This window comes from Schistocerca nitens, chromosome 7 (assembly GCF_023898315.1).
Source record: "Schistocerca nitens isolate TAMUIC-IGC-003100 chromosome 7, iqSchNite1.1, whole genome shotgun sequence".
NCBI classification, from domain to species: domain Eukaryota; kingdom Metazoa; phylum Arthropoda; class Insecta; order Orthoptera; family Acrididae; genus Schistocerca; species Schistocerca nitens.
The window spans coordinates 403,874,952-403,947,040 of record NC_064620.1 but is presented as its reverse complement, the minus strand read 5'-3'; positions in this window follow the sequence as shown (position 1 = coordinate 403,947,040).

The following is a 72,089-nucleotide window of genomic DNA, read 5'->3' as shown; positions in this document are numbered from 1 at the left end:
TGTATGTGCGGATGGATATGTGTGTGTGTGCGAGTGTATACCTGTCCTTTTTCCCCCAAGGTAAGTCTTTCCGCTCCCGGGATTGGAATGACTCCTTACCCTCTCCCTTAAAACCCACATCCTTTCATCTTTCCCTCTCCTTCCCTCTTTCCTGAGAAGCAACCGTTGGTTGCGAAAGCTAGAACTTTGTGTGTATGTTTGTGTTTGTTTGTGTATCTGTCGACCTGCCAGCATTTTCATTTGGTAAGTCACATCATCTTTGCACAAACAAACACAAACACACACACAAAATTCAAGCTTTCACAACAAACTGTTGCCTCATCAGGAAAGAGGGAAGGAGAGGGAAAGACGAAAGGATGTGGGTTTTAAGGGAGAGGGTAAGGAGTCATTCCAATCCCAGGAGCGGAAAGACTTACCTTGGGGGAAAAAAGGACGGGTATACACTCGCACACACATACAAATCCATCCACACATATACAGACACAAGCAGACATCTCACAAGCAGACGTATTTAAAGACAAATAGTTTGGGCAGAGATGTCAGTCGAGCCGGAAGTGAAGAGGCAAAGATGATGTTGAATGACAGGTGAGGTATGAGTGGCGGCAACTTGAAATTAGCGGAGATTGAGGCCTGGTGGGTAACGGGAAGAGAGGATATATTGAAGAGCAAGTTCCCATCTCCGGAGTTCGGATAGGTTGGTGTTGGTGGGAAGTATCCAGATAACCCGGACGGTGTAACACTGTGCCAAGATGTGCTGGCCATGCATCAAGGCATGTTTAGCCACAGGGTGATCCTCATTACCAACAAACACTGTCTGCCTGTGTCCATTCATGCGAATGGACGGTTTGTTGCTGGTCATTCCCACACAGAATGCATCACAGTGCAGGCAAGTCAGTTGGTAAATCACGTGGGTGCTTTCACATGTGGCTCTGCCTTTGATCGTGTACACCTTCTGGGTTACAGGACTGGAGCAGGTGGTGGTGGGAGGGTGCATGGGACAGGTTTTACACCGGGGGCGGTTACAAGGATAGGAGCCTGAGGGTAGGGAAGGTGGTTCGGGGATTTCATAGGGATGAACTAACAGGTTACGAAGGTTAGGTGGACGGCGGAAAGACACTCTTGGTGGAGTGGGGAGGATTTCATGAAGGATGGATCTCATTTCAGGGCAGGATTTGAGGAAGTCGTATCCCTGCTGGAGAGCAAAATTCAGAGTCTGGTCCAGTCCCGGAAAGTATCCTGTCACAAGTGGGGCACTTTTGTGGTTCTTCTGTGGGGGATTCTGGGTTCGAGGGGATGAGGAGGTGGCTCTGGTTATTTGCTTCTGTATCAGGTCGGGAGGGTAGTTGCGAGAAGCGAAAGCCGTTGTCAGGTTGTGGGTGTAATGGTTCATGGATTCCGGACTGGAGCAGATTCGTTTGCCACGAAGACCTAGGCTGTAGGGAAGGGACCGTTTGATGTGGAATGGGTGGCAGCTGTCATAATGGAGGTACTGTTGCTTGTTGGTGGGTTTGATGTGGACGGTCGTGTGGAGCTGGCCATTGGACAGGTGGAGGTCAACGTCAAGGAAAGTGGCATGGGATTTGGAGTAGGACCAGGTGAATCTGATGGAACCAAAGGAGTTGAGGCTGGAGAGGAAATTCTGGAGTTCTTCTTCACTGTGAGTCCAGATCATGAAGATGTCATCAATAAATCTGTACCAAACTTTGGGTTGGCAGGCCTGGGTAACCAAGAAGGCTTCCTCTAAGCGACCCATGAATAGGTTGGCATACGAGGGGGCCATCCTGGTACCCATGGCTGTTCCCTTTAATTGTTGGTATGTCTGGCCTTCAAAAGTGAAGAAGTTGTGGGTCAGGATGAAGCTGGCTAAGGTGATGAGGAAAGAGGTTTTAGGTAGGGTGGCAGGTGATCGGCGCGAAAGGAAATGCTCTATCGCAGCGAGGCCCTGGACGTGCGGAATATTTGTGTATAAGGAACTGGCATCAATGGTTACAAGGATGGTTTCCGGGGGTAACAGACTGGGTAAGGATTCCAGGCGTTCGAGGAAGTGGTTGGTGTCTTTGATGAAGGATGGGAGACTGCATGTAATGGGTTGGAGGTGCTGATCTACGTAGGCAGAGATACGTTCTGTGGGGGCTTGGTAACCAGCTACAATGGGGCGGCCGGGATGATTGGGTTTGTGGATTTTAGGAAGAAGGTAGATGGTAGGGGTGCATGGTGTCGGTGGGGTCAGGAGGTTGATGGAGTCAGGTGAAAGGTTTTGCAGGGGGTCTAAGGTTCTGAGGATTCCTTGAAGCTCCATCTGGACATCGGGAATGGGGTTACCTTGGCAAACTTTGTATGTGGTGCTGTCTGAAAGCTGACGCAGTCCCTCAGCCACATGCTCCCGACGATCAAGTACCACGGTCGTGGAACCCTTGTCCGCCGGAAGAATGACGATGGATCGGTCAGCCTTCAGATCACGGATAGCCTGGGCTTCAGCAGTGGTGATGTTGGGAGTAGGATTAAGGTTTTTTAAGAAGGATTGAGATGCAAGGCTGGAAGCCAGAAATTCCTGGAAGGTTTGGAGAGGGTGATTTTGAGGAAGAGGAGGTGAGTCCCACTGTGACGGAGGACGGAACTGTTCCAGGCAGGATTCAATTTGGATGGTGTCTTGGGGAGTTGGATCATTAGGAGTAGGATTAGGATCATTTTTCTTTGTGGCAAAGTGATATTTCCAGCAGTGAGTACGAGTGTAGGACAGTAAATCTTTGACGAGGGCTGTTTGGTTGAATCTGGGAGTGGGGCTGAAGGTGAGGCCTTAGGATAGGACAGAGGTTTCGGATTGGGAGAGAGGTTTGGAGGAAAGGTTAACTACTGAATTAGGGTGTTGTGGTTCCAGATTGTGTTGATTGGAATTTTGAGGTTTTGGAGGGAGTGGAGCTGGAAGTGGGAGATTGAGTAGATGGGAGAGACTGGGTTTGTGTGCAATGAGAGGAGGTTGAGGTTTGCTGGAAAGGTTGTGAAGGGTGAGTGAGTCGCCTTTCCGGAGGTGGGAAACCAGGAGATTGGATAGTTTTTTGAGGTGGAGGGTGGCATGCTGTTCTAATTTACGCTTGGCCCGTAGGAGGATGCTCTGAACAGCCGGTGTGGATGTAGGAGAGGAAAGATTTTTATTAAGGATAGGAGTTGACGGGTGTGTTCGTTGGCTGAGTTGATGTGTAGGTGAAGGATTAGGTGGGTGAGGGCAATGGATTGTTCGTTTTGGAACTGGTATAGGGACTGATGGAAAGAGGGGTTGCAGCCACAGATGGGAACTTTAAGTGTGAGGCCTTTGGGGGTAATACCAAATGTCAGACAAGCCTGAGAAAATAGAATATGGGAGCGTAATCTGGCTAGGGCGAAGGCATGTTTGCGGAGGGAATGTAAATAAAACTTAATGGGGTCGTTGTGGGGGTGTTGTGAGGGTGACATGGTATTAGAAGGTGGAAAGTGTAAAATGAGGCGAAATGAAAATGAAAATAAAAATATATGGGGAGAGATAAAGGTGAACTGGAAAGTAACTGGAGATCTGGTGTGAAAAAAGGCGAGAAGGTGTTGATTACAGCTGGGCTATGTTGGACTTGGGTTGGTAGACAACGATGTGCACAAAGGTTAGGTGGTTGTGTTGCCGCCAAAACACGTTAAAGGACGGAGAAATTCGGGAAAATTTCGAAAACCTGCGTGTAATATATTAAAAGGAGTGGTTTTGTGGTGGCAGATTATGAAAATGAGGCTAACAATTGTCTGACGAAGAAATAATGACGTTAAAACCTGTGGGAAGCGGATAAAAATTATCAGTAATGTGCGAAAAACGGAAATGGAAATAAAGCGAAAGTTATTAGAACTAGCCGAAATGGTTGTTTAAAAGGTGAAAGGAACTGTTTATGAACTAGAAATGGTGGATTTTATAGCGGCGGTAGTGTTGAAAGCGGCAAAAAAATTTTTTTGGTTATGGTTTGGAAGTGGGTTACGTATTATTAAGTATATATAGGCGGGATAAAATTGTATAGCAGATTACGGTAAAAAGGAGAAGGTGAATACAATGTGAAACTACTGGCAAAAACAGAAAGAGAAAATAAGATGACAGAAAAGATTTCGAAATGCAACAGTGACAATAACAAACATAATTGTTGGGTTCAAATTACTGATATCAATATAACAGAGGGAAACAATCCACGTGGGAAAAATATATCTAACAACAAAGATGATGTGACTTACCGAACGAAAGCGCTGGCAGGTCGATAGACACACAAAGAAACACAAACACACACACAAAATTCAAGCTTTCGCAACAAACTGTTGCCTTATCAGGAAAGAGGGAAGGAGAAAATTTTTTTGGTTATGGTTTGGAAGTGGGTTACGTATTATTAAGTATATATAGGCGGGATAAAATTGTATAGCAGATTACGGTAAAAAGGAGAAGGTGAATACAATGTGAAACTACTGGCAAAAACAGAAAGAGAAAATAAGATGACAGAAAAGATTTCGAAATGCAACAGTGACAATAACAAACATAATTGTTGGGTTCAAATTACTGATATCAATATAACAGAGGGAAACAATCCACGTGGGAAAAATATATCTAACAACAAAGATGATGTGACTTACCGAACGAAAGCGCTGGCAGGTCGATAGACACACAAAGAAACACAAACACACACACAAAATTCAAGCTTTCGCAACAAACTGTTGCCTTATCAGGAAAGAGGGAAGGAGAGGGAAAGACGAAAGGATGTGGGTTTTAAGGGAGCGGAAAGACGTACCTTGGGGGAAAAAAGGACGGGTGAGCGGAAAGACGTACCTTGGGGGAAAAAAGGACGGGTATACACTCGTACACACACACATATCCATCCACACATATACAGACACAAGCAGACATATTTAAAGACAAATATGTCTGCTTGTGTCTGTATATGTGTGGATGGATATGTGTGTGTGTGTGCGAGTGTATACCCGTCCTTTTTTCCCCCAAGGTAAGTCTTTCCGTTCCCGGGATTGGAATGACTCCTTACCCCCTCCCTTAAAACCCACATCCTTTCGTCTTTCCCTCTCCTTCCCTCTTTCCTGATGAAGCAACCGTTGGTTGCGAAAGCTTGAATTTTGTGTGTATGTTTGTGTGTCTATCGACCTGCCAGCGCTTTCGTTTGGTAAGTCACATCATCTTTGTTTTTAGATATATTTTTCCCACGTGGAATGTTTCCCTATATATATATATATATATATATATATATATATATATATATATATATATATATATATATATATATATATATATATATATATGAGGGAAACATTCCACGTAGGAAAAATATATCAAAAAACAGGATACTTTCCGGGACTGGATTAGACTCTGAATGTGGCTCTCCAGCAGGGATACGACTTCCTCAAATCCTGCCCTGAAATGACATCCATCCTTCATGAAATCCTCCCCACTCCACCAAGAGTGTCTTTCTGCCGTCCACCTAACCTTCGTAACCTGTTAGTTCATCCCTATAAAATCCCCAAACCACTTTCCCTACCCTCTGGCTCCTACCCTTGTAACCGCCCCGGCTGTAAAACCTGTCCCATGCACCCTCCCACCACCACCTACTCCAGTCCTGTAACCCGGAAGGTGTACACGATCAAAGGCAGAGCCACGTGTGAAAGCACCCACGTGATTTACCAACTGACCTACCTACACTGTGAAGCTTTCTATGTGGGAATGACCAGCAACAAACTGTCCATTCGCATGAATGGACACAGGCAGACAGTGTTTGTTGGTAATGAGGATCACCCTGTGGCTAAACATGCCTTGGTGCACCGCCAGCACATCTTGGCACAGTGTTACACCGTCCGGGTTATCTGGATACTTCCCACTAACACCAACCTGCCAGAACTCCGGAGATGGGAACTTGCCCTTCAGTATATCCTCTCCTCTCGTTATCCGCCAGGCCTCAACCTCCGCTAATTTCTAGTTGCTGCCGCTCATTCCTCACCTGTCTTTCAACATCTTTGCCTCTGTACTTCCGCCTCGACTGACATCTCTGCCCGAACTCTTTGCCTGTACAAATGTCTGCTCGTGTCTGTGTATGTGCGGATGGATATGTGTGTGTGTGCGCGAGTGTATACCCGTCCTTTTTTCCCCCAAGGTAAGTCTTTCCGCTCCCGGGATTCCCTCTCCCTTAAAACCCACATCCTTTCATCTTTCCCTCTCCTTCCCTCTTTCCTGATGAAGCAACCGTTGGTTGTGAAAGCTAGAACTTTGTGTGTATGTTTGTGTGTCTGTCGACCTGCCAGCACTTTCATTTGGTAAGTCACATCATCTTTGTTTTTTGGTATATATATATATATATATATATATATATATATATATATATATATATATATATATATATATATATAACAGAGGGAAACATTCCACGTGGAAAAATATATCTAAAAAGAAAGATGATGAGGCTTACCAAACAAGAGCGCTGGCAGGTGTTTGTTTGTGTGTCTATCGACCTGCCAGCGCTCTTGTTTGGTAAGTCTCATCATCTTTCTTTATATATATATATATATATATATATATATATATATATATATATATATATATATATATATATAGAGGGAAACATTCCACGTGGGAAAAATATATCTAAAAACAAAGATTATGTGACTTACCGAACGAAAGCGCTGGCAGGTCGATAGACACACAAACAAACACACACACAAAATTCAAGCTTTCGCAACAAACTGTTGCCTCATCAGGAAAAAGGGAAGGAGAGGGAAAGACGAAAGGATGTGGGTTTTAAGGGAGAGGGTAAGGAGTCATTCCAATCCCGGGAGCGGAAAGACTTACCTTGGGGGAAAAAAGGACGGGTATACACTCGCACACACATACAAATCCATCCACACATATACAGACACAAGCAGACATCTCACAAGCAGACATATGTAAAGACAAAGAGTTTGGGCAGAGATGTCAGTCGAGGCGGAAGTGAAGAGGCAAAGATGATGTTGAATGACAGGTGAGGTATGAGTGGCGGCAACTTGAAATTAGCGGAGATTGAGGCCTGGTGGGTAACGGGAAGAGAGGATATATTGAAGAGCAAGTTCCCATCTCCGGAGTTCGGATAGGTTGGTGTTGGTGGGAAGTATCCAGATAACCCGGACGGTGTAACACTGTGCCAAGATGTGCTGGCCGTGCACCAAGGCATGTTTAGCCACAGGGTGATCCTCATTACCAACAAACACTGTCTGCCTGTGTCCATTCATGCGAATGGACAGTTTGTTGCTGGTCATTCCCACATAGAATGCATCACAGTGTAGGCAGGTCAGTTGGTAAATCACGTGGGTGCTTTCACATGTGGCTCTGCCTTTGATCGTGTACACCTTCCGGGTTACAGGACTGGAGTAGGTGGTGGTGGGAGGGTGCATGGGACAGGTTTTACACCGGGGGCAGTTACAAGGATAGGAGCCAGAGGGTAGGGAAGGTGGTTTGGGGATTTCATAGGGATGAACTAACAGGTTACGAAGGTTAGGTGGACGGTGGAAAGACACTCTTGGTGGAGTGGGAAGGATTTAATGAAGGATGGATCTCATTTCAGGGCAGGATTTGAGGAAGTCGTATCCCTGCTGGAGAGCCACATTCCGAGTCTGGTCCAGTCCCAGAAAGAATCCTGTCACAAGTGGGGCACTTTTGTGGTTCTTCTGTGGGGGATTCTGGGTTCGAAAGGATGAGGAGGTGGCTCTGGTTATTTGCTTCTGTACCAGGTCGGGAGGGTAGTTGCGAGATGCGAAAGCTGTTGTCAGGTTGTGGGTGTAATGGTTCAGGGATGCCGGACTGGAGCAGATTCGTTTGCCACGAAGACCTAGGCTGTAGGGAAGGGACCGTTTGATGTGGAATGGGGGGCCGCTGTCATAATGGATGTACTGTTGCTTGTTGGTGGGTTTGATGTGGACGGACGTGTGAAGCTGGCCATTGGACAGGTGGAGGTCAACGTCAAGGAAAGTGGCATGGGATTTGGAGTAGGACCAGGTGAATCTGATGGAACCAAAGGAGTTGAGGTTGGAGAGGAAATTCTGGAGTTCTTCTTCACTGTGAGTCCAGATCATGAAGATGTCATCAATAAATCTGTACCAAACTTTGGGTTGGCAGGCCTGGATAACCAAGAAGGCTTCCTCTAAGCGACCCATGAATAGGTTGGCGTACGAGGGGGCCATCCTCGTACCAATGGCTGTTTCCTTTAATTGTTGGTATGTCTGGCCTTCAAAAGTGAAGAAGTTGTGGGTCAGGATGAAGCTGGCTAAGGTGATGAGGAAAGAGGTTTTAGGTAGGGTGGCAGGTGATCGGCATGAAATGAAATGCTCCATCGCAGCGAGGCCTGGTACCAATGGCTGTTTCCTTTAATTGTTGGTATGTCTGGCCTTCAAAAGTGAAGAAGTTGTGGGTCAGGATGAAGCTGGCTAAGGTGATGAGGAAAGAGGTTTTAGGTAGGGTGGCAGGTGATCGGCGTGAAAGGAAATGCTCCATCGCAGCGAGGCCCTGGACGTGCGGAATATTTGTGTATAAGGAAGTGGCATCAATGGTTACAAGGATGGTTTCCGGGGGTTACAGACTGGGTAAGGATTCCAGGCGTTCGAGAAAGTGGTTGGTGTCTTTGATGAAGGATGGGAGACTGCATGTAATGGGTTGAAGGTGTTGATCTACGTAGGCAGAGATACGTTCTGTGGGGGCTTGGTAACCAGCTACAATGGGGCGGCCGGCTGCTCCTGTCCGGAATCCCTGAACCATTACACTCACAACCTGACAACAGCTTTCGCGTCTCGCAACTACCCTCCCAACCTGGTACAGAAGCAAATAACCAGAGCCACCTCCTCATCCCATCGAACCCAGAATCCCCCACAGAAGAACCACAAAAGTGCCCCACTTGTGACAGGATACTTTCTGGGACTGGACCAGACTCGGAATGTGGCTCTCCAGCAGGGATACGACTTCCTCAAATCCTGCCCTGAAATGAGATCCATCATTCATTAAATCCTCCCCACTCCACCAAGAGTGTCTTTTCGCAGTCCACCTAACCTTCGTAACCTGTTAGTTCATCCCTATGAAATCCCCGAACCACCTTCCCTACCCTCTGGCTCCTACCCTTGTAACCGCCCCCGGTGTAAAACCTGTCCCATGCACTCTCCCACCACCACCTACTCCAGTCCTGTAACCCGGAAGGTGTACACGATCAAAGGCAGAGCCACATGTGAAAGCACCCACGTGATTTACCAACTGACCTGCCTACACTGTGATGCATTCTATGTGGGAATGACCAGCAACAAAATGTCCATTCGCATGAATGGACACAGGCAGACAGTGTTTGTTGGTAATGAGGATCACCCTGTGGCTAAACATGCCTTGGTGCACGGCCAGCACATCTTGGCACAGTGTTACACCATCCGGGTTATCTGGATACTTCCCACCAACACCAACCTATCCGAACTCCGGAGATGGGAACTTGCTCTTCAATATATCCTCTCTTCCCGTTACCGAACAGGCCTCAATCTCCGCTAATTTCAAGTTGCCGCCACACATACCTCACCTGTCATTCAACATCATCTTTGCCTCTTCACTTCCGCCTCGACTGACATCTCTGCCCAAACTCTTTGTCTTTAAATATGTCTGCTTGTGAGATGTCTGCTTGTGTCTGTATATGTGTGGATGGATATGTGTGTGTGTGCGCAAGTGTATACCCGTCCTTTTTTCCCCCAAGGTGAGTCTTTCCGCTCCCGGGGTTGGAATGACTCCTTACCCTCTCCCTTAAAACCCACATCCTTTCGTCTTTCCCTCTCCTTCCCTCTTTCCTGATGAGGCAACAGTTTGTTGTGAAAGCTTGAATTTTGTGTGTGTGTTTGTTTGTGTGTCTATCGACCTGCCAGCGCTTTCGTTCGGTAAGTCACATAATCTTTGTTTTTAGATATATTTTTCCCACGTGGAATGTTTACCTCTATTATATATATATATATATATATATATTTTTTTTTTTCTACCGATTTGGTAAATGTCAATCAAGGAGACGTCACAATGCCCCCTGGCAGCATATGACTAACATTGGCAAATGTTTGCCGATATGTTGCCTTTGAAGTCAACACAGTCACTGTATATCACTTAGTGTTTTGAACATCGAGCTCATTTTGTTTACTATGTTCACACTGTAGTTTGTTCACACTGTCCAATACTTTCTCGAGGAATGTATGTCGCTCCTCCACTTTGCGAGCTGACCATATACCTAGTCCCAGGGTTATTGCAGTTTTGGCTCCCCCATCTGGGCTATGTGCGTTCAGTTTAACACAGTTCTCTCAGTTCACGAATGAAGTGCGACACTTGTCAAGTGTTCACAATTGAAGCACAAAACACAAGAATTATTCATCAAAAAATTAGCTGCTCAAAAGGCACTCCACGAGTTGGAGCAAATGATTTAACTTAATGATTTAATTGTATCTCCACTCCAGGTCACATGAAATTCTGCGACTAAACCTTTTTCTCATTCACCAATTGTCTCTTGAAAGTATAAGCATCTAACATCATTAAAAAAGTCCTCTCCCTCAGTGACTATAATATAAGCAGTGCTCAGCTAAAATGTAATAGAATGTAGATTCAAAAGCATAGATTTGAATACATTGCTTCCTGTGTAGCATAAAATCTAAAAATTTCTGGGCCTTTGGATCATTCTAAAAAGAGAAGGGGGAAAAGTGGACAATATTACTCCACCTATAGTTGAGAAGAGTGATTTTCCCCATTCTAAGTGCAAGTATCTCCTGTTGGCAAGTATGTCCTGTTAGTGCATATCTCACATGATCACATTCATTGTGTATACTTTATATGGGGAATTACTCCACCACTGTCAATGTGTACAGATCTATTCCTGAAAGCATTTTCAGCCAATCTAACACATTCTGGTCTGTAGCTTCTAGGATGGTGTGATGAAAGAAGCTAACCAGATAAAAATATCTGATAACACCAACAAAAATGGTTGTCAGCAATTAGTCCAGTGTGGAATCCATCCACTGTGAGGTCAAAGTGAGTACAGTAGAGAGGGGATGAAAATGTTACCTTATATGGTGATGCACTGACTAACAAATGATGAGGCCAGCACCACCCACATGGTAGTGTTACCACTCAACAATGGCCTAGAAGCAGTCATCCAAAAGCTTATGAATATTCAACCATTGGACATGACAAAACCTGAGAAGATTTATACAGTAACACTGCTGGGAGACCATGTATTCATACTAATTCAGCGATATGTAGGAAGCTGCGACATATGTCTAAATTTCTAAGTAGGTTTTCATGGATACTTGATGCTTATTTTTATGGTTCTGTCAGAACAAGTTTTTCAGCATTTTCTTGTTGCTCTCCCATGAGTTAAGTTAATCTGTGACCTGAGAACTAAGTTTTTCACTGTGACATTCTCGAATAAATGCTTCATGGAGCTCTTGCCATGTCGGAGTTGTCAGTTTTAAGCTTTTGATAGTCACCTCCTCCATCCCCCCCCCCCCCCCCCCACCTCCACCACCACCACCACAAGATTAGTTTTCAGTATGCTGTTAGGCACTTTACATGGCTGAATTACATGATGGAGGTGTTGTGAAGTCACAGAACTTCTATATACTACAAGAGACTATGTTGATATCTGTGACTGAAGAACATTGGTAGCAACACCGATTTCATTAGATGGTGGGTGAATAAATTGCTTTCTCTGTTGAAGCAACCATTTCCATGTACCAATAGGGGCGTAGCCACTGTCTCAAAGTTGTTCTTACACATTCTGATCACAACAGCTTCTTTGATGACAGAATCCCAGTAGTTAGAAACATGGAATAATATTTCCGCTTTATCAAATCAGCCTTTCCTTTTCATTCTGTCCGGTAAGTCTCCCCTGACCCCCAGTTCTGGGTGACTGTTCTGAAATCTACCCCTTTTTCCTAGTTCCCTTCAGTCCTTTTCCTTCACCCCTCTCCCTTCTCCTTCAACCCTTCTGCCTGAAGAAGGAACCATGGCCCCGAAAGCTTGCCTAATTATAATCTTCTTTTATGTGTGTGTTCTGCCACCGCTTGGTGAGTAGATTTTTTTATCTATCCAATTACATTATACTGTCAAAAACTGATTTTTTTTTCATTGGCTGATAGTAGGTCATTTTAAAGCTCCATTCGGCATGAATTCATGTTAGGTTACATCCAACATTCATTTGTTCCATTCCTCTCTCATAGACACTTTAATTTGAGATATCAAGAGGTTGAACTTGCAAAGTAAGTCCTCTTGAGATAACAGCAAGCTTTGTATTTCCCTGTCTCAGTTTCGCTTTTACATAATTTTTCAAATGACTAGTAAACCGATCTAGCACAAGAAGAGAACTCTTCTTCAATAAAGCACTTTCCCTTTTCTTCCACACTCTGTTAATCCATAATTACATACCAGCCTTGTCCATCCAACCGTTGGCATGTACATGGCGGTATTTCAGGTTTGGCATTGTTTTTTGAAAATAATCACTGAATTAAGTTTAGTACTGTGAGTGCAACATGAAAGGACAATAGTGTAGTGCAATTTTTCATGTCCACTTGTTTTTATAGTTATATATATTTATAAAGATGCTGTAACTTACCAAACGAGAAAGTGCTGGTATGTTGATAGACACAATAAAAAACACACAAACACACACACAAATTTCAAGCTTTCGCAACCCAAAGTTGCTTCATCAGGAAAGAGGGAAGGAGAGGGTAATACGAAAGGATGTGGGTTTTAAGGGAGAGGGTAAGGAGTCATTCCAATCCCGGGAGCGGAAAGACTTACCTTAGGGGGAAAAAAGGACAGGTATACACTCACGCACACACACACACACACACACACACACACACACACACACACACACATCCATCTGCACATATACAGACACAGGAAGACATATGTAAATGCAAAGAGGTTGAGCAGAGATGTCAGTCGAGGCGGAAGTACAGAGGCAAAGATGTTGTTGAATGACAGGTGAGGTACGAGGGACGGCAACTTGAAATTAGTGGAGGTTGAGGCTTGGTGGGTAACGGGAAGAGAGAATATATTGAAGGGCAAGTTCCGATCTCCAGAGTTCTGATAGGCTGGTGTCAGTGGGAAGTATACAGATAACGCGGACGGAGTAACACTGTGCCAAGATGTGCTGGCCATGCACCAAGGCATGTTTAGCCACAGGGTGATCCTCATTACCAACAAACACTGTCTGCCTGTGTCCGTTCATGCAAATGGACAGTTTGTTGCTGGTCATTCTCACATAGAAGGCTTCACAGTGTAGGCATGTCAGTTGGTAAATCACGTGGGTGCTTTCACATGTGGATCTTCCTTTGTTCGTGTACACCTTCCGGGTTACAGGACTGGAGTGGGTGGTGGTGGGAGGATGAGCTCACAGCATCTTATCATTTATTTATTATATTTTCTTTGCATGGAGCCGTCATAATGATGGCTTTTGCAAACATCAGACTTAATACTATGGTTATATATACACTAATAAAATACACTATATTCTGTAGCTGTTTGCTTATTATGTCTATTTTTTATATTTATCACATTACAACTGATATGCTAATGCCTCATGTTACAATCACTATCTTAAAATTCGTTGAAAGAGTATAAACATTTTTCTGTTAGAAAAGACTTTAATTTTGTTTTAACATTTCCCGTGTACGTTCTTAGAGAGTTTGGTAGCTTGTTATACCAAATTAAACCACTGATATATGGACTTCTATCAGTCATTTTTAATGTTGTTCTATTACGGAAATAGTTACACTTTGTTCTGGTGTTGTGATCACGTACATCACTGCCCTTGATAGCTTCTGTTGGTTGACTTATAAAAAATACAACTATTTTGAAGATGTACAGAGAATATATTGTCAGATATTTGTGCTGCACGAACACTTCACGACATGAATCTCTATCCCATCCCATGTATATGACTAATTGGTCTTTTCTGTAGTAGTAGTATTCTTTTTAAATATACATCAGCCCCACAGTCCAATTCCATAATTGAGAAAGGGGTCAAGTGTTCCGTAATATACTAATTTCAGTGCTTGGCTGGGAACTATCTTTGCGAGCTGGATGATGAGATATATGGCACTACTGACTTTTCCGCATACGAAATTAATGTGGTATGTCCACCACAAATTTTCATCAACATACACACCCAGGAATTTACAGTTATCATTTTCTGTTGCAGAGATATTACACACACTATTCATATTGTTGTGGTGCGAACTGCCTGTTTTAAATGTCAGTAGCTGAGATTTGTGACATTCACCTTGAGTCCCTGATCATTGAAGTATTTTGTTACTTCTGTTACACCACTAGTAGCAAGAGACTCTAAGCTCATTAGATTCACTCCCATAGAATAAAATTGATGTGTCATCTGCATAGCTTACAATATGGGAGTTAATGGGTTGTGCAATAAGAAAGAGAAAGGGTGCAAGGATTGAGCCCTGTGGTACACCTTGTAATACAGGTTCACTGTGGACTGGTTCACAGGTGGACTGGGAGTTCATGATTTTATTATCTAGTTTGTATGACAATTTAGTGCTTTGCTTACGATTCACCAGGTATGTGGTTAGAAGATTCATGGCTTGATCCCCAATACTGTAAGATTTTAGCTTTTTAAGAAGTACCCTATGTAAGTCTGCAGGCTTTCGTGGCTGTTGTCACTGAAGTTAAAATCTTCTGGGTTATTAGAACGTGTCATGTTTCTTCTAAAATGATCGACGTTTCGACCCCTCTGCTGGGATCTTCCTCAGGATTTTCTGGTGTCCGCTACTGCTAGAACACTGTCAGAGACGAGTGTCACGTCCTCTTATAAAGGGGGAGTTTTCACGCATTCGTGTTGGAGAGGTGATAGTATTGGTTAAAATTCTTATGGCTACCATTGGTGGACCATAGTCATTGGCTAATATTTCCACTCTGATGCAGAAGGAGGGGCGCTGGTAGCTCATCTCCTGTCAATACCATTGGCAGCCCATCGACATTGGATAGAAAGGCACTATTCCACACTTATGCTGGAGAAGGGTTATTGGTTGAACTGCCTGCTACCACTATTGGTTGGTCATCATCAGTGGCTAGAATTGAAATGGACAGACATAGAGAGGGGGAATGTTTACCCAAAATATTATTGTCCGCCGAGGTGACTTGCAGCGCGTTGTTTATGCCGCTCACACACCGCGGCTGCGTATATACTTCCTTGATGGTGGGGAGCCACGATGCCGGAAGCCTGTAGCCATCCTCTCTATTGAAATTAGAAGCATTCTTAGAAATTTCAACCGATTCTCGGACTTTTCTTCTATAAATGTTTGTTTCTTTATCCAGTACACGTACGTTTTTAAAGTCGATGTCAGAGCCACTGTTCTCATGATTTTGCACTTTGTTTTAGCCGCATGTGCCGTTTGTGTTCCTTAATGCGTTCTTTAACAGTTCTTCCCATTTCGCCTATATACACTTTACTGCAGCCACATGTCACTTGATAGATGCCTGCATTGTGGAGGCAATCAGATGCATCTGTTTTCCGCTGGAAAAAGTCTTTTATTTTGTTTTGACTAAAGAAAGATGTCTGAATACCATTTTTCTTTCAAATTCTGCTTATGCGGTCAGTGACCTCAGAAACGAATGGTAACCCGACAGAGTGAGAAGGCGGTTCATCGTTATTCTTATTAGCGGTATAAATATTCCGCCTAAAAGCCCTGTCGATTGAATAACTATCATACCCATTTGTCTTCAATGTCCTCTTTAAAAAATTCAACTCCGATTCCAAGTTGTCGTCATTGCTGATACGGAAGGCACATGAAGACAGAGTGTTGAGTACTGCTTGATTCTGGGCTGGGTGGTGGTGCGAAGTGGCATCTACATACCTGTTTGTGTTAGTCAGCTTTCTGTACACTCTGTGGCCTAGAATGTTATCAGATCTTCTGTATACCAACACATCTAGGAACGGGAGACCGATCTCACTCTGAACCTCCAAGGTGAATCTGATTTTGGAGTGAATTCCATTTAAGAAATGGTGGAACACATGAAGTTCTTCTTCGCTGTGTGGCCATATAACAAATGTATCATCCACATAGCAGAGCCAACAAGAAGGCTTCAAAGGAGCACTACTTAACACTTGTTGCTCAAAATATTCCATAAACACGTCAGCTGCAACCGGCGAAATGGGTGAGCCCATAGCAAGGCCGTCAGCCTGTTCGTAGAATTCACCATTGTATTTAAAATAGCTCGAACGAAGACATAATTCAATTAAGTCACAAACATCTGAAGCAACATTCTCTCTTATGATCTCCATTGTATCTTATACTGGGACATTAGTAAATAACGCTATCACACAGAAGCTAACAAGAATGTCACCTGCGGATATCCTCAGTGTGCGTATAATTTCTAAAAAATGTTTTGAATCTTTTACAAAAGTATTTGTTTTACCAACTAGATGTCTCAGTTTGCCAGATAAATGACATGCTATAAAATAAGTCAGCGAGTTAATCCCACTGACTATAGGCCTCAAAGGAACCGATTCTTTATGTACTTTCGGTAATCTGTACATTCTGGGCGAGACAGGTATTCGAGGTGTTAGATTCTTTGTAATAGACTTGTCCAGTCTGGAGTCTGATATCAGGTTTTTTACTTTCCAAACGATTCTGTTCGTTGGATCGCTTTTTAACTTGCAATACACAGGATCAGCTAGTAGTTGTTCCATCTTCCTGTGATAATCCACAGCGTCCAAAACAACAGTAGCATTCCCCTTATCCGATTTTGTTACTACGATGCTTTCGTTTCTCATGGGTTCAATAAGAGATTTCCTTTCCTGCGCCGATATGTTGCTTTTCGGAGGTTTCGATTTCTGTAGATCTCTTGACACATCTTGTCTCACTTCTTCGGCCTGCACCTTCAGAAGACGAAACAAGGATGCTTCGATGGCACTTACGATTTCTTCGACAGGTATTCTCTTCAGTGTAGTAGCGAAATTCAGACCTTTGCCCAGAACTGAAACAGCTGCTTTATTGAGTGCTTCTGACGAGAGATTCACCACTACTCACTTTGAATCCACAGTAGCGTCTTCCTTCTGAACTTTAACCGCTAGCTTCTCGAACTTCTCTTTTTGTTTCATAGCACTGAAATCCGAAAACCTTGTTGAATGATCAAATGTTATTTGTCCACTTTATCCCAGTCCTCTCTCACCCCAGAGGCTCGGCAAATATGGTGATTGTGAGATGGCAATAACAGAATGGCTGGCTAGATCCTCGATAAGAGATAAAGCAGTATGAGGGGCTTGCATTGTCATGTAGCAAGAACCAATCCTGAGAATACCACAAATCAGGCAACATCAAATTGATTATTGCAAACGTTTCAACATATAAAGAGTTTGGTTCATGGTTTGATGTGGAGGAACATACTCATGGTGAACTAATCCTTTACTGTCAAAGAATGTGATCAACATTGTCTTCGTTCTTGAAGATTGTTGTTTGAATTTCTTCAAGGCTGGTGATCCAGGACTCCGCCATTCAGCACTCTGACATTTCACGTGAGGGTCATGCTCAGCAATAATATTTGCCAGAACTGTGGGATTATGTTTGACCCTCTCCAGTAGTTTATCAGAAATTCTTTGTCTTTTCTCTTTCTGTTTGTCTGTAAGTTTTGCGTTAAGTTTCTGATCCCTAAATCTTCAAGTAAAATCTCATGACACACATCGTGATTCAAATTAAGTTGTTCTGATATCACAGCTGTTACATGACAGTCTTCTTGCAATAACTGCCTTAATTATTCCATGTTTGCATCAATATGTACTGTAGGTGGGTGACCAGTTCTGGGATTGTCTTATACTGATTCTCTGCCTTTTGTACCACTCAAAAACATGGCTTCTTGAAAGTGACTCACCAATGTATGCTTGCTTAATCACTGTCCATATTTCACTACGGGCAGGGGAGGGGGGGGGGGGGCAAATGGCCTACGCAGATAGGCGAATATTTTGTCGTTCTGCGTATGACGTCAGCATAGGAGCATGTTGTGTCAAGGCGCCAAAAGAGCTATTTTATCAGTGTTGTTGTTTTCCTTTAGTTTGTGGTGTTGTTGCGGTGCTTTGTAAACGTGTTGCGTTAAAATGCCTGGGTGTGCAATAACTGGGTGTCTATCGTACAGCCGAAAGACAAAAGGCATGGATATAATTTATCATTCGTTCCCAAAAGACATTTAAGTGCAGAAGGCCTGGATAATTAAGTGCCACAGAAAGGTCGTTTTAATGTTGCGACGTCAACTGTTTGTTCGTTGCATTTCACATCCGATGATTATATACGTGACTTGCGAGCAGAACTTCTCAATTTACCACTGAAGAAAACACTTAAACCATACGCAGTGCCGAGTGTAAATATACCAGGAAGTGTTCCCAGTATTAGTGGAAATTCAGGCCCTGAGGACACAGTTACTCCGAATAGGGCAGACAGGTTGCAGGCAAGGAAGACAATGAAAAATGCAATTGAGCACCTGGCTAGTGTGTCTCCGATAAAACGAAAAATAGACCAGTCAACAGCGACAGATGACTGTGACTCTGACAGTAAACAGATCAGCGAACTCTGTAAGCGTATAGAAGAATTAGAATACAGGAACCACAGACTGACAGCTATGTGTGCAAACCTCACGTGTAGTGAGAAGTGTTTGAAACTCAAATTGAAAGCTTGTGGTGAGAAAATAAAATATCAACAAAAGTGTCAAAAGAAGCAAGTGCAGGAGAAAGTGACTCAAATATTAGGCAAATTGTTTTCAAAAACACAGATAAACTGCTTGTTGAGTGGAAAGAAACGAGCAAAATGGCAAAGGGAAGATATTTGTAAAGCGGTTACACTTCGTGCTGTGTCTAGGAAGTGTTATTTGTTTTTAAGAAATCAGGTCGGTTTCCCACTTCCAGGACTGTCAACACTTAAGAGATGGATGTCACGCTCTTTCAGATGCTTTCCTGGCATGCTGACAGATGTTTTGCAACTAATGAAAGCCCACTCATCTGTATTGACAAAAACTGAACGTGTGTGTGTGCTATCATTCGCTGAAATGAATGTAGACAGCAATATTATTTATGATCCTGTTGAAGATCATGTTGTAGGGCCACACAGTAACGTGCTATTTGTTATGGTACGTGGTTTGTTTTCTTGATGGAAACAACCCATTTACTATGATTTTGACACACAAATAACAGCTGATCGGTTAAACAGTATTATCTGCTCTGTACAAGATGTTGGTTACGATGTTGTTGCAGTAGTGTGCAACCTTGGAACAAAAAATCAATCTGTGTGGAAAGATTTTAATGTGACAGAAACAAATTCCTGCTTTTCCAATCCGCAGTATGAAAAGAAACAAATCTGGGTGTTTTCAGATGTTCCGCATTTGTTTAAATTAACGAGGAACCACTTTCTGGATGACGGACTAAAGCTTCCAAGTGGGAAAATTGTTAATAAATCTATTGTAGAAAGACTGCTCACATTAGATAGGAGTGAAAAGAAGTTGTGTCCTAAACTGTCACAACTTCATCTCAGTGTCATGGGGAGAGAGCGTCAAAGGGTTTATTTGGCAATGCAACTTTTTTCGAGTACCACAGCTAAGACCATGAAGTACCTAATGCCTGAATAAGAGGAAGCAGCAAATTTTTTTCAGTTAGCAAATGACGCATTTGACATTCTGAATGCGCCAAGAATCCAAACAGTGTGTTGGTAAGCACAGTCCTGCCACCTAGTGAGTTTACACGGAAAGGTCATTTCACCGACACACACATACGACATAACATAAAAACATTTGTCCCTTTTCAGTATTGCAAACTCAGAAATAAAAAAAAACATCTGCCCTGGTACTTTTCTGATAAAGTGAGTAGTTTAAAACTAAGCAGTTAAAACTCAAAAATTATGGTTAACACTCACAGAACACAGGAGTTTAATGAATCTTATTTTGTTATACTTTTGAGAATACTTATGGGGAAAAAATTGTGCTTGAAAACTACGCTACCTGGCAATCTAATTCAAAGGTCTTGTATTTGCAAAACACAGTGTTTTCCTATATAACAGACAGATAAGAAAAATGAAGACTACCGCAGCTACTTTGAGTCTGTCATAATACAGAGAATTATCATTTACAGTAATGTATGTAGTGCAAATACAGTAATATCATTACAAAAAAACTGTTTCCAGAATGAATTTTCACTTGCAGCATATTAAACTGCCGGTTAGATTAAAACTGAGTGCTGCATTTTGCAGGCAAGTGCTCAACTGACCAAGCTATCTGAACAACTCACAACCTGCCCTTTCTTTTTTAGTTTGTGAAAAAGATGTAAAAGGCTAAAGCTGAACATCTTGTTTTTTGGCTTTAGTAACTGATAAGATCAGTCATCAAAAATATTCCTTGTGCATCCAGGATAAAAGTAAAATTTTAAACTAATAGTACTGTAACACGCACCCTGTTGCACTTTAGACAGTTGAATCAAGAGTTACACTACTTTTAACATAAGTCTCGGCATCAGGTTATTTCAAGCAAACAATAAGCGTGATTTCAAGAAAGTGATGCCCCAGGTAGAGCCTTAACATCTAATCACCCATACGAAAAAACAAAGTGAATTGTAGCATGGGGAGGGAAACCATTAAAATAAAAGCAACTTTCATAAAAAAATAAACAACATAAGTCATGCATTATTACTAACCTGAATGAGAAGCACTATCAATATCTACAAGACGCAAATTCATTGATGGAAGCTGTGGGTGGACTGCCTCATTTTCATTTGCAGTGTCTGAAATGGTACATTTGAGAAAGTTTTATTATTAATATGAAAAACTTCACCAGGGTTCTCACTGTAATATTAAGTGGAACAAATACAACAAAACAGTTACCGAAGTGAAGGAAAGAGTCTTTCACTGTATACCAAAATTCATAATCACGAATATGTTTCAAAACAGAAAGAAAGAAAGAATGAGTGAGTGAGAGAGAGAGAGAGAGAGAGAGAGAGAGAGAGAGAGAGAGAGAGAGAGAGAGAGAGAGGAGGAAGATTGTGGTTGCTGCTTTTTTGTTTTTATACCATGATGTAGATAATCTAGAAGATGTCATTGGAACAGCTAGAACAGCTTATATGAAAATCCAAAATTAAAACAGAAATGGAAATGTTAGGCTGGGCAATAACAAATTAAAACATAGCAAGGTTAGGTTTTGTGCCATCTTGCAGTAGATTTAAACTGACTGAAGGGCAGTCAAAGTTCCAAATACCTTCTGCGCCATCCGCAGTCACACTACACAATGAAATGCCCATGTCACAGTTCCACAGGAGAGCACTATACTAGATAAAAGAAATTGGTACAGCTGACTGATAAATTAAAGATAGGCTGCACCCACTCATTTTGACTTATTTAGAGCCATGCTATGTTTTGTGGTTTGGGGATTTCAATGTGTAATGGGGCTGCAAATGTGTACCTGCAAATAAACAAAACATTAATAATATAACTTTATTTTTCCAAGGTAAAAAACTACCCTTATATATCAGTTAGTATCTTAAAGATTAATAAATAGGAAGGCTTATTTAGTGCTGTGTATGATATGTTATGAGGAACTGAATGTGCTCATGCATTATAACATCACATACAATTATTAAAGATTGTTAAAAAGAAAAATTAAAACACATTTTCAATTTTTATCAAAAAGTTCATAACCAGCATAACCAACATTAAATCTATAATTTTAAACATCAAGCCACTGTCGTAATGCCAGTAGGGCAGCTGGCACAAATTGTTCATGAGACACAGTTATAAGCATCTCTATGCTATGTGATGTCCAATGGCACACTGACTGTTCTGACCACCTATCTGCCCCTTCCCACTACCAGCTTTCTAACCTTGCTTTAAAGCCAACAAAATTTATTGAACACAATCAACTTCTGTAAAGCCAGAAAATTTTTTTTGAAAGTCCCCAAAACCAAATAATAACAGTTCATGCTAGAAATTAATATGCAATTGTTCTGACTGAAATTGATATAAGTCCAAGCATTACTAATCTAACATGCACACAAATTAACAGTCTGATATTGAGCAGAATTCCACTAAGCCTGCCAATGGTGGAAACAACATGCACCTAAGTCAAAGCATTATGCAATGCAAGTGTAAATCAGTCCAGATAAACATTAGAAGTGGTAGTAGTCCATTTGCAGAGGCATCATATGACTGGCCTGCATTACTGGCAATGTTCCTGCTGGTGGCATGCTGGCCATATGCGGGTGGCGCTATACATATTGATAAGTCTGTATTCTTCATTTGGACATCTGATGCAGTTACTAAATTACTCCCCCTTGAAGTGGCATGTGGGTAAGTGGCAGAAGTGTCTGGGTGAAGTAACAATGGAAGGATCCTGGGAGATTTCAGGGAACACTGGCAGTGATGGTGCTGTATCCTGAATGTCTTTTGTAAGCCTGGAGACTTCGGTAAGCAAAGTGATACTGTGGGGCACAGTATGTCTCTTAATTCAACTGTCGATAATGCCAGACTGATATCCATTGGTGCGCCCTTCAGCTTGCAGGAAGGGAGGACCAAGTTGCTATCTTCTATGATCAGGGAGTAGAGAGAGCTACAATGTGGTTGTGATGGTCAAAATGGACTCCCAGACATGGCCAGGATGCCATGACCAGAATTGGTTGCTGTGCCAGTGCAGCATCCCCCGTGTTGTAGCCAGTAGGACCACGTAGCATCCACACTGTTCTGCCATGCATCCCCCCCCCCCTCCCCCAATTCCATCAAAATGTGCATGCTCACAGCAGGGAACCCACATGGATTGGAGTGGGTGTGTGTACTTTGTGTTCCTGGGTGGAAATGGGAAATCCAGAAGGGTCCTATGAACATTCCCATGAAGGAGCTCTGTCGAGCTTCAACCACTGATGTGTGTGAAGCTCTAAAATTTATTTAGCAGACACTAAGGCTTTCAGATTTTGCATCTTGAAGTTTTAAACAAACTGTTCTGCCACTCTGTTGGAAACAGGATGTGGTAAGATGTCACTGTAAATTGTGGATCAGTGTCAGTCGCAAGCATGTGAGTTGCATACTCTACTGCAAATATGTGCCCCAAAGTTATCACTGGGGCCTCTGTTGTTTTAAGAAAGAAAACACTGTTCAAATAGGCTGTAGTATATTTATTGTCTGTGCTATTGGGTAAACCTGACTGTTACTCATTTTGAAGCAGTTATAAGCCTCAACCTTCACATCACATTTGACAAAATAGCCAGTACATCTGTAAAAATAATAATCGAATGCATGTGCATGTGTAGCACACATACAATCCAATACATACACTGAAGCACCAAAGAAACTGGTATAGGCATGTGTATTCAAATACAGAAGAATGTAAACAGGCAGAATACGGTGCTGTGGTTAGCAATGCCTATATACGATAACAAGTGCCTGGTGCAGTTGTTACGACTGGTTACTGCTGCTACAATGGCAGGTTATCAAGATTTAAGTGAGTCTGAACATGGTGTTATAGTTTGTGCATGAGTGATGGGACACAACATCTCTGAGGTAGTGATGAAGTGGGGATTTTACCATACAACTATTTCACGAGTGTACAACGAATATCAGGAATCTGGTCAAACGTTGAATCTCTGACGTTGCTGCAGCCGGAAAAAGATCCTGCAAGAATGGGAACAATGATGACTGAAGGGAATCATTTTCCATGACAGAACTGCAACCCCTCCTCAAACTGCTTCAGATTTCAATGCTGGGCCATCAACAAGTGTCAGCGTGCGAACCATTCAATGAAAAATCATCGATATGGGCTTTTGAAGCCGAAGGCCCACTCGTGTACCCTTGATTACTGCACAACACAAAGCTTTATGGCCCACTTGGGCCCATCAACACCGACATTCAACTGTTGATGACTGGAAACATGTTGCCTCATCAGACGAGTCTCATTTCAAATTGTATCAAGCGGATGGACATGTAAAAGTATGGAGACATCCTCATGAATCCATGGCCCTGCATGTCAGCTGGGGACTGTTTAAGCTGGTGGAGGCTCTGGAATGGTGTTGAGCGTGTGCAGTTGGAGTGTCGTGGGACCCCTGATACTTCTAAATACAATTCTGACAGGTGACACGTATGCAAGCATCCTGTCTGATTACCTGCATCCATTCATGTGCATTCTGAGGAATTGGGCAATTCCAGAAGGACAATGCAACACCCCACATGTCTAGACTTGCTACAGAGTAGCTTCAGGAACATTCTTCTAAGTTTAAACACTTCTGTTGGCCACCAAACTCCCCAGACATGAACATTATTGAGCATATCTGGGATGCCTTGCAACATGCTGTTCAGAAGAGATCTCCATTCTCTCGTATTCCTACATATTTTTGGACAGCCCTACAGGATTCATGGTGTCAGTTCCCTACAGCACCACTTCAGACATTAGTTGAGCCCAAGCCACTTCATGTTGCGGCATTTCTGCACGCTAGCAGGGGCCCTACACGGTATTTGTCTCTTCAGTGTATAATCCAATAGTGGACTAGATTACATCCATTAGACTAATGGATATAATCTACTGCACTATTGGCTTGGATCTGTGCTACATGTACATGAAAGCAATGTGTGCCTTTACATACATACCGGCTATTTAGTCAATTGAGATGTGACGCTGGAAGCTTGAAAGTGACTAACAGTCAAAATCTGTTAACAGCACAGACAATAAATCTACTACAGCCTGTTTGGCCCATGTATTCTTTCTTAAAACATATTGAGTGAGGCTCTCTCTCTTCACGGAGGATGTAGCCTAAATAAGTGACTGCTGGTTGGAAGACAGCACAAAAGTTAAACTTAAGATCATTCTGTACAAAGACTACAAAAACGAGACATATTGTGCACATGTTGTTCTGTCTTGTGACTAGCATGTAGTCAAAATAATTTACACAGTGTGTAATCTCTGCAATAGTCTGCTCAAGAAACCTTTGGAATATTGTAGGGGTATTTGCCACAACAAAACACGACCTGTTACATTGGTACAGTATGAACTGTGTGTTTTAAGATCAAAACATTCCTTGTGTCTTCATCAAGAAGCATCTGAAAAATATGCCTCAGGTAGATCAATTTTAGAAAAGAATTTTCCTCTTGGTAGTTTTGGCATACTGTGTACGCAGGACAAAAAAATAAATATATAATAATATGATTGATTAAATACCTCAGCTTGTGATCTGAGTATAGGATTTCATGTGAAAATTAACTACAGGTACCCTCAAACATTATATAAATATCACTAACTTTGCTGAGAGGTGTGCTTTCCTAACAGGTGTTGTATTCTGCCTCAATGTGAGTACTCAGTGCTACACAACGTACTCCTAAGCACATTTTCACAGAAGGAAAAGAAGAAAAAACCATCAGTGAGTGCTTAAATAATGATCAAGGTTACTACACCTAAGAAATGAGAACACTGAAGCAGTAAATTTCTTTACCTTAATACCTTAATATTATTATTTCCTTAGAAAGTAACATGTTACATTAGCTCATGCCACTTGTCCTCATAATATATTATTATATTCAGTATGACAATAATATTAAGTGTTATATTCAGTATGACAATAATATTAAGTGAGCTAGTCGAGCAATGGTGTCTAATTGTACATGGTTTACTCAATGGCTGGTGAGCGAAGAAGTGGAGAGGAACAGAAAAAGAATGAAAGTCACTCAAATCATATGACATATAAAATCTCATCAGACTGTCTCTCTATAAGTGTTTACTGTCTCCGCTAATGACTATGGTGCTTGACATAAATATTAGATTTATTTAACCCATTAACTGCTATGATCCCCATTTGGAGATGTCCGTCCTTCTTTTTCTTCTTTCTTGTGTATCCTTGTCACCTTAAAAGCCACACTGCATGCTCTACTTATGAGCCACACTGTATCAACCCTCTCAGCCACACACAACAGTCGGCTTCAAGACCACGCTGATTGTTGGTGCAGCATCCTATGTCCCACATCACTCCTGCCGATATCATTAATCCATACCGTCTAATTTACCATTCTCCCTGCGTGTTATTTCCTGTACCTTTCTGGTGCAACGCAATCCTGTATCACATCCTACAACCCCCCCCCCCCCCCCCCCAACTCCTCCACACACTTTCTTAGTTGTATTCCAGTGCACACCCACTAATTCCACCTCATCCAGTCACATCTACTATCCCCCTTCTTTATACTTATCCATCCTGATACACACAGTAAAATAAATTTGTTTATCATTTATATATTTTCTGTGATCGGATTGTGACTTCTCACCAATTTCGGTGGGTTTTCACCTTTTGCTATCGTCAACTCCCAAAGATTTCATCTTGTTTCCCCCCTTTTGCCTCAGTTTCATCCTCACGATTTTTCACATGTAATTGGGTGCATTTTTTCAGATGTAATTCCAAATTATTCATGTTATCTTTCGCATTTTTTCCACCACCATGGATCATTGTTCCTTCCATCTGCATCAATACAGAAAAGTTTCCTTATCCCTTGCCAGAACACAGTCCCACATGTTCCTGCATTGTTGCTTGGCTTGTGGAATCCCCCAAAATGACCTTACCATCAAATTACCCATCTCTGGCTGTCATACCTCCTTCCACAATGAGTACATTCACCTATTCAGATTTCGCCAATCCTTAGCCCTATCCAACTTAGTCCTGCAAAACCATATCAACCAAGCCCAAACCTCCATGCAGTACCTTCTCTACATCCACAAAATTCTCCTGCTATGCAATCCCAAATGCCTGGAACCCATAACACACATCAAAACTCTTGCCCTCCAGGAACTAGAGCAACATGCACAACACCATTTGAGTGCCACTCTCCACCCCCTCTACAACAACCTCCAAACCTCCTCCATGTCCCCTCACAGCCGACAAACCCTGTCTTGCAGACCTACTACATTTACCCCATCATCCAAAACTGCCTCCCACCACACAGAATCCAGAACCTAAACAGTCCTGAAACACAGTCATGAGCCTTTCTTCCAAAAGCATTAGCCCCACAGAAATATCAGTCCTTTCCAAAGTCCTCACTTTTTGTCCCACTCCCAAATTCAATCATGCAGGGCTTGTTAAAGACCTTCTTTTGTTCTCCCGATCCCTACAGTGGAAATGCTTTTTTGTCACCAACCCTACCAATCAGACTCAAATAAAGACCAATGATGAACCCTGCCTAACTCAGTTCACTCCTCCATCCAACTGTGATCCACCCCCACTGCCCTCAAATCACCCCCTATTAACATTTCAGAATTTCTTAATCTTGAACCTTGACTCACCATAATTCCCCAAATCCCCCAATATGTAAACTAACCTTACATCCACAGAAAGAACCACAGTCCATCATCTTAAAACTGATCCTGCTCTTATAATCCTAACTGTGCATAAAGACTCCACCACTGTTGTTTTGAACCACAAGGCAGCAGATACATCCCCGTACAAACCTTGCCACAGTGACCCCATTCTACACTCCCGGAAATTGAAATAAGAACACCGTGAATTCATTGTCCCAGGAAGGGGAAACTTTATTGACACATTCCTGGGGTCAGATACATCACATGATCACACTGACAGAACCACAGGCACATAGACACAGGCAACAGAGCATGCACAATGTCGGCACTAGTACAGTGTATATCCACATTTTGCAGCAATGCAGGCTGCTATTCTCCCATGGAGACGATCGTAGAGATGCTGGATGTAGTCCTGTGGAACGGCTTGCCATGCCATTTCCACCTGGCGCCTCAGTTGGACCAGCGTTCGTGCTGGACGTGCAGACCGCGTGAGACGACGCTTCATCCAGTCCCAAACATGCTCAATGGGGGACAGATCTGGAGATCTTGCTGGCCAGGGTAGTTGACTTACACCTTCTAGAGCACGTTGGGTGGCACGGGATACATGCGGACGTGCATTGTCCTGTTGGAACAGCAAGTTCCCTTGCCGGTCTAGGAATGGTAGAACGATGGGTTCGATGACGGTTTGGATGTACCGTGCACTATTCAGTGTCCCCTCGACGATCACCAGTGGTGTACGGCCAGTGTAGAAGATCGCTCCCCACACCATGATGCCGGGTGTTGGCCCTGTGTGCCTCGGTCGTATGCAGTCCTGATTGTGGCGCTCACCTGCACAGCGCCAAACACGCATACGACCATCATTGGCACCAAGACAGAAGCGACTCTCATCGCTGAAGACGACACGTCTCCATTCGTCCCTCCATTCACGCCTGTCGCGACACCACTGGAGGCGGGCTGCACGATGTTGGGGCGTGAGCGGAAGACGGCCTAACGGTGTGCGGGACCGTAGCCCAGCTTCATGGAGACGGTTGCGAATGGTCCTCGCCGATACCCCAGGAGCAACAGTGTCCCTAATTTGCTGGGAAGTGGCGGTGCAGTCCCCTACGGCACTGCGTAGGATCCTACGGTCTTGGCGTGCATCCGTGCGTCGCTGCGGTCCGGTCCCAGGTCGACGGGCACGTGCACCTTCCGCCGACCACTGGCGACAACATCGATGTACTGTGGAGACCTCACGCCCCACGTGTTGAGCAATTCGGCGGTACGTCCACCCGGCCTCCCGCATGCCCACTATACGCCCTCGCTCAAAGTCCGTCAACTGCACATACGGTTCACGTCCACGCTGTCGCGGCATGCTACCAGTGTTAAAGACTGCGATGGAGCTCCGTATGCCACGGCAAACTGGCTGACTCTGACGGCGGCGGTGCACAAATGCTGCGCAGCTAGCGCCATTCGACGGCCAACACCGCGGTTCCTGGTGTGTCCGCTGTGCCGTGCGTGTGATCATTGCTTGTACAGCCCTCTCGCAGTGTCCGGAGCAAGTATGGTGGGTCTGACACACCGGTGTCAATGTGTTCTTTTTTCCATTTCCAGGAGTGTAGAAATCCAGTAGGATCTCCAGTCACTCCTCAAATACTTAGACCCTTCCCAGCACCTCTCCCCAGAGTCAAGCTCTCTACTCACCCCTACCAATCACCAAATTCCCACCTTCTACATGCTTCCTAAAATCCATAAACCTAACCAACCAGGACGCCCCATTGTAACCATTTACTGTGCCCCCACTGAGAGAATCTCTGCTCTCCTAGATTAATACCTTCAACCTATTACCAGGAACCTACCCTCCTACATAAAAGATATCAACCATTTCCACCACTGCCTCTCCACAATTCCTGTCACTTTACCATATGGTGCCCTGCTCGTCACAACTTTTCCCAGTGCCCGACAGATTCCAAACCAACTAACTCATTCCTAGTTGCTATGACCAACATTATCCTCATCCACAATTACTTCTCCTTTGAAGGCATTACCTACAAACAAATCCATGGTATGGTTATGGGCACCTCACCTGCATGGCACCATCCTATGCCAACCTATTCATGGGCCATCTAGAGAAATCCTTCCTAAACACCCAGAATCCTAAACCCCTCACCTGGTTCAGATTCACTGATGACATCTTTGTGATCTGGATCGAGTGTGAGGACACCCTATCCACATTCTCCAGAACCTCAACAACTTCTCCTCCATTTGCTTCACCTGGTCCTACTCAACCCAACAAGCGAACTACCTAGATGTTGACCTCCACCTCAAAGATGGCTACATCAGTACCTCTGTCCATATCAAGCCTACTAACCACCAACAATACTTCCACTTTGACAGCTGCCACCCATTCCACACCAAGAAGTCCATTTCATACAGCCTACCCATCTGTGGTCATCGTATCTGTAGTGACAAGCAGTCCCTTTCGAAATTTACTGAGGGTCTCCCTGAAGCATTCACAAACTGTAATTATCCTCCCAACCTTGTACAAAAACAAATCTCCTGTGCCTTATCTTCCCAATCTCCCACCATCTCACAAAGTCCCACTGTCTGGCCACAGAGGTGCATTACCCTCTTAACTCAGTACCACCCAGGGCTGGAGCAACTGAATTACATTCTCCGCCAGGGTTTCAACTACCTCTTGTAGTGCCCTGAAATTAGAAATGTCCTGCCCACTATAATTCCCACCCCTCCCACAGTGGTATTCCACCCTTACACCAAACCTAAACAATATACTTGTCCATCCCTACACAACTAATGCTCCCAACCCTTGCCTCATGGCTCATGCCCCTGTAATAGATCTAGATGGAAGACATGTTCTATACATTCTCCCACCTCCACCTACTCCAGTCTGATCACAAACATCACCTATCCCATCAAAGGCAGGGCTACATGTGAAACCAGTCATGTGATCTACAAGTTAAGCTGCAATCACTGTGCTGCATTCTATGTCGGCATGACAACCAACAAGCTGTCTGTCCACAAGAATGGCCACCAACAAACTGTGGCCAAAAAGCAAGTGGATCACCCTGTTGCTGAGCATGCTGCCAAACATGACATCCTTCATTTCAATGACTGCTTCACAGCTTGTGCCATATAGATCCTTCCCACCAACACCAGCTTTTCTGAATTGCGCAAGTGGAAACTTTCCGTGCAATATATCCTATGTTCCTGTAACCCTCCTGTCCTCAGCCTTCGTTAGTCATTGTCCTCTCCCATCCAGCCCCTTCTCTGTTCCCATTCCAGTGCTACACATCCCTCATTCCTCCATCTCACACAGTCTTTTATTTCTATCCTTTTCCACTAACCCCCCCCCCCCCCCCTCTGTCTAACCTCCCAATTGCACATAGTTGCCCTACCCTCTCTCCACTTCATCCCTACGCACTCCCCAACAGCACATCACTGTCACGCCTATCCTACTATCCCTCCCCCTCCCCACCCTAGTCTCCTCCTTACCCCCATCCAGGCATCATTCCCATCATGCAGTGATGCAGCTGCTCGCAGTGTGACCACAGTTGTCTGAGACTGCAGCCATGTGTGTGTGAGTTGCATTTGCGTAATTCTGTATGTGTGTGTTTGCCGTATAATTCTGACGAAGGCCTTACTGGTTGAAATCTATTATTTGTGACAGTCTTTTTGTTGTGCCTATCTGTGAAACTTTCCTTTTCACAATATTTATGCACCTAAGTGATGCGTTACACTACAGTATGTCACATAAATTTCTGCAGTGGAAAATATAAGACTACCCGGTAGTAGACACTCTGTTGCTATTATCAGCCTTTGGCTCTACAAGTGAACTAAAACTCTCACTGTTTTTTTCCTGGGCCAGTTTAGACTTGCATTGCATAGTGATTTGATTTATGAGCTTGTGGTTTCCACCATTGCCAGGATTGACAGAACTTTGCATAGTAACATACAATATGTGTACTTAGTGAATTAGTAGTGCATGGACTATTAATTTCAATCTGCAACAATTGCATGCAGATATCTATCTGGAACTATCCTGATACAAATTTCCATCAGTAACGATTGGTCTTTGGTCTTGTGAAGTGCTGTTGCAGACATTGATCATATTTAGTAACTGTACTGTTTTTCAAATGGGGATTACAACGTTTTCAATGAGGAGGTACCAGTTTTGGTTCACAAACTGTTAACAAGGATGCAGAATTTCTTGAGCTTTGGCAGCAATGGCTAAACCAGTATCAGGAATTAGTCAAACACTTAACTAGCTCAGCACTGCAGGAGTCACAGGTGACAGCCATCCCGGCAGTTATCAAAAACTCCTAGTGCTGCACTTTCAGACAAGTCATATCGACTGTCCAGGTTGCCAAGCAGATCTTTTTACAGTAGGCAAATCTAGTTTATTAATTGGTTCAAAAGTTAGTTCCATTGTCTAGTCCATATATGTCACCAATGTCTGACTTGATTTGTTTATTATCTGATTATTTTTCCAACAAAATGCCTTAAACCAGACACTGAAAGTTAAAATCTTGGATTCATAAGACAGATTCATAAGATATGGGGGCTAAAGTGTCACGAATGAATTTGTAAATTGGATATGAGCTACTGTACAGTATGATAAATACACACCTCAACAAAAGTTTGGAATATGACAGAGTTTACAACTACGACTTCTTACAGTAAATTAAGAGGGGTTTATTGTAGCATCACTATTGCTGCCCAGAATATTACATTTCCACCTACAAATGGAAGGACTTACTGAATGTATCAGCACTCCTGGTGTCATCTAGTGCTTCTCCAAACCCTAACATGTCTAGTCTCCGGTTGCAAACAAATCCTTGTCTCACCAGCAAACATGACATTACTCCATTCTGCAATTGTCCAATGTTGATGTGCAAGAACCCTAGACCTTCCATCAGTTCCATCTGTGCAAAACTTCCCATTGGTCTTCTGGCATGAAGATTACCCTGATGCAATTTTCCATGCACTGTTTGGCCTGAGATACGAATTCCTGTTGCCCGAGAGACATAATTTCTAATATTTCTGGCAGCTGGTGTTGGGTGTCTGTGAGCCAACAGCTGCAGGGAACATTCCTGCTTTGGTGTTGTCATACGAGGATGATCAGTGTGAAGTCTATTATCCATATTTCCCATCTATCTGTACTTTCTCCACACCTTAGAAACGCCACTTTGAGTAACATGTAACAGATCGGCAACATCTTGCAGTGCATGACCTGCTAAAAGTAAAGCCACTATCCTGACACTATTAAAGTGTTGTATGCCTCTATGTGGCATGTTACTGCAGTGCTGAACACAAGCTGAATGAAGCTGTTGCCGATACTGGACTGCTCATGATGTGCCTCTGTGGCAGCAGTTTGTTTACGTGACTGGGAAACAACCACAAAACATACCAATAGTAAACACTGTCCAGCATATAGGTTCTAACTGGATAGTGCATGAAGTCCTAGGATAATGAGATCTCTAGTATCATAGACTATATTTTGTGATAGTACTGTATAGAACAAGTAACTACATTTGTAGGGATGAGACAAATTCCAACAATCTTCTAGTGGTTCTGAAACTGTAACTGAACTGGTCACCAAATGGCAAAAGAGGAATGAAGTGGTGGTGCCTCATGGTAAAGGGATGCTTGCAAATGAACAAGTGAAACGGTGTTGTGAAGGAAAAAGTCATGACTCATCTATAATCCAGGACAGCAGGTGGAGTTGAAAAGAAACCCCAGTCACTACGAGAGGCTATCATTCAAAGTGCAAGTGAAGAACTGGGACAACAACCAAAGTCAATGAAAAAGCTGTTGTTTGATGGCGAGTGTAAAAAGACAGTGAAGACTTAGATGGCAAGAATATTAGAATGGCTGAAGAATCCCACTGACAACACAAAGATAGCGTGTATGGAGGAAAGAAGACTGACAGAGAGAATCATAAGGCAGGCGACTCGAGAATATGGTAAATAACTATAGAGCAAACTGAGAAGTCAAGAAAAGCAACCCAATTCTTCTTTTGGTAGATAAAGTTTGCAAGAGGTATTTATAGACCACAACTTAAACCCTAACATATGATGAGGAAAGAATGGTTCCTTCAGTGGAGCAAGCAGATACCTTTGAAAGATATTTTGACAATGTACTAAATCAGGAAGATCTGGTAGAAACAAAATAACTGGAGAGATTAGAAGGGGCAGAAGAAGTAGTTCCCGAGCCAACATCATGATATAAAAGCCATCCTGGAGGCCCTTAAAGACCATAAGGCTCCAGTCAGTAGTGGTATAATGTGGAGTTGTTTTGGTATGTGGGGAAGAGGCGGTAATAGAAGGTCTCACACAAGTTATGGCCAAAATATGGCTGCAGAGGAGACCCCTGTGGACTGGAAAAAGGCAATCATATGCCCAATTTTTAAAAAAGGTGATGAAACAAAACTGCTTACGAGGTGCTATCCAAAATTTTTGGAACTGGTGCTGCCAGCTATTGAAACCTTACCTTTGGACTAATGGTAACCATCACCCTCAAAGTAGTTCCAATCTGCATGTACACACCAGTCCCAGCACTTCTGCCACTGGTCAAATGTTTTCTGGAAGTCCTGTTCTTTGAGGGTGTTTATCACTGCCAGTGATGCTTCTTGAATCCTCTATAGTGTGTCAAACTGACAGCCTTTCAACTTGAGTTTCAGTTTTGGGAATAGTGCGAAGTCGCAAGGTGCCAAATCTGGCAAGTACAGTGATTGGGGTACAACCGCCATGTTGTTTTTTGCCGAAAAGGTCCTGGGGAGCAAGGATGTGTGACAGGGTGCGTCGTGATGCTGCAGCCAGTTCCCTTGATGCCAAAGTTCAAGCCATTGACGCCACACATTTTCATGGAGTCATTGCAAAATGACACAGTAGTACGCGGAATTCACTGTTTGGTTGGGTGGGATGAATTCTTGGTGTGCAATTCCCTTAGTATCAAAGAAAACGATGATCATGCTCTTCACTTTGCTCTTCATCTGCCTCGCTTTTTTGGGTCTTGGAAAGCCCGAGCTCTTCCACTATGGCGATTGTTGCTTTGTCTCTGAGTCATAACCATAAATCAAGCTCTCGTCACTGGTGATAACCCATGACAAGAAGGTTGGATCATCAGATGAACTCTGACAAAGGTCCGTGCACACTTCAGCATGCTGTGCTTTCTGATCGGCAGTCAAGATCCTTGGTACAAATTTTCCAGCGACACGATACATGCCCAATTCGTCAGTCAACATTCGTTGACATGTCTCATAACCAATACCCACTTCATCCATAAGGTCTTGAATGGTTCGACGGCGATACGCACGAACCAATTGTTGAAGTTTGGCAACAATGTCTGGCGTTGTGCGGCTAACGGGCCTTCTAGTGTGAGCATCATCTTCGACATCTGTATGATCGGCCCTGAACCGAGCATGCCACTCAAACACACACATACGGCTCATGCTCTGTCCCCCAAACACTTGTTGAATAATTGCAAGGGTCTCTGTAGCAATTTTCCCGAGACTGGCACAGAATTTGATACACATGCACTATTCTGTTCACAGATCCATCGTAAAATCGCCACACACCAAACACAGAATATTACGGAAATTACTGTGGACATGTAACACGTCCTCCCAGCTGAATGCCACTCCTCACACTGACTCATCAGATATGCAGCTCTTGCCACCTAACACTGCAAAGATCTAATACTCCTACTTTCCAGATGACAGCACCAGTCCCAAAAATTTTGGATTCCACCTCGTAATTATCAATGGATCTCATTGCTGGAGACAAGGTAAAAAATGTACACCACTCTAGTACTAAGTTGACTAAATCCATGCTCGGAAGGATTGTAGGACTTACCCATGGACGCTCAACAACTAACAACTTCACACTGAGACAGATGATGGAGAAGTTTTATGAATTCGATAAAGACCAACACCTTATATTCACTGACTTCCAGCAGGCATACAACAGCATAAATTGGACCATGCATGAGTTCAGTATACCAGTGAAGTACATTAGGATCAGTGCAGGGTACTACAATGGATCATGTTAACAAGTATGCTTTGCAAATCAATTGTTAGCACCCTTCACGGTTTAGAATGGGTTGAGGCAGGGTTATCCTGTCTCACCACTTCTGTTCATAGTGCTGGAAAAGTTGAGACATGCAGTTGGCTGTAATATGGTGATGGAGGTAGTTGGAAGTGATACGAGCATTGCATTTACAGATGATGTGGTGATTGTGGATGAAACTCTGAATGAGGTGACAGCAGATACCTCTTGATTTATGCTAGAAACAAGCAAACTATGGTTATGGGTTGATGATGAAAAAACAAAGTATATGGTAGTCTCTCACTGACAAAATGATATGTACACCATCAGTACAGATGGTCATAATATTGAAAGAGTTGAAAAATTCAAGTACCTTGGGTCAATATTGTTGAATTAAAGTGAGTAGAGAAGGAAGTTTGACAAAGAATAATAAGTGTGAGCTGGGTGCACTACAGTTTAAACCACCTATACATATCCCACATCAAGAAGATCTATATCGGTGGTTTAAGAAAGCTGATGTTGGGAGAATGCAAGAAGAAGGGTACAGTGGGAAGGACATGTTCTATGAGCAGAGGGGCCCCTCTCCCTAACAGAGTATTTATAGACCAGCCAACTGGTAGACATCCAAGAGGTCATTAACGGACGAGGTAGAGGGACAGGACCTTAGTTACCCTGGAAGAAGCAGCTCCAACAGCCAGAACTGTCGATGCCTGAGTCAGGAGTAAATGGGCAAACATACGTAATTAATTTCTGTGATGTTACAACTATTTTGTCATGATTCACGGACTTGGTGTACTAATCATTTTGTTATGTTCTATCTATGTCCTGTATTTCTATATTTTTGTCTTCTGCTTGAGCCTAAATTGTCAGTGTGTATTCAATAAATGATGGTGATGACCATATTTACCTAATTATAAGACAAGGGTTTTTTACCAGATTTGTCATTCGAAACATACAGGGTCATCTTGTATTCATAATTACACAATTGCTTCTGATATCAATGTTTTTACATCATTTGAATGTAATAGAGGGAAACATTCACGTGGGAAAAATATATCTAAAAACAAAGATGATGTGACTTACCAAACGAAAGCATTGGTATGTTGATAGACACACAAACAAACACAAACACACACAAAAAATTCAAGCTTTCGCAACCCACGGTTGCTTCACCAGGAAAAGGAACGACGAAAGGATGTGTGTTTTAAGGGAGAGGGTAAGGAGTCATTCCAAACCCGGGAGCGGAAAGACTTACCTTAGGGGAAAAAAGGACAGGTACACACACACACACACACACACACACACACACACACATCCATCCGCATATATACAGACACAAACAGACATATATCCATTCGCACATATACAGACACAAGCAGACATATGTCTGCTTGTGTCTGTATATGTGCAGATGGATATGTGTGTGTGTGAGAGTGTATACCTGTTCTTTTTTTCCCCCTAAGGTAAGTCTTTCCGCTCCTGGGATTGGAATGACTCCTTACCCTCTCCCTTAACACTCACATCCTTTCGTCTTTCCCTCTCCTTCCCTCTTTCCTGATGAAGCAACCGTGTGTTGCGAAAGCTTGAATTTTGTGTGTGTGTTTGTGTGTCTATCAACATACCAACACTTTCGTTTGGTAAGTTACATCATCTTCGTTTTTAGATATATTTTTACATTGTTTAATAGACTAACATATGGATCATCTTACATTTACAGATGAGCTTTAGCTAGTGAAGATTCATACAAACTTACTTTGAACAATCCTGAAGGGTATGGCGTAGCAAACAATGCTTGCGTTCAAATAAGCTCAAGATTTCCCAATATGTCAAAGTGCTCAATACAGTATCGACCTTCTTCTTCAATCCATCATGTGAAATTTGACTAATGAATCTAGCGCAAGGGATATGCGAGAAACTATGTACTGGTGACTTTGAGAATCTAATGTTCTGCTTAAAAACTGACAATTTTGTGAAACACTGGAGGAAATAACATTAAATTCTACAAACTTTTGCTGTATTTGAACAGGTTTGTAAAAGGTAAAAATCTTCTCTGTCAAAAACTATTACTCGATTCTGGGGGGCGGGGGGGGGGGGGGGGGGGGGGGGGGAAGAGCTGTGTTCTCAGGTCCCACCAGACACCTCAGAAATCATAACATATTCAGATGAAACAGTCAAATATTTGTGACAGTAAGATATAAATTTCACAGCCGTCCTGTTAGGATGATGACAATGACGATGAGCAATAGTGATACCACAGAATACAGCCTAAGGAAACAAAAAAAGGCAGTGAAGTTAAAAATTAACATGAACCATTTGTTTTTGTTTATTTAATTTCTCCTTGTATTATCAAAATGTAGACAATCAATAAATGATATAAGTTTAGAATAGGTGTAACTGTTTAGGCAAAGAAAGTTTGTAATTTTGATTAGTCAGAATATGTTAAAAAAATAAATTTTTCTGAATGAGCCTCTTAAAGAAAGGGATCCAGAGTCGTCTTATAATTGGGTAAATATGGTATTCCAAACGTTTGTTGAGCAGTGTAGATAGCAGCACACATGTATCACCAAACACATATAAAAAATACTCTAAAAACTTCAAGAAATTCCTTCCTTCCATTCAGTATTGCAAAATAGTATATTATGAGATAATGTATGATCTCCATCTCTGACACGTCATATGGCAGTTCTCATGTATATTACATAAAACTTCCATATTTGGGGTAGCGTTGGTCACAGAATAGTTTTCCTTGCGAAAATGCAGAAAAACATACGTCAACATGAGATTGTAAATCCTACATGTTGGTAGCAATGCAACACAATGCAATGTTCAGTGCATATTTTCAATGCAGACATAGTTTTATTTCATAGTATCCAGTTTTATGAAATTTTGTGTTATTTTGCTAGTATTCTATGATGTATTATATAAAAAGCTTAAGATTAAAATCAGTCCGTCAGAACTAACAAGTTGTTTTGTTGTTTCTTTTATTTTATGAAAACATTCAATGGTCAACTTTAATATTAATAGTTCTGTGTAACATAATTATATAAAATTCCCTTTCTACATTTGTCTCCCTGTATGGCAAGCATTCATACACAAGCTTGCTACTGTAGTCTAGGTCTACTGCGAGAAGACTAGGAGGGGTTAATATGATTTAGATGTTTAATTTGTCACACTATGCAGTAATATTGCACCAAGCAACCCCGCTTTGCGTGCATTTGAAAAATCCTGCCACCTTCTGTGCGAGGCCCTGTCTGCTAGTCTGACACTTCTTGGCAGCTGTTTTTGCAAACTCACACTTGCAGGGGCATAGGAGGGATGCATTCTCTCACGGAACACATTCCAATATGGAACTAGGGGGTAGTCTTGGCCACCTCATGCGGTCATGATCAAATTTCCCTCATTGTGTTGCTGAGGCAGTAGTGATGCATTTAGATGTTCATGTGACACGCATGATATCAGGTCATTAAGGGCAATATAACAGAGTTGTGTTCCATTTAGTATTGCTCTTATTAGCTATGGTAAGCTAAATGTTGTTTTAGTTCTCCAGTTGTGCTTCTCATGTTTAGGTGTTTGAAATGTTCACTTGGAATTTTACTGTCTTGTTATGTCCTCTGCCCTAAGAGCTTTTTTAGTCAAGAAACTTATGCAATGGTGATACAGTATGTGGATGAAAGTGGAAGAGATTTTGGATTGTTCTATCTGCTGCCACATTATTTGTTAACTTATTCTGATATGTGAGTATTGGTTAAACTAGGTTAGTTTCTACCAACACCAGGTTGAGAGTTGTTGCCAAAGGCTGGCAACTCATATGCAATTGTTGGCATGCTTTTGTAGGCTTATGTGTTCCTGGTCTATGTTGCATCACGTATTTGGGAATCGGGTACTAATTGTGAGTTCAATAGTTTGAGTGACCTTGGATGTGGCTTAAGAATGGCTGCTGTTTGCTTGTTACATGTACTAATATGGATTACTAACTGAGCACATGCAAAAACAATCACTATGTTACTGTTTGATGATGAATGCTTGTTTGTGTCCTTTCTTTTTTTCTAGTTGTTCAAAATTTACTGTGATCAGATTTTCATTAATGCATTTCCAGTTTACTTTTATGACAATACATAACAGAATGCTCTATAATGAATAAGAAAAAATCAGAAGTTGTTAAAGTTTTCTTATTAAATTTTATTGCAACACTTAAGCAATGTTTTGCTCTTTCGTCATTTTTATTCACTTTTATTTTTACGTGAATGTCATCAGGCAGTGGTGATGTTCCTAGTTTAGAGAGCACTTTCCGACATATTGCTCTTTCTGCAGCCAATGGAATGCGTACCACATTGCCACCCACACTGTGCCGGTACGGGTCCTTGCTTCCGACACTTGGGTCAATGAAGGGGCATCGGACATCTAAATGCACACCACACCCAGCAACCTGTTGATGTGCTTTTAGGAAAAAAAAAAAAATGGAAAATAAAATTTTAAAATAAAAATTAGTATTCACCCTGAAAATGCTCAGTTGCAACTACCCAGGTCTCTACTTCTCCCTCCCACTCTCTCTGCATGTTTCAGAAACATTCTCAAATTTATCTAAACTTCTGATTTTAATTGTCGCTCATACAAATTCAACATAGTTTTTTGAAAGTTATATACTGAAGGTCACCTGAAGATGCTTCAGAGCAGCTACCAAACATGCTAGATATGATTATGTAAGGCAAATCACTAATGATGTAACATGCGGAATTATGACCCAAAGAAGAGCATAGCTGAAATACTGGGTGATCAAAAAGTCAGTATAAATTTGAAAACTTAATAAACCACGGAATAATGTAGACAGAGAGGTAAAAATTGACACACATGCTTGGAATGACATGCGGTTTTATTAGAACAAAAGAAACAAAGTTCACAAAATGTCCGACAGATGGCACTGGACAGCAAAATGTCAGTGACTGCGCATGACAATCGTGTATAAAAGAAGCTGTAATGAGAGAGAGAGAATCAGATGCGCCAGCAGTCGTAGCATGTTGACGTTATCTGAAAAGGTGCTTTTAGTGAAGCTGTATTATCAGAATGGGGAATGTGCTAGTTCAGCATTACGATCCTATCACCATAGGAATGGAATTCGAACGGGTAAAGGTCCGTTGACAAATTCAGCTGTGGCGAGAATGATTTCGAAGTTCAAAGCCACGGATTGTTTAGATGATAGACCCAGTAGTGGCCAACCGAGCACGGTGTAATGCTGCTGAGACAGTTCAGGACGAAATGGAGACTGTAGCAGGTTCGTCTATGCACGGGGAAGTCAGCGCTCGTGCAGTCACACGTCGCACCAGCATTCCATACACTACTGTTTGGTTGGCACTGAGGCGTACCCTCCGATGCTATCCGTACAAAATCCATTGGCATCATGAACTGTTTGTTACCTGGAAATTTAGTGAAGTGGAGGGCATTTGTGGCGTGTGCGTTTCAAAAGATGGCGGAAGATGACGATTGGTTAAGTAACGTGTTGTGGACCGACGAAGCTCATTTCACACTACAAGGGTCTGTCAGTGCCCACAACTGCAGAATTTGGGCTACCGAAAATCCTAGAACTGTTGTGGAAACTCCATTGCATGATGAGAAAGCCACGGTATGGGCTGGATTTACCACATCTACCATTATTGGGCCTTTTTTCTTCGAGGAAATGCCTTATTCTGGTTTTGTAACTGTTACCGTGATGGGTGAGACGTACACCGATATGTTACAGAATCGCATCATCCCCAGCCTGGCTGATAAACACCTGCTGGAACATAAAATGTTTATGCAGGATGGCACTCTACTCCATATTGCTAGGCGTGTGAAAGATCTCTTGCACACGTTGTTTGGTGATGATCGTGTGCTCAGCTGCCACTTTCGTCCTGCTTGGCCTCCCAGGTCCCCAGACCTCAGTCCATGCGATTATTGGCTTTGGGGTTACCTGATGACGCAAGTGTATCGTGATCGACCGACATCGCTAGGGATGCTGAAACACAACATCCGACACCAATGCCTCACCATAACTGTGGACATGCTTTACAGTGCTGTTCACATTATTCCTTGACTACAGCTACTGTTGAGGAATGATGGTGGACATATTGAGCATTTCCTGTAAAGAACATCACCTTTGCTTTGTCTTACTTTGTTATGCTAATTATTGCTATTCTGATCAGATGAAGAGCCATCTGTTCGACATTTTTTGAACTTTTGTATTTTTTTGGTTCTAATAAAACCCCATGTCATTCCAAGCATGTGTATCAATTTGTACCTCTCTATCTACATTATTCCGTGATTTATTCAGTTTTCAAATTTATACTGACTTTTTCATCACCCGGTACATTAACACTGTGGAACTGCGACAAACAAATGTTGGGCTCAATGACAAACAACAACATAGCAAAATGAAGACTTCAAAACAGCACTAAGACCTTATATTGAGAGGGGTCAAGCTGCAGTGAGGATGAGAGGAGACAATGATCTTTTGCCATCTTTTACAAACAATTCCATCATACTATGGTTTAATATATCTAAAAACAAAGATGATGTGACTTACCAAACAAAAGCGCTGGCAGGTTGAAAGACACACAAACAAACACAAACAGACACACAAAATTCAAGCTTTCACAACCAACGGTTGCTTCATCAGGAAAGAGGGAAGGAGAGGGAAAGACGAAAGGATATGGGTTTTAAGGGAGAGGGTAAGGAGTCATTCCAATCCTGGGAGTGGAAAGACTTACCTTATGGGGAAAAAAGGACAGGTATACATTCACATACACACACATATCCATCCGCACATACACAGACACAAGCAGACATTTGTAAAGGCAAAGAGTTTGGGCAGAGATGTCAGTCGAGGCGGAAGTACAAAGGCAAAGATGTTGTTGAATGACAGGTGAGGTACGAACAGCAGCAACTTGAAATTAGCGGAGGTTGAGGCCTGGCAGGTAATGAGAAGAGAGGATATACTGAAGGGCAAGTTCCCATCTCCGGAGTTCTGACAGGTTGGTGTTAGTGGGAAGTATCCAGATAACCCGGACGGTGTAACACTGTGCCAAGATGTGCTGGCTGTGCACCAAGGCAGGTTTAGCCACAAGGTGATCCTCATTACCAACAAACACTACCTGTGTCCATTCATGCGAATGGACAGTTTGTTGCTGGTCATTCCCACATAGAAATCTTCACAGTGTAGGGAGGTCAGTTGGTAAATCACGTGGGTGCTTTCACACGTGGCTCTGCCTTTGATCGTGTACACCTTCCAGGTTACAGGACTGGAGTAGGTAGTGGTGGGAGGGTGCATGGGGCAGGTTTTACACGGGGGGCGGTTACAAGGGTAGGAGCCAGAGGGTAGGGAAGGTGGTTTGGGGATTTCATAGGGATGAACTAAGAGGTTACGAAGGTTAGGTGGACAGCGGAAAGACACTCTTGGTGTAGTGGGGAGGATTTCATGAAGGATGGATCTCATTTCAGGGCAGGATTTGAGGAAGTCGTATCCCTGCTCTGAATGTGGTTCTCCAGCAGGGATACACGATCAAAGGCAGAGCCACATGTGAAAGCACCCATGTGATTTACCAACTGACCTGCATACCCTGTGAAGATTTCTATGTGGGAATGACCAGCAACAAACTGTCCATTCGCATGAATGGACACAGGCAGACAGTGTTTGTTGGTAATGAGGATCACCCTGTGGCTAAACATGCCTAGGTGCACAGCCAGCACATCTTGGCACAGTGTTACACCGTCCGGGTTATCTGGATACTTCCCACTAACACCAACCTGTCAGAACTCTGGAGATGGGAACTTGCCCTTCAGTATATCCTCTCTTCTCATTACCCACCAGGCCTCAACCTCCGCTAATTTCAAGTTGCCGCCGCTCATACCTCACCTGTCATTCAACAACATCTTTGCCTTTGTACTTCCGTCTCGACTGACATCTCTGCCCAAACTCTTTGCCTTTACAAATGTCTGCTTGTGTCTGTGTATGTGCAGATGGATATGTGTGTGTATGTGAGTGTATACCTGTCCTTTTTTCCCCCTAAGGTAAGTCTTTTCACTCCCAGGATTGGAATGACTCCTTACCCTCTCCCTTAAAACCCACATCCTTTCGTCTTTCCCTCTCCTTCCCTCTTTCCTGATGAAGCAACCGTTGGTTGCGAAAGCTTGAATTTTGTGTGTATGTTTGTGTGTCTATCAACCTGCCAGCACTTTCGTTTGGTAAGTCACATCATCTTTGTTTTTAGATATATTTTTCCCACGTGGAATGTTTCCCTCTATTATATTCATACTATGGTTTAATCATCAGAAGAAGTATTTGCCTTTTACTGCTGTACTTTTAGACAGTCCAGTCACATTAATGTGACCACCTGTCACATTAATGTGACCACCTGAATAACTAACTTTTTCAGCGTGTCCCTCTGACGATCATTGCAGGTCTGGTCACACCAACAGCATAAAATGTGATTCATTTGATAAAGACACCTTTCGCCACTCAGTAGACATCCAATCGCAGTACTGGCATGGAAGTTCCAGCCTTCATTGCTGATAAACAGCAGTCCGCAGGATGCAGGAATCAGGCACCTGCTGTAGAGGCCCATATGCAGCAATGTTTGCTGAGGGGATGCTGTTGGTAACTCCTTGGTCCATTTCAGTGGTCAGGTGCTCAACAGTTGCACATCTATTTACCCATACCCATATCTGTAGCTGTCATTCCTCCCTGTAATCTATGGCTCATGCTTCATCACAGTTGCCTTGGTGCTGAGTTTGGATAGTGTCATTTTGGCACATATGGTATACTGTAACCATGACAGCACGCAATCAGTTAACAAGCTTTGCCATTTCAGAAATGTACTCTTGGCCCAAAAGGCAGTTGAATTGCTCAGTTTCTCTATTACAACAATGACTGCACTGTTTTCTGTGTTCCAAGAAACTCAATATACCCTCCACCCCTAGAGTTACCACCTGCCATGTGTGAGTGGTTATTACATGTTGAAATATAAGGTAGTCAGTGGGCAAATTAATGTGACTGGACTGCATGTATTGTCACGTACAAGCGCATTCATAAGTTAGTTTACTTCAGGCAGTAGGATAATACATGTGTCTCAAATGTTGCATCATTCCTTATACTGTAGTGTTGATTTGGCATTATTAAGGTTTTCCTTTGCTAATACCATAGATCATTCATTACTCTTGCTTAGTTTTGTTTTTCCTGTTTTAGTACATCTTATGATAATTTCTGTATTGTTTAAATCAGTCACCATATGTTTAAAGACTTTTGCTGAGTGGTAAATTAAATTAAAATTCTGAAATCTCTCTCTTTAATGAAAAAGAAAGGAGATGAAACTACATTAAGTATCCCTGTGACGCAGTGTGCAGACGATCACCAGTACTGGACAACTTCTGACTAGACATTAAGATAACAGAAATAATAGGTACAAAATAAATGACACTTTTCCTTTCTTAACTTGTACTACAAGCTTTTAAGTTATGATGGCTACTGAACTTTGATTCTGCAAACATCCCATATATTTATTGCATGGACCAAACTGTTTTATGTACACATGTAACTCAATATTTATTGTTTCTCAAAGGAACATATTTTACAGCAGTTTTTTCAACTGAGTATCTCACTACTAACCTTTCTGTGAACACTTGGAATCTGCAAAACTCGAACTACGAAGTGGGAAAGCTTTAAGAATTGCATCATCCTCACTTTCACCACCTGAAACCACAAAAATTCAAATAGATATGAGATGTTAATGAAAATCATTTCTTACTACAACTTTAAAATACTCTAGAACAACAAAGTGAATAATGAATGTAAGAACATGTGTGTTACACTAACATGTTTGCATTCAGTTTTTTTATCATGCACCACAAGCAAGGAATATGAACAGATTTGTACAGTGGAAGACGAAAAATGCAAGTGTGAGCAAGGCAAGTGACATGAGAAAAAGAGGGGGGATAACGGAAAGAAGAAGCAGGCGGGGTTGAATAATCTGCACCAGAAAATGGGTTTCCAGGGCTTGTAATAAATGAATTGTGAGAAGCATGTGAAACTATAGAGTTTTGATAAATAATGTACAGTGCAGCTTGCTTGGGAAAAAAATCAAGTTTTGGATCGATAATTATCACCAACACCTTTCAATATCAGAGTCTTATAATGGGAAAAGCAATGTGACCATGACGAAATGGCTATCAGTATGAGTGATGACCTTGATTTAGTATAAATGACAGTCAAATGAAACTGAGACAGATGGAAAAAAAACCTGTTTATTATTAAAAAAATTATCACTATCTAAATCTACATTTACACTCTGCAAGCCACCCAACAGTGTGTGGCGGAGGGCACTTTACGTGCCACTGTCATTACTTCCCTTCCCTGTTCCAGTCGTGTATGGTTCGCGGGAAGAACAACTGCCGGAAAGCCTCCGTGCATGCTCGAATCTCTCTAATTTGACATTCATGATCTCCTCGAGAGGTATAAGTAAAGGGAAGCAATATATTCGATACCTCATCCTGAAACGCACCCTCTCGAAACCTGGACAGCAAGCTATACCGTGATGTAGAGTGCCTCTCTTGCATAGTCTGCAACCTGAGTTTGCTAAACATCTCCGTAGCACTATCACACTTATCAAATAACCCTGTGACAAAATGTGCCACTCTTCTTTGGATCTTCTCCATCTCCTCTGTCAACCCGACCTGGTACGGATCCCACACTGATGAGCAATACTCAAGTATAGGTCGAACAAGTGTTTAGTAAGCCACCTCCTTTGCTGATGGACTACATTTTCTAAGGACTCTCCCAATGAATCTCAACCTGGTACCCGCCTTACCAACAATTAATTTTATATGATCATTCCACTTCAAATCATTCCATACGCATCCTCCCAGATATTTTACAGAAGTAACTGCTACCAGTGTTTGTTCAGCTATCATATAATCATACAATAAAGGATCCTTCTTTCTATGTATTCGCAATACATGTCTATGTTAATGGTCAGTTGCCACTCCCTGCACCAAGTGCCTATCCACTGCAGATCTTCCTGCATTTCGTTGCAGTTTTCTAATGCTGCAACTTTTCTGTATACTACAGCATCATCCGCAAAAAGCTGCATGGAACTTCCAACACCATCTACTAGGTCATTTATATATATTGTGAAAAGCAATGGTCCCATAACACTTTAACATCTGTAGATGTCTCTCCATTGAGAACAACATGCTGTGTTCTGTTTGCTAAAAACTCTTCAATCCAGCCACACAGCTGGTCTAATATTCCGTAGGCTCTTACTTTGTTTATCAGGCAACAGTGTGGAACTGTATCGAACGCCTTCTTGAAGTCAAGGAAAATGGCATCTACATTGGGATACATTTTTATCCCAATGTGAGACGAGATGGTCAGTGCCTTCATGGAAAAATAAAAATGTTTGTGACTGCCTATGGAATGACAAATGTATCCAGACATGCACTCTTCACCTGAAACAAATTGATGCTGCAAATTTCTTTTTTTCAGGACTCCAAAAATATGGAAATCACATGGGGAGAGATCAAGACTGTATAGAGGATGTGTATGGGCTTCCCAGTGAAACAACATTGGCAATATGTGGGTTCACCCACATCCACCCTTACACATCCCCATCATCCATACAGTCCCTATCTCTCCCAATGCAATTTTCATATTTTTGGAGCACTGAAGAAAGACATCTGTGGCAGTCAATTTGCTTTGGATGATGAGGTGTATGCCTGGGTATCATCATAGTTCCGAAGGCAACAGCAGACATTTCTCCATGAAGGCACTGACTGTCTTACCTCACAGTGGGATACGTGTATTAACAGTCACAGTGATTACACTTGAAACAGTAAACAGTTTACTTACTTTATTTCCCATCTGTCTTGTTTTCATTTGATTGCCCTTTATAGATGTAGGCTCCGACCTGGCGGCATCAATACTATCCAGCTGGTATCTCATTGAAGACTCCACCACCAAATTTGCCAGCAGCACAGAACAGCGGCAACACCACTTGCCAGCTCCTCCCATTAAAGGTATGGTCTGCCGCATAGGGCCTACAGAATGTTTACACGAGACACAATGATACTGCTAATATGCACATAGTGACAACTGCACAGAAGACTTAGTAGCTGCTTGGATTCTCCTTGGGATAGTTGTGTTTGTTGTCCATTAGATTTTGGATGTGCAACCAAAGTAACGCTATTTCTTCACCCAATATTTTGTTTGACAATTGTCTGAGTGAGCCAGCAGACAGAAGCTACAAGCACTCTGTGACATTTTAGCCCAGTCAGAGATATGCAAGTAGTGGGGACTATGCATTAAATGAACCAATGATTAGATAGTCAATCTATGCTGTGATACCATAATGTCATCAGAAGCTGCACTGTAGTGACATCTTTACTACTTGATTAAAGAAAGTGTTGGATTCTGTGTTTTGTTCAGGATGAAGCTGCTATCTCTACTAGTTAAATTCTCCATCAAACTAATTTGTACTGATCCCTTATTCACTGAGTCCCAAAAAGACAAAGTCCATGCTAGACTTACTCAGTCCTAAGGTCCACCTTTGGTATTATCCATCCTTATGTATCGTTTTTAAGCACATTCTCAGACAAAATCAAATGATTGCAACAGGTAATTGTAGACGATTTGCAGCTGTCCCTGAGAATGATAGAAGAATAGTTGAAGATAAGCAAAGGTAGTGATAGCACTATTGTTCAGTAACATTTAAAAAGGCAGAAAATTTATGCCCATTTGTACCGCAGATGCTGACAGGCAAGCAGAAGCAAATTCTCATGGGAAATGGAAATGAGCATTTGGCGTCATTGGCCAGGAGGCAACTTGTGGAGCAGGTCCAGTCGCCTTGGTGCAGGTCTTATTACAATCAATGCCACATTGGGCAACCTGCGCGCTGGATGGGAATGAAATGATGATGAAGACAGCACAACACCCAGTCCCTGAGCGGAGAAAATCTCTGACCCAGCCAGGGATTGAACCCAGGCCCGTAGGACGGCAATCCATCACACTGGCCACTCAGCTATCGGAGCGGACAATTCTCATGGGAACATCTGGGGATTTCATCAACATGTCTGACTGGAATCTGCACAATTTGGAAATTGTGATTACAGATGAGACCTGGTACTAAAAATAAGATGAGAACTGGTACTAAAAATATGATCTGGAAACCAAACAACAGTCAATGGCATGGTGTCCATCTTCACCACCTCCCAAAAAGAGTCTGCTGACAAAATTCAAGATTAAGATAATGCTGATTGCCTTTTTCTGACAGCAAGTGGTCTATGAATTTCTACCCAAGGTGTCAAACTGCCAACATGGAAGTTCTGAAACGGCCACTGCAACAAATCTGGCAGGTTTGGCCAGAACTTTACCAGACTGGACAGTGGAATTTCCTCTATGACAATGCCTGCCCACACACTGCAATCTGTGTGCTCAACTTTCCACCCAATGCAAGGTGACTGTTCTTCAGTAACCACCTCATCCTTCAAGTTTCATGCTGGTAGACTTCTGTTTGCTTGCCCCCTTAACACTAGAATGACAGAGTTTCTAGCATTCTGGAAAGGAGTCTTTTTGACCCTATTTATTATTACTCGCAAACAAGTTTCCTAATCTGCTAGAGATATTTAGTATATGGCCCTTATTATACTGCCATGTGTTCTTAACATGGGTTTGTTGTACTGTTTACTCATGTCATTGAAATCTACTAGGTGCACTTAGCACAGGTGATTTATGTTTTATGCACACATTTTCTGCACACAGCTTTGTGGCACTTTATACAGTTATTGCTAGTCTTGAATTTGCAGAGGCTGATTTGACACTTCTTCTGCTTTATAGATGATTTTGGTGCTGTATCCTCTTCTTTTGTCTGTTATTTTACAGCTCTTTCACTTCCTTTAATTCATTTCCCAGATGAAGTATTAATTTATTCCTTTCAATTTCCTTATTATTTTGTAGACAGTCCATGCATTTACTGCCACCACATCCAATTTTTGTAGTGTATTTTGGAGTCATTTGATCACCCACATTCAACCCATATTTTGTTACTTTCTAGAATGTTATGTTTCCCAGTTTCTTCTTTGCCTCTGTCTGTTGTTACTCCACCAAGCAGTTTACTTAGAAGAATGACAATTTCACTTTTCTTCCCTTGGTATGCAGTCCTTATCAGCAATCTGGAGCAGGGTGGTGGTGAAGTGTATTTCAGCATTTGGATACTTTAGCTCATACCGGATTTCATGACAGATCTTTTTCATTGTACTAACTACTGACGCTTTCTTTTCTTTGAACTTTTTAATTAGTTGAAGCGATGTAAAGAAGTTGTCTGTCATCACGTTTCTTTCTTGATTTAGAAATGGCTGCATGAGATGCAGAATTATGTATTTCCTGAGTGGTTGTTTCTCTTTATGCATGTCCTCTTTGCAGTGTGTGGGAAAACATTACAGACTGACTTTGTCACTACATCAGCAGCAGTGTAGAAACTGAGAATTTATTTGTCATGTTTGTTGGCCACGAACTGAGTGAACCTGCGTCCTTTTTTGCTTGGTAATAGCTGCTTGTCTGTGGTTACATTTTCTCCAGGACAGTAAGAATGAATACTTGCATCCATGAACTTTCTCCAAATTTCAGATATAAGAACGAATTTGATGGCTGGCAGGCATTTAGCTTGGGTGTATTTTTCATTTAAACATAGAAATCTGAGAAGCTTCTGACTTCTTCCCTTGGCATAATGTCTGTGATGACATTAGGCCCTCAACAATTCAACCATAGGTCATCCGCAGATGCATCTTTTATAAAAATGATACCCTGAACATGTATGTTGACTAAACGTTTTTCCAGTTCCTCAAGTGATACATTGCAATAATTTTTCTTTTAGTAATTTTTCAAGCATTTGATTCTGTGTATTTCTTTGTGAGACATCACTGCTTTGTCAGAAATAAGGTGGAATGCACAACAGCAATGTCATCTACTCACTGACAGGCATAAACAGTGGCACTTCTTCTCTCCTTCCGAATGTTCACAGTCCATCTACCAGAAGATGAACGACCGGCAATCTCCCACTCGGTCTCATCCCTAGTGACCATTTTTGTGGACTCATTCAACCTGAAACTGTGGGAGAGTGGAAAGTGCAATTGTCAAGATGTAACAATGAGCAGCAACAAATCTGCACGAGTGTTGATTGTTACCACTTCATCGTTGGATTATCTACATACATTCAGAAGAGAAACTGTAGAGCAGTGTCAAATTGACCCATTTATCATTTTAGATATATCAAATTAAATATTATAAGTCCTAACACATCATTATAAAGAGGAGAAAAAATTAGGAAAAGATTTCATGAAGGAAGTACAAAAATTCAATTTGAAATTGAAGAAAAATGTATGATGTGGGTCATTTTGACTCTTCCTGTAATTCTAGTGTTAAAGTAGCCCTGAAATGCTTACACATGACCACGATGATTCTATCAATTCCACAAGAAGCATTTGGTGACCGTTTCCTATAGCTTTACAACCAATATTTTGTTCGTAACTCTTGTTTCCTTTATTTTCTGAGGTCATTCACCAAACTTTTCAGACACAACTTGTATAATATTTAAAGACAAAACACTTGGCAGATCAAGCAGATCAGCATTTTCGGAATGCAAAATACAAACATTTCTAAAATAGTAGCAAGAATAGCAACTTTTCTGAAGAGAGAGTCCCACTGTGTCTTTTGTATAAAGTATATTCACTTGAAATTCAAGAGCCAGGAAAACCTCAATGTATTGACAATATCAACTTCTGTATATGTTTAGCAGCAGTTTACTTAACAATAGTTTTGCCATGCCACAGTGGAAAAAAAGGCTGTGGGGAACAGACACCAGCAGTTATCTGCAGCTAATGCTGTCTGCCACAAACAGGTGATAGCATGAGGTACTAAATTTCACATCACATCGCTTTTGTCTTGAACAGAGGTATCAGTCTCTTTTTCTAGAGTAAAAACTTTTTTAAACCTACAGCTACATTTGTATGCTGTAACGTGTGATCTGAAATGCAGAGAACAATAAGTTACATGCAATCATACTTGTTCAATACAATGTTTGTGAATAAAGTGTGTTTGTGATTCATCATCATCATCATCATCAGGATTTCCTTCCAGCAAGCTGGGTAGGAACTTTGTGAACGATATGCCTCCATTGGTTTCTGTCCTGGTATAGCTTTTCCCTCTCCACTACATCTCATGTTACTCGTCTCCTCTTGAGATCTTCCTTAACCTGGTCTGTCCATCTCTTTCTAGGCCACCCAATTGGTCTTCTTCCTGGTACCTCCATCTCCAAATACTGGCATGGAGTTCATGTCAGGTGCATTCGCTTGACATGACAGAACCACTTTGATCTCAAAGCACTCATCCTCTCCTCTGCAGTCAATGTCACCTGCAGGTCTCTCCTTACACAATTATTCCTGATTCTGTCTCTCCTAGTTTTTTGTAGAGCTGACCTAAGGAACTTCATTTCACATGCTTGTATTTGACTCTCTTCTCTCTTATTTATGACAGAGGCATCTAGACTATACATCATGATTGGCAGGAGATAAGTTTTATACATGGTCTGTTTGGCTCTTTGAGGGACTTCATTGTCCCAGATTAGAATTCATACTTGGTGGACGAAGCTAGATCCTTTTGTTATTCTGTTTAAAACTTCTAGTTTGGAACTTCCATCATGTGATACAATGCTCCCCAGATAATTGAAGATTTTCACACATTCAACCTTCTCCCCCTCCATTATGTTGTGACAAGGTGTGGGTGTCTTGCTCATCTTCATTGCCACTGTCTTGTTCGTACTCACAGTTAACTTGATTTTTTTTAATTTTGTGTTCCAATAATCTAGTCTCCTCTGAACATCCATTTCCGTTTCTCCTGAAATGGCAATGTCACAAGCAAAAACAAATGTGCTGAGATCTTCATTTTCTTCTTCGTTGATTTTTTTCATGATTGTGTTCATAAGTGTAATGAAGAGTAAAGGAGAGAGCAAACTGCCTTGCTGAACACCTCTCTTCGTCTTAAACCATTTTGATCTTCCACCTCCTACTTGTACACTGCTCTCACAACAATCGTACAGCATCTGGGCCTTTTTAATTAATGAATCAGAAACATTATGTTTTCTCAAGCATTCCCATATTTTATCCCTTTTTGTGATTGGAAAATAGCACATGTAAATATGTAAAGAATTTTTAAACAATAGTTCTTTCAAAACTAAGTGACAAAAGCTGCAGTGCAATAATTATTACTTTCTCAATGTAAAGAGAATGCTGTTATTCTGAAACCGCATAATCAATCTTTTGATGTTGCTTCGCAACAACACAAGTTTTTGATTCAATTGAAAATTGCCAGAATGTGAAGGCCTAAGATGGCCATGGACAAGTATACATAAGCAACTGGAGCTGCCTTTCATCAATAACAGTGGGGAGGGGAGATCTGGCATTCTTTAAATTACATTGGACAAGCCCATTCTTAAGAGTCCACACAGTATACGGTAGCCAGTGCGCAGTGACCTATTTTCATCCCAAGCCCTGGGCGAGTTAATTCATTTGTACAGAAGGGGAGACCAACATCGTTTGCCTACTTTCAGCCAGTTGGCAATGGGCTGCACTGACAGAATCTAGGAGCTTGCCTTATAATCTTTCTCAACAGCTTTTATAGAAACTGTTTGGAAAAAAAGTAGTACACTTTTGTGTTTTATATATATATATATATATATATATATATATATATATATATATATATATATATATATATAACAGAGGGAAACATTCCACGTGGAAAAAATATATATATATATATATATATATGTCTGCTTGTGTCTGTATGTGTGGATGGATATGTGTGTGTGTGCGAGTGTATACCTGTCCTTTTTTCCCCCTAAGGTAAGTCTTTCCGCTCCCGGGATTGGAATGACTCCTTACCCTCTCCCTTAAAACCCACATCCTTTCGTCTTTCCCTCTCCTTCCCTCTTTCCTGATGAGGCAACAGTTTGTTGCGAAAGCTTGAATTTTGTGTGTATATTTGTGTTTGTTTGTGTGTCTATCGACCTGCCAGCGCTTTTGTTTGGTAAGTCTCATCATCTTTCTTTTTATATATATATATATATATATATATATATATATATATATATATATATATATATATATATATATATAAAAACAAAGATGATAAGACTTACCAAACAAAAGCGCTGGCAGGTAGATAGACACACAAACAAACACAAACATACACACAAAATTCAAGCTTTCGCAAGAAACGGTTGCTTCATCAGGAAAGAGAGAAGGAGAGGGAAAGACGAAAGGATGTGGGTTTTTAGGGAGAGGGTAAGGAGTCATTCCAATCCCGGAAGCGGAAAGACTTACCTTAGGGGGGAAAAAAGGGCAGGTATACACTCGCACACACACGCATATCCATCCGCACATATATATATACACTCCTGGAAATGGAAAAAAGAACACATTGACACCGGTGTGTCAGACCCACCATACTTGCTCCGGACACTGCGAGAGGGCTGTACAAGCAATGATCACACGCACGGCACAGCGGACACACCAGGAACCGCGGTGTTGGTCGTCGAATGGCGCTAGCTGCGCAGCATTTGTGCACCGCCGCCGTCAGTGTCAGCCAGTTTGCCATGGCATACGGAGCTCCATCGCAGTCTTTAACACTGGTAGCATGCTGCGACAGCGTGGACGTGAACCGTATGTGCAGTTGACGGACTTTGAGCGGGGGCGTATAGTGGGCATGCGGGAGGCCGGGTGGACGTACCGCCGAATTGCTCAACACGTGGGGCGTGAGGTCTCCACAGTACATCGATGTTGTCGCCAGTGGTCGGCGGAAGGTGCACGTGCCCGTCGACCTGGGACCGGACCGCAGCGACGCACGGATGCATGCCAAGACCATAGGATCCTACGCAGTGCCGTAGGGGACCGCACCGCCACTTCCCAGCAAATTAGGGACACTGTTGCTCCTGGGGTATCGGCGAGGACCATTCGCAACCGTCTCCATGAAGCTGGGCTACGGTCCCGCACACCGTTAGGCCGTCTTCCGCTCATGCCCCAACATCGTGCAGCCCGCCTCCAGTGGTGTCGCGACAGGTGTGAATGGAGGGACGAATGGAGACGTGTCGTCTTCAGCGATGAGAGTCGCTTCTGCCTTGGTGCCAATGATGGTCGTATGCGTGTTTGGCGCCGTGCAGGTGAGCGCCACAATCAGGACTGCATACGACCGAGGCACACAGGGCCAACACCCGGCATCATGGTGTGGGGAGCGATCTCCTACACTGGCCGTACACCACTGGTGATCGTCGAGGGGACACTGAATAGTGCACGGTACATCCAAACCGTCATCGAACCCATCGTTCTACCATTCCTAGACCGGCAAGGGAACTTGCTGTTCCAACAGGACAATGCACGTCCGCATGTATCCCGTGCCACCCAACGTGCTCTAGAAGGTGTAAGTCAACTACCCTGGCCAGCAAGATCTCCGGATCTGTCCCCCATTGAGCATGTTTGGGACTGGATGAAGCGTCGTCTCACGCGGTCTGCACATCCAGCACGAACGCTGGTCCAACTGAGGCGCCAGGTGGAAATGGCATGGCAAGCCGTTCCACAGGACTACATCCAGCATCACTACGATCATCTCCATGGGAGAATAGCAGCCTGCATTGCTGCGAAAGGTGGATATACACTGTACTAGTGCCGACATTGTGCATGATCTGTTGCCTGTGTCTATGTGCCTGTGGTTCTGTCAGTGTGATCATGTGATGTATCTGACCCCAGGAATGTGTCAATAAAGTTTCCCCTTCCTGGGACAATGAACTCACGGTGTTCTTATTTCAATTTCCAGGAGTGTATATATATATATATATATATATATATATATATATATATATATATATATATATATATATATATATATATATATATATATATATATAAGCTTCATGATGAAGCGCCAATCATTTTGTTAATGGTCACAGTTATTGTGATATTTGCATTTAAGTACTACACTACAAGAAATTTGAAAAAGTTTGCAAAAATAAACAGAGGTCGCTATGATTTTCTGTTGCTGCATATGAAATTTAGCTAACATACTGAACCATTATTTAGACGTAAGTGGATTTGTGATCATGTGTGCCATGGATAAAGTCAGAATAAAATATCCATAACGTTTCTCATATCTCATAAACGGTTTGAGATAATGAAACGAGATTTTTGGCAAATGATAGCACACAAAAAAGAGCATTTTGCCATATGGTTATTATGCAAAACGTCATTTTCTATATTTTTGATGACAGAATGTAATTTTTAATGGATATATTGTGAAAGGAGAAATGCTGTGGGCTTTGGAACTGTTGTATCCACAGACCCAACCAACCAACCAACCAACCAACCAAACAACTCGCGCACACGTGCCCTGACCGTGACATCGCAGGCCTCAGTTCCTGTCGCGGCTGTCGACGTCTCAGAGCGTTACCGCCAACGGAACAGGTCGCGCCATGGCTGAGCTCCGGTCCGCAGTGCCATCTGCCTTTTGCATATAAGGAGGAGCGCTGGCCCCGAGACAGACAGTCTATTGCCGATTGTCTATTGCTGGCCTTTCGTGGAGTTTATAGTGGAGCCATTGCAGTGTGATATTTTCTGTTATATTCCACTAGGCACAGTACACGGATTACTCTTGAATATTACTTGGACTTGTATTGCTGGTGCACGTTTCGTCAGAAATAAAGAAAAGTTCTCTCTTCATTCTAGCTGGCACAATTCTTGTCATTAATTATTTTTTGGCCAACAGACATAGCTACATCCTGGTCACTACTCATGCTTTATACAATCTGTGGTGGCTGCCCCAAAAGTACCGCCGAGGACCTTGGGTTTGGGAGCCGTCACAAAAGGAACAACACAAGTGCAGACATTACACATTTATTTTTGCACCGAGGAAGTGCTTTTCCATAAGCAATTAACCTTACTTGTCCTGATGAACTTAGTAAACCACTATTTCAAAATTCTGTCACAACTGAGTCTGCACAACATGTTAACGAGGTTACATTGTGTAAACTCTGCTGTGTTTTGGCAAAAGAAGCAAATTTTAACACAGCAACATGACAAATTTACTCAAAATTAGCCACTCATGATCTTTCTCTGATAGTTCCAAAGGGGGCACAGGGGAAAATGCGGGAGACCGACACTGCCGACTAGGCAAGGTCCTAGCAGAGGTGATTTGCCATTGCCTTCGTCCGACTGTAATGGGGAATGACCTGCTACTTAAATAAAAAATAATGGAAAAATACTTACAGTTTAATGCAAATCCAAAATTCACACATTTTTGAAAGACTTTATATGAACTGGTATTTAACACATTGAACATCCCATTTGATGATGTGGAATGTGCAATTCCTCATAGTTTAGTGTTATGCAAAGGAGTATTCAGTGGAACAATATCCCACTCACATTAAAACACATGCAACTCTATTGTCTGTGTATATAATATTACCTCTAAGCTGATTTAAAGATAAACTTTAAGACTATTATAAAATTACAAAAAACTCTGCAGAAGTTTTCTTCAGTTAGTGCAACTTTCAGTATCTGCAAATAACTTTAATTTTTTCATTGTAAGAAGTTTAATTCCTTCAGCAGCTCTCATCTTTTGCTATGCTTTTTCCTTTTGCCATCTCTTTTTCTCCTTTTCTAGTGATTCCATGTAACGAGAATGAGCATTTTTCACTGAATGTGTCAATCATTTTGTTATTTCAACATCTGCTACCCCTCCAGAAGAAATAATAGCACCAAAAACTTGCCATGGAGCAATAAGCATTTTTTCAGTTTTATGTGTTCTGAATTCACAGAAAACCTCCATTCCAATGATGCATTCCTATTAAAAATATGGAAATAAGCCTTATCAAAGATTTTAGACCAGGAAATTCCTCTTACCTAAAAGAGATTAAAAGTTTGAGGCAGTGATGATCCAGCCTATTTTCCTTTCATTTGCACATAGAAATTTCTTTTTTTATACTTGGTAATGAAATAAACTCTTTTAAATTGACAATTAGCACTATCAGTTTCCAAAAATCTATCATATCTGAACCAGAATGTGAAAGCATGGGTGTAAATAAGTGGCTGCTTCTGCTGATTTGAATGCCACAAAATTTGGATCAAAAAATGAAATTGCCTTCGGCAAAGGAAATTTTAATAGGGACGTATCCATTAACTTCTTTGACACTATCTTCATACAAGTTGAACAGTCAGTTCAGAACTGCAGCATATGCAAATCATTGACACCTTTAACCTTATTCAAATAATCTTTTTGTTACAAAACCTATATCAATACTTTTGGAAGGAATAAAATTATCTTTCTTTGTCAGGTCAGTTCAGGGAAAAGAAGACACTGTTCAAAGAACTTTATTTCATGATACATTCCATAAAAATATTCACAATATTTGTCAACCCATCTTAAAGAAATGGAGCTAATGGCATATCACTCTGGAACTCTGTTAAAAACGGTTCAAACTGTGAAGCAACAGATATAAAAAACGCCAATTTTACACCAAGTGTCCTGGATATGCTCTGAAATACTTCGAAACTGTGACTGGTCTCTTGACACTTTGAGATTCTGAGCAACATCTGTAACAAATACCGATAAATTCGGAAAGATAGAAACGTAAATGGGAATGTACTGGAACCTGAGAATTACAATAATCAACAGCTCTCGGTAGCATATCCTTGAATAAATAATACAATGCTCGTAAAAAACTCAACTATATTCCAGCCAATGTTTTTAAAGTCTGCTTTAAAGAAACTGTGTGTGTGTAGTCCATAGGTACTAATGTTTAAAAGCACTGTACCCTGGGATTGTTTTAACTCTTGTAATAGTCCGCCACTGTAGCTGAGTGGATAGCACACCTGCTTGTCGTGCCGGGGGGGCCCAGGTTTGATTACTCGCTGGGTTGAAGATTTTCTCCACTTGGTCTGGGTGTTTATGTCATCTTCATCATCATCATTTCATCCTCATCAACGCATAAGTCGCCAAAGTGGAATCACCTAAAAAGACTTGCACCAGATGATCAGATCTACCTGCCGGGAGGCCCTTGCTACATGACATTTCATTTTCATTTCAACTCTCATAATACCTTTAAGCTGACATTTGGGCCATCCACTGATATTTGTATAACTTTCATGACGTTTTCTTCACACAAACCACTTTTTCGCCCATTTACAAGGTTTGGGTTTATGTGTATCCTAAAAAACAGATTCTGAATATCTCACAGAGACATCATTTTCTAGTTTTCCACAATCTGAATACCAAGCCCATTTGTTGCTTCTCAGAGATTCCATTTAAACTTCTGTCACAGATTGCAACAATATAGTCACTTTCTTTTACCAGCTCTGAAAGCATATCACTAAAATATGGAGCAAGACCACAGACAACTGTGCATGCAACTTTGGTACACTGCAGCTGCAGTTATGGTGCAATTTCACTATCTGGAAACATCATTTTGAAAAGAGGAACAGTATCTGCTGTGATACAAAAAAAGCTATGCTGAATCATAGCATTCAGGAACCGTACAATTTCAGCTTTTGTTGCTTGCTCTCATGATAAAAACATTTATTGAGAATTTCTCTTGCATGAACCATCAGAAGTGGCATATGATAACAAGATGCTTGCATTATACTTAGTCATCACTTTCACGTTGCAGATTCCCGTAAGAGTTCGGGCACTATATAGTCTGAAACGACAGATACCATCTTACGGGCATCGGCAACGCACTGCTAGTAATGAGTATAATGGGCAGGGGCACTACGAATGTGGTGTGGGACAATATGTTGAGAATGTGGGTTTCGTGAGAGGCGTGCCAGAGATAAATCCCTGCAGTCGCGCTATCCTCTGTGTCCTCGGTGGCTCAGATGGATAGTGTGTCTGCCATGTAAGCAGGAGATCCCGGGTTCAGGACATGGTCGGGGCACACATTTTCATCTGTCCTCATTGACGTATGTCAACGCCTGTAAGCAGCTAAGGGTGTTCATTTCATTGTAATTTCATACAGTTTAATCGGTCTGCCCTTCAGCAAGTGAAAGATGACCCTAGGGTTTTTTGACATGTGCTACTTACCAATGGAGTAATTTTACTACCAATGCTAGTGTAAATTTGCATAACACACACCACTCAGCCACTGAAATCCACACTGCCTTCATCAGGTGCAACAGCAATGACTATGAAGCATAAACGTATGGTGTGGCATCATAGGAAATTAAACTGTGGGACCCTTCCTTTATCTCAGAGGTTCTAAATGGACATTTGTACACATACTTTCTGATGAACATTCTCTCGGTTCTTCTAGAAGGGGTACTACTGGATATCCGACAGTGTATGTGGCTGCAATATGATGGCTGTCCAGCTCACTTGCCCGTATTGCAATGCAAATACTGAATGAGAACTTTCCTGGACGAAATTCTGTTGTCAAATGGCCTATGTGGTCCCTCAGTTTGACTCCTTTGATTGCTTTCTTAGGAGAGCACTAAAAGATGCAATCTATGATGAAGCTCAACTATGCCAGACAATATGTGTCATTGAATTGCCAGTGCACGCCATACCATATCATCCACTGTAATTACATTTGTTCATCATTCTTTTGAATGGGACTGTAAATGTGTCTTTCAGTCCATGGTATACAGTTTGAACACATTCTTAAAAAAAAGTTTTTTTAAGATGAAATTTATGATATGTAATTTGGGTAGTTACCATTGTTAGTAAATTGTTAGTTTCATATACTTATGTAAGAAAGTGCACTGAAATGTCAAATAAGTCAACAGCGTGTACTGCAAGTTAGCTGGTAACAATGTCATTATGCCCTTATGCTTAGCATGAAATGACGTTTTGTTAAGAAGAATATTTATTTTGCAGTGTACAGGTAGTCATCAAAGTATTTTTAATAAAATGTTTAGTTCAATGAATGTATCTCATATGATATACTTTAGAGCAGTGTAGGTTGAGACAGTTGATACCTGCACTAAAAACATTAACCAAACTAAAACATATGTGCCCCTTGAGATTCTTACAGTTGTGAAAACTGCTTTTTGATACGTGTAACCGTACATGAAATAAAAGGGATGTTACATCTTATGTGACTCATTCTGTATATCTTGCTGAAAATAAAAATTATCATGTAATACTATGGAACTTGTTGATTTGAATTCAAAAGCTTTAAAATAAAATTTTCCAAAAATATTATAGCTCAAAAAAATAAAATAAAATAATTAAAGCAAGCTCTACAAATCTGCTTATAAATTCACTTCAAATTAACAGATTTTAATGAATTGGCACATCCAAAGGAATATTACATCATAATTCAGAATGACTTAAGCACTGCACTATCATTTCAATGAAGCTGCCTGACCTTGTACAAAAAATTTTAACAATTAATAATTTCTTAAAAAGAGGATAACATTGACCCCCTAACTCGCCCCCCCCCACCCCTCCTTAAGGTTAAATTGACCCACTAAATATTATAACTACATTTCCATCAATTTACATGTATTTGGCTGAATATGGCATAAATCAAAAGTGTAATTTATCATCACTGTTCGCAAATTGAGAGCGAGGCAACAATGAATTTAAATTCATAGTCAGTCTTTGATAGTTTCTGTTGTTACAAGTCTTCTGTTTATTGCAGAAGTTTTAGATTGGCATTGGCCTTTTGTTTTAACTTTCAAGAATGGACGTAATAGGCCATAGCTTCAATAGACAGTGAAGTTAAAGAATGAGGTGACAATTTCAATAGATAAAAGCCATAACTAAATGAAGTAACTGAACTGCAAAGCCCAGCTTATTTTACAGGTCCGCCTTGATCACACAAACTATTACACTCCACCATTACCAGTTTTGGCTACGGCCATCTTCAGATCTGTTATAAACAAAAACACTGGTGTAATCAACAGAGTTCACTTAGCTGAAGCTTAATCTGTACTAGATCTGGTGATACACAAGAAAAATAAAAAATATTTATATGATTAACAGTATACATCTCAGCCATACATACCGTCAGATATTCTGATGTAAGTCTCAACATCAGATTATACATGTAGGTACATAGTAAGTGCTGGTAATGATCTGGATGCGTCTGGTACTTATATGAATAATTGAGGCCAGCAGAGGGCACTATAGCTAGGGTACATGAGTAACCAGCATCACAAATTTAAAAATGCCATGTGTGTAGTCATTAATTAAAATTACTTCACATGGCAAAATGAGTGCCTGACAATAAACCATGCACTGAGACACAATATTTGGAATTATATTCATACTTACAATCCACATAAAAAGTGCAAATAGTAATAATGGGAACCTTCTAGTCTAGCAAAGTAAAACACACAATGGTGTAAAGGCCAGTATAAAAAGTTTAAAAATAAAATGACGTCTATAAATTGAAACCTTCCAGCATGACAAAACAATTAAACCATAACCGTAGGTGCAAGGTTATTAACAAAATATTAACTAATAATTAAAAAGTCAGTAGTCTGGAGTCTCAATGGCACTGTCTCGTGGCTTCTCTGTATGATGCTCTTGTTTCCTTGTGACAAAGCTTGTTGAAGAAGGCCCAGTCTCCTCATTGCTCATGGCCGGTGCCACAACAACACGCCAACTTGTTGCAGCACTCGATGCTGCTCAAACTAGTAAGTTTCTGAATACATCAAAATAAGCATTCAGGTTAAACTCATTCTGTTCATTCAGGAGTAATTCCAGTTGCCGTGTTCTGTGTACAGAAATATCCATTTCCTCGAATAGGTTCAGTAATTGTCCCTTTGGCGCCCTGTACTACACTTCCATATTATCCTCTATGTTTCCTGCCAAATGTTTTTCTTTATCCAAATGTGTACTGAAAGTGCTTTTATTGTGGTTATAAGTATTCTTTCTATAATGAGTCTTGAAATTCCTTCCTGTCTGACTGATGTAAAACTTGTCACAGTATTGGCAGTTGATCTTATAGAACAAGATTCTAAATATTTGTTGCTGTTGTTGCCAACTTTGTGGCATGGCCTAGAACCAATTATATCTTTCATTCGAAATCCAATTTTCACTTTAGTTTTTCTAAAAGCTTGTGCAATTTAGCCAGAAAATGCACCACTGTATGACATAGCAACAGACTTCTTGTTCTCTGGATCTATTGTCTCCTTCATACGACACATTTTTAACTTTTAGTTTATTACAAAGTTTCATTACATCATGGTTCTTACACCCATTTGCCTTAGCTACTTGTCTAATCACATTTAATTCTCCCTTTTCAAAGATGAATAATTGATTCTTCCTTTTCGAAGAGGGAGGAATGTCAATAAAATATTTTTTTAGTGTGCTTTAAGTAAAGGATTGATAATTATATTCATAGAAATGTGTGTTTCTCAGATACCTAGCTGATCAACATTTTACAAAACACCAAGTTTTCGATGGGGATCATTGAGATCCCTTTACAGTATCATACTCATACTGCACTATACTAATATTTATTCCACAATCATTCAGCTTGTGTCCATAATAAAACAAATTTGAAGGTTCAATGTAACCCCACATCACAGGGTAACATTGACCTCTTTCAGTTATGTTTGTTCTACTAAACCATGAAAAATACAACATACACTTTGCACTTTGGGTGTTTGTACAGAAATAATGCACAGTAATAAAACTCACCCTAAGTATAAACTGATACATGCAAGAGATATTCTACAAAATGTAAAAAAGGAGTCAATTTTAACCTGTATGATGACACAAAAATGACAGGATTAATGTTAGGCATATATACATGAAAAACACTGAACTTGTGTACTGTGCATTAATAAAAGTTGTACTACAACATTAGTTAAACAAGCATAAATAAATATCACTGCCATGTTGTAAAAAGAAAAATTACTGAAATTCAAAACTTATATTTCAAAATACACTGAAAAGAAGAGGGTGATGTGAAATAATGTAGCATAGCTTACTAAGATAGGTTTTGCCCAGTGGGGAAATTGCACATCTTGGGATGCCATCTGGTTCAAAAAAACTAACAGAAGCCAGCTGCACTGCAGGACAAATACCTTGCTCCACATTACATTAACTGGTTGCAAGCGTCACAAGTCAAGAACATTTTTGTCCAAAACTCGGCAAAAATTTCATAGTGAACCATGGAATGTGAACTTGTTTCTAACACTTGGCACTAGGAGTGGTGTTCAAATACTGTAGCATCTTTTACTTGAGATCTGTATAACATTAAAAAAGAGCACAGTTTTTAAAGTTATGGACTAAAAGTCCAGAAATATGTGAAAAATCCCAGATTTTCCCCTGAACTTTACAATTCACTCATATTTCTAAGTTTCCCTGGTTTTGGATTCCAGGTTGAGTGACTACTCTTCGGCTGTCCACGAAATTTTTCAGTTTTCCTTCAAATCACTAATTTTTGTCTTAATTACCCTAATTAATTTCAAGAAATTAATTTCTTCTGGAAACTAGACTTTACTCTGGTCAATTTGACGTCCCAATTGCCCATATCCCACCCTCCATTTGGCTATGAAAATTCAGGCAAAAATCCATTGCGTAAATTCTAGAGTCCTGTTTTCACTCTGCTCAAACATTTGACAAATAAATTGTGTAACATCCAAAACTTATTTTACCAAGTCTTAATTTTAATTGCAATGATAAAGATGTGTGAAAATTCATGGTACAGACACAAGCATATATTTTTTAAAGCTGGATAACAATAGTTTCAACAACTTAATGTCTTAAAAAACTGATATGGAAACTACTCCTTTTGTTTTTTAGATCTATCTGCATGTGGAATCTTCATTCATTGATGACTAGTATACTTCATCAACACAATTTTAATTTTGTCGTTCACCTTCTGACATGTAGTCCTCCGAGTCACTTGAATCATGTTCAATGAAGACATCATCATAATCAGTTCCAAGGGGGAAAGGACACTGTAAATAAAAATAATAAAAGTTGTTTCAAATCAGTTACCATAGCCCAGCACAATTTTTAATATATAAAACTACTGTGTCATTATAAGAAAACTGTATGGCTAACAGATGTTTAACAAGTATTTTTCTGGAAAAGGTAAGTATGCTACCTTAATCCCGTAATCATGAGTATACTTGTGCCAACTTAAGAACAGACCATTAAAAAAATAAAATCCTGCTTATATTTGTTTCAGCACTGGTAGTTAAGTGTTCGGGCACTGGAGAGCATCTTGGCCTACACTTATAGCCTGGCCATTGTTTTGGATGAAGTGGCTGCCACTAGATATTGTCTATATTGTGTACAGCTTTGGATACTCGACAACAAAATGCACACTTTCAGGCTATCTCCTGTACTGTTGATTAGGCAGTGTTCTCAAAAAAGGATGGTTATAGTGATCCTCAGTTTGATATTGAATCTAGCGCCTCAGAAAGTGAACAAGAATGTGATGTTACTTCATTAAGGTCTGAAAGTGACAACAGTTCGTCAGTAGAGTGACAAGAGCCTATGAGTTGTATGAGATAAATATATCTACTGTGCTCCAGCGCACTCCTCCAAGATTTATGTCCACAGTAAACCATTATGAAGTACATGGTTAGACCTCATAGCTACACAGAAACTAAAAAAATTGCTTCAAGTTTCAGGATATTTCACTCAAAGTCCAGTGCACGAGTATACTCGAGATTTTATTATTGGTGATCTTCAATATTTTGTAGAGTTCATTATTTTGATCTTCAAAAGCTTCTTAAAATGCTGTAGTAATGTCATTCATTTAGGATGTTTTCCCATTAATAAGAAATATTATTTTTTGGAATATTATTCGAAGAAAAGAAAAGCAGTATGTAAATAGTTTAAACTCTAACTCACAGTTAGTTGAAATGACATACACTTCCCAATTTAAAAGAGACAGACAGAGAGAGAGAGAGAGAGAGAGAGAGAGAGAGAGAGAGAGAGAGAGAGACAGAGAGAGAGAGAATCTGTCCAACATATCATATTGGCATTTATATTGAAAAATATTTATATGAACAAATAAATAAATAAAATACCTCATACTCATAAAGAATATTGTCATTGACACAAGCACCTCATGGAAAACTATTACATACTATTTCTTGCTAAATTTATTTTGGTATTTGCTGTTTTGTTTGTAATCACAGAGTCTGAAGTCAAATTGCTTGTCTTAACCTCACACTTTGAAGACACAGAAATCACTGGTAAAGCTTACTGAAATTTGAAACTATTGATATTGGAGAAAAAAAAGAAAATCAATACTACAAAGGGCGTTCAAATAGTTTTGCACAGTCATCTCTAATATTTTTATTTTTTGCAGGAGTAGAATGAAATTTTTTGTGAACATGCTTGGAACATTTAGCTATAAGTTGGTATATAAAAGTATTTTCTTTTATTTACAGGTGAGCCACAATGGACCATAAAGTAGATATCAGGTTGTGATAACAGTTGGTGATGGAGTTCCTCTTTAAGACTGGCGATGACTCTGCCACATCAATTCACAGGAAGTTGCTCCCTGTTTATGGGGAGGACACAGTGGATTGCAGCAGTATCCAGTGATGGTTGCAGAGGTTTAAAGAAGGTGATTTCTCTATACTGGACAATGCATGATGCGGTAGACCATCAACGGCAGTGAGTGATGTGAATGAGACCACTGATCAAATGATCCAAAATGACAGATGTGTGATGACGCGACAGCTTGCTGAAATGACTCATTTGTCATCAGGTAGTGCGTTATCACTGGTACAGTCACTAGGATACAGAAAAATCTGTGCACTTTGGGTGCCTAGATTATTGACAAGAGAAATGAAAATGATTAGGAAGAATGTGTGCAAGGGTCTCATGAAGACCTTTCCTGATGAGTGGAAACAGTGGTTTGACAGCGTCATTACACAGGATGAAACATGGTTGTTTTTGTCGAAAAGAGCAAAAGACAATCCATGGAGTGACATCATCCAGGTTCCCCTTAGAAGAAGAAACTAAGACTTTCACAAACATCAGGCTGAAAGGTGATGGCCTCCTTCTTCTTGGATGAGTGTGGTGTCAGTTTCATTGACTTTTCGGAGCCTGACTCCACAATTAACTGGGACTCTTACTGTTTATCATTGGACAAGCTGTGATGTGCAAAGGCCCACAGACCACAGCTTCATGGTCAGCACATCAAACTACACCATGACAATGCCAAACCCCATACATACCTTATGATGCAGGAGAAAATCAGAAAAATGGGTTGGAAAATTGTTCCTCATCCCCCCTACAGTCCGGAGTTGGCTCTGTCCGATTTTTACATTTTTGCTTGACTAAAGGCCCACCTGCATGGTAAAACATTTGATAGTGAGAAAGACCTTATTTCTTGTGTCAAGCGATGGTGTAAAAGTCAATCCCCAGAAATTTACCAAAGTGCATTTACATCATGGAAAGAACACTGGGCCAGATGTGTCACAGCTGATGGAGGCTACACTGAGCAGGCTCAATGTATAGCTAAATGTTTCCAGTATGATCACAAAAAATTTCATTCTCCTCCCGCAAAAAGTAAAAATATTGGAGATGGCTTTGCAAAACGTTCTGAACTCTGAACGCCCTTTGTAGAAGGAGAAGTGTGTGTGTGTGTGTGTGTGTGCGCGTGGGTGGGTGGGTGGGTGGGGGGGGGGGCTTCCCAAGCATGTGTCTATGTGTCATCCCCCAATCAGTTGTCTGAGAGGCTACCTTTTCTAAAGCTCTTAAATTAAAGAAATCTGGAAATAATATACTGTCATACAACGATAAGCAGGAAATAATATTCTGCCATACAATAATATGTACATCATACACATATTTCACAACCATTCTTTTCATAAACTTACTCGCATATTAGAACACAGCAATGCAGATTCTTTTAAACTCATTCGAAAGTATTCAAGTGATGAACGTCTGCCCTTTGCCAAACACAAAGGGCACCAGTCAAGCACCATCTGTAAATTGAAAGTACAATTTCAATCAGTCAATGTATCTTTTTAAAATGTTAAATATTTGAATTGTAGTTGTTCTGCATCCCATCTGCAAGAATAAAAGAATAATCACTATTATTTTTATCCTGCCAACAGACTAATAACTGCAAGAACAAGAAATGAGCATCGTTATTTCTACAGTACTATTTTCCACTTGTGAGCCCATAGGGCCCTAAGAAATTTTTTCTGTTTCTGTGCAAAAAGACAAAACCTAAAAAAAGTAAAATATACAGTCTTGGTTCCAATAAAGATTATATGTAATTCACACAATGTGTAGACAAAAAGATTGTAACAACAGTTCATAATTGTTGTTCTCTGAGCTACACTATTAGGCCTACATGACCAAAAGGTTGAAACAGGAAGAATTCTTGAAGGTTTAAGAGAATGTCCATACAATATAAATAGTTCAAAAAATAATTGTTAGTGCCACACTAGCCCAAAATCTAGGCCACATATTTGATGATCATTCTGACCATCTGCAAACAATGCTTCATAATTGGTTCTGATGTCACTATTTTCAGACATCAAAATCTGAAGCAATAAAAGAGAAAAAGCTTGATAAATTATGTTATTCAGACATCTTAGTTACAAAAAGCAGCAGATGTAGCATGAAAACTTGATTTGCAGTATAAAACACAGAAATAAAATTTAAAAAATTAAAAACCAGGCAAATAATTGCAACGGTTGGATATGCTTTCAATGAACGAAGACAACTGCTAATGAAATAGTCATTTAATATAAAGTAATGGTCAAACCAGTCATCTGGAGTGCTCTCTTATATGGCTGTGAAAGCCAAACACTGTTAAAGAAAGGGACAAAGCATTTAGTGGCAATGGAAATGTGGCTTCCAAGAAGTCTAGAGCACCAGTACAGAAAGAAAAACCAATGAAGTTGTTCTGAAACAGATCAATGACCAGAGAAATCTTGTAGTAACTATTAAAAAATCTAAAATAAAACTTTTTCAACATTTTATTGAAAAATGATAATATTTAAAAGACCAACTGAAAGCAAAAACTTTGGAAAAGAAAACCATAAAAGGAAACAGGTGAAGACTGATTGGAAGTAAGTGCCAAAATCATAAAGAAATGAAGAGGACACCACAAAATATGGGAAAATGGTTACAGCAACAGGGTGTAGCCTTTGGAAGGGAAGAGAGGAGGAGGAGAGGATTATGATATAAATAATTAACATAACAAGGAAATTCAGAAACAATGTGTTGCATAATAAGAGAAACCTGAGGACACTGGTACATCAAATAAGAAAATATCATGGTGTGTGCTTAATGCAACCTACATTCTGATCTTGGACAAAATGCTGAAGAAATTTAAGTGAAACAGGGCACAGAATAGGCTGCATTAATCTATCCATCCATACATCATATTCTGTAGAGCCCATCAAGGAGAACCTTCAGGGGTGTGGAATGAATCAGATTCACATGAGACCAAGACATCACACAAACTTAATCGCTATAATGTATTAACAACAAACTGTCACTATACTGTTTAACACTACTCACACTTAAGTTACACCATCTACGTTTAGTCATGGAAACTAGTAACAGAACCACAACTCTGCGGGGGGAGGGGGATGCTGCTGCCCCTCTGTTTTATTATGTAGCTGCTTTTAATAGGTTAATATTTGCTCAAGTACAATGGAACTTTTTTAAATAAAATATCTTTACATCTATAAATGCTGAGTCCTATTTATAGCACATTATTACTTGTTATGTAACTTTACAATAGACATTTCTACTTGGCATGTAGCTAACAAATTATAAAGCCCTCAATGAACAGGGTGGGCAAGAACTGACTCCCTAGTGAAAACTATTTATAACTTTTTAATACCTCACTAATTTTCATGAATTTTTTTTTGTCTTACAATGGTAGAATTTATTAAACTACATCTCATTTATGGCGTCACAGATATCAGTGGAGGGCCTCGGTGCAATGTCTAACCTTGCAACAGTGGGCTCAACTGGCATCCCGGTACAATGTACGGTGATCCATTGCACAAGTACAAAGATGGCAGCAAAATGCGGAAGGACCTCATACCTCGGTAGATGTGAAGACCATAATGAATTGCCACTCAAACCTAATGGACACAGGTTCTTTAGGAGAAGAGGTTGACCCTCAACATCCAGGATGGAGGAAAATGTGCAAGTGGATCATGAAATGTTCACTCAAAGTCCTTGAAATCAAAAAGACAGGCATTTAAAGATAGTGGTTTAACCCAACACACAATTCAAACTGTTGTGAACAAAGAGTTGAATTGTTGTCCATGGAAAGCACGTTACTACCAGTTATTATTGCCAGAAGACTGATAATCGGTTGGAATATGAGGAGATGATGCTTGTTCGGTATGAATGCTACTCCGCTAGTTTTGGTAATATCCTATGTGAGCCGTGCGTGGCTTGTGTTCACGCCATCTCTTACTTTATACCTTCGTTTCTTCTTCTTTTACATTCTGCCACCTCGTTATGTTAGTTCCAATTTCTGTTGTCACTGAGTTGCTGCTTTGTCTTCCTGTGAGCGGCGCTCATCGATAAAGGCCCTGGTGTATTGTCTTTGCTGACTGCTATTAGTTCCCGGTTGTCGAGTGTTGGGAGTGAGTACGGATCTGCAGAGAGTTGGAACACGTCTGCAGTGCAGTTCGGACCTGGCAGTCGTAGAGTTGGGACGCGGCAGAAGTCGGTCGGGTTGGAGCAGTAGTGAGGCTTGGATAGACATGACTCGCCCGACTGTTGCTGGCACTCATGGCTTGAACTAGGGACAGTCTTGGTTGAACGATGGTTGGTCTTCTTACTGGACGATGTGTATTTGCTCACCAGTCGCTTATAGGATGGCGGTGTGTGTCTCAACTAGTGGTTTGGCCGTGTCATTGCTCGGTCACTGCTTTTAGCATTGATTGTGTTCTTCGTCCTTGTGTTTGTGAAGTTGTGGGTAGCTGGTGATGTCGACTGCTCAGTTATTTTAGCGCTGTCTCCGTGCTGGTGCGTGAGGAGTCGCTGAGTTGGTGTGGAGCAGCGAGGAAATCTCTGTGGGGAGTAGTTTGGCCGGGCCTGCTGGCAGTCTCTACGCAGTGTCGGAGTGAGTGGGGCTGCTTCCATTGCTATGAGGTCAGTGGCTCACTGACCCTGGACACGAAAGTTGAGTTTGGATTTAATTTACCAGCAAGTCAAGACTGTTCACATTGTGCCATTTGGTTCTTGTTGTTGGCTGTTGGGACATTCCCGCGAGCAACAATGTGTGTGTTTGAGTTGGCGAAGGTTTAGCCACCATCCGGTGGAGTCTAACTGTATTTGGATATTTGCAATTGAAATGCACCGGCGGAATTTTCTGCCTTGTGGCCATTAATGTTCCGGTTAGCTGCCCTGGCCGTTGACGTAAATTTAGGCAGTGTCCTTTCCTCACCATGTTATAGCTGTCCAGCACAGTGTGTAGTTCGACAGCTTAATGTATGCTTGGTTGTGGGTGTCCATGCCTTTTACGTTTGAATTGAACTCCTGGTTTGTGCTGGTCGAGTGGAGCTCAAGTTACCTTGTCGGTGGGTCTGTTGGTTGGGTCGTCATTGGATTGAGAATGGTTGGGCTGACTGGCTGCCTCACCTCAGAGAACGTTAGTATTTCAAGTGCTGGCTGACCCCCAAAACTTCTGAGCGCTGTTACATGGACTGACTTTTCTTATTTTCTGTTGTGTGTATTTGTATGGCTCATAGCCAATGGTTTTGAATTAAAGTTGAATTGTTTTTAGTGGTGTTTTAAGTCATGGGCCTTCAGTCGCTTTAAATTAAAGTTCCTTGCTTTTCAAGTGTTAGATTGTTTGGGGCCTTCAGCCCAATTTAAGATAAGGCCTTGCTGTTTAAATTTATTTTACCTCAAGTTTCAAGCCATGGGGCCTTCACCCGATTTTAAATTAAGGATCTTTGTCTTTTGAGCATCAGACTGTTTGGGGCCTTCAGCCTAATTGAAGATGAGGCCTTCTGCCTTGTGTGTGTGTGTGTGTGTGTGTGTGTGTGTGTGTGTTTTACCTTGAGTCTTAAATCATTGGTCTTCAGCCATCTTTAAATTAAGGTTGTCGCTTTTTAAGTGTTAAATTTTTAGGCCTTCAGCCAAATTACAGAGTTTACTTAACATGAGGCCTTCTGCCTTCTAAATATTCTTTTTGGTGTCTGAATTTTGAGTTAATGGTTTTAGCCTGTTTTTTCAAATTAAAGTGGTGTATTCAGCCGATAAATTAGTACAAGAATTTTTACTGCAATGTTTGGTCAAATAAATAAAGTTATATGTGTTCGCAAGTAACTGACAGCCGCTCGTTTTGGCCCCTTTCCGCAATTCCAACTACCTGTCCTGTCTTGTCCTGTGGGTTTAGCAGGGTGTTTCACTATGGTCAGATGAAGCTGTGTTTCATGTTGACAGAATCTGTTAACTGACATAATTATTACTGGGCAAAAGATGACCCAAGGTTGGTTGCTGAACAAAGACAGCATTTCCCCAAGGTCATGGTCTGATGTGGCATGAAATCTGTGAAAGTTGAGGGTCCATATCTCATTCACAACACAATGGATGCAGAACAGTAACTCGATATTCTTGCAAATTATGTTTACAGTATTTTATCCACATGGGACAATTAGAATGACCTAATCTTTATGCAAGAGAAGGCCCCGCCTCACTTTGCACGTCCATGTGTGTCTCAACACCTATTTTCCAGAATGCTGGT